Genomic DNA, 72,089 nt, shown 5'->3' with positions numbered 1-72,089 from the left:
TAGTGATTATGCCATACTAATAAAGATGAGATGTGTCACAATAGCAGAAGGGATGCTAATTGCCATCAGCCAAATCCTTGGGTTTTCCATAATCTTTTCTTTTTCCTCCGTTCAATGTTTTGATGTCATTCATTTATAGATTAGATGCACCTGGGCAAACTCTTGTCACTGACACATCACACAGGATAAGATGTAGAGTACAAGCCACAAGAGTAGAGTAGAAACCAAAATGGCTCATTTTTATCATCAACAATCAAAAAGGGTTGAAATTATCTTTTGTTAGTCAGAAAATTTGGCATGCAGGTGAAGTGGTCTGCAGATCTAGTTATAACCTCAACTTTAAATGAAGGTTGTTTTTAAAAAATGTCCATTATCTGCATCAGCTGAAATCAAGCTGTCTCGCTGTTATTTAGCAATCAAATTAAGGTCACAACATGTTCTTTCAAACATATATTCATAGGGAAAAAATCACACCGCAAATAAGTTATCAACCTCTGGTTGTGATAATTTACTCCCTGAGTTTGCAACAAAAGTCATTCTGGGCCAATAGGTATACTAACAACTTTTGCTTAATGGGTGAACTGTATGTCTTCCTGCTGTAAGCACAGTGGACTCCAGAATTTAATATCAAGATAGCATCAAGCATTTAACCCAGTAGGCAAAATTGGGAAAATGAACTATTAGCATGAAGCGTGTAACTGCTAACAATGTTAATAGGTTAGGCTTTAAATATTAGGCTCTTTTTGAACATTTAAGCCAAGCTCAACTCCTGATACATGTATCCAGATCTCCCACATAATCACAACATCAACTATTAAGTGGCTCCTGAAGCTGGTACCTTTATCTTTCAATTTCATTCTGTAATATTCCAAGTGGTAATTGCAAATAAGGGATGATTATCTTTTAGGACCCCTGGTGGTGCAGTGGTTGAAGTGCAGCATTGCAGGCAAACTCTGTCCACAGCCTGGAGTTTGATCCTGGCAGGGCTCAAGGTTGACTCAGTCTTCCATCCTTCCAAGCATGGAAACAAGGCAAACCATGCTTCTACATTGTAAACTACCCAGAGAGTGTTCTAAAGCACTAAACGCATTCCTATTGTTATACTAATGTTGTTTCCATTGTCTCTTCACTAGCTTTTACATTGACTTCTTTTTAAAATAATCTTATATAGGATTTGGACAACTGTTCTTTTTACTGTACACAGGAATCCCAGAAATTCATAGAAAATGCCGAAAAACCCAGGAGCAAAAAGCCATTAAGTTGCAATTCCTAGTGGTCTGAATCCCTGCTTATTTTTTCATTTGATTTCTTAAGCCATCACCTGTGTGTGTTACTTTGTGCCACACAAAACTCATACTGTACAAGGGGAATGCAAGATATTTTTCCTTCTTCCCATTTTCTAGTCACAACAATGTCTGTGTGTGTGTGAGAGAGAGAGACACACACAGAGAGACAGAGAGAGACAGAGAATGCAAATGGATACACTTACTCACCAGGTCTCATAAAATATAAATCTGATCCTTCCAGATATTATAATGATCTCAATAATCAGCATAAGCAAAAACTAACAAATCTTGCTCAGGCTGACTCAATCCAATTTCATAAATGTGACTACAGTTTCACTTTGTGCCCTGGAATCTGACAGATAATGATTATTTCCAGGCTAGTATGCTTCTCCAACTTATGCAGTGCAGACGGCGTAAATGGTTTTGAAGCTTGCTAAAAATTACATATTCACAAGAGTTATTTCACTTCAGCCTGCGATCATATGAGATGCAAGAGAATTTGCTACATCTGTAAAAATCAAGGTGGTCATGCTGACTATCAATTCACAGGACTTTTGTAGGAAAATCAAGAGTCATTACTGGAAAATTCCCATCTCAATATTTAAGTCCACATGACAGAAAATCCACATGTAAGAAAACTGAAAAGATGCAATGTGATATGGAATCCTTCTGAGCCTTTAAACAGAAATTATAGGGATAATTTTTGGGGGGAGGGGGATTATGTAATACCTCAAATTCTGCTTGTGTTATTTTCTAATGACAATTTAAAAAAAGATGACTTGATGTTCTAATGCTGACATTTCCAGTTTCTGGAAATTTGCCTATGATGGAAAGATAGGAAACCACGCTTGACACCTTAAAATTACATTTCCTCATATAATACTACCAAATATTATCAGTGGAGTGGAAAGTAGGGGAAATGTATCATGTAGCCTGCCTGAAGGTTGAACAAGTTGAACAATTCCACAAATAAGCTGTTTTGCCTGGGAAAATGACAAAGATGAAACCGCTTTCTACTTGCCCTCCAAAAGTACCACTGAACAGGATTACAGTCTAGTTAGATTTGGAGAGGAAGCAGACGGCTTCTGGTTCAATTACTCTCTTTTGGCAACTGCATAATATCTACTTTGATTGGGACCCAAATAGAAGTTATTAGATTCAAGGTGGTCAGAGGAAGCAACCTTTAAATAAAAAAGGAAACAATTAAATCCAGGCTATGAAGACCCCTGGCACCGGTTCAGACTGGTTCGCCCTAACTGGTAGCGGAAATCGCAGGTGCCCACCCACCCATTTAGGCCCTTTTTTCACCAAAAGTGCTTGGACGGAAGGCTTTCGAGCCCATGTGCAGAGGTGGTGCATGCGAGCAAAGTGTGCACATGTGCGCTCACATTTGTGAACCAGTAGGGAAGGTAAGTGAATGCCACCCCTGGCGGTGCAGTTGTTAAAGTGCAGCATTGCAGGCTGACCAGCTCAAGGTTGACTCAGTCTTCCATCCTTCCAAGATTAATGAAATGAGGACCTAGATTGTTGGTGGCAATATGCAAATAATACTTCTACATTGTAAACTGAGTGCTATAAAATGCTAAGGGTGATATAATGCTATTACTGTTGTTATTGCTATTGCTACTGCTACTGCTATGCTAAAAGAAGGAACTAAACATTATTTCTCCAGGAGGAGGAGGAAGAAGAGGAGGAGGAGGAGGAAGAAGAGGAGGAGGAGGAGGAGGAGGAAGAAGAAAGAAAATGGTTGGAGGAGAAAAAAATATCACCTCCAGGACTGACACTATTCTTGTACATTAACAGTACATATTGAGGAAATGGTTCCTGACTTGCTCTTTTTTGTTGATATTCTGATGAAAACATTGAATGTGATTTGGCAAAAGTTCTGCATTGATCTGTTGCAAATAACCATGTAAAGAAACAATTCCTTCGCTACCCACCTGATCATAAATATCTTTCCCCCCCTCTTCAGTTGTGTCTGATTCTCAGAGACTGTCTGGACAAGTTTTCTTGGCAAGGTTTTTTTTTTAGAAGTGTTTGTCCTTGCTTCCTTCATAAGCCCAAGCTCCCCCCCCCCCCCCAAAAAAAGAGAAGATTAGAACTCAGGGCCTCCAATTCTGTAGTCCAACACATTGACAACTACACTAAATTGCTCCATTGCTTATTCTTGCAAATAACATGTGAAGTCCAATTTAAATTGAATGCAATTTTAACTAAACATCCAACTGAACTTGGTCTGAAAGACTTTATTGTAATGTTTTCAAATGGAGCTGAACTGTTGTTGATCTTTCAGCCATGAAGTACAATGACCTGTCATGAAATATCACTCTTGCCTATTTGGGGATTATTGTGATTCCCCCCTCCAGAACTATTCTCATGCCCTTTTAAAGAACAGGTCTTTAATGAATACCAGTAATAATTATTATAGGTATAAAACCGAATTTGTTAACATTAGTCCATTTTTCATTCTGATTCTCTCTTTGTTAACTTCAGGAGATCACACCTATTAAAAGCATGCTGAATTTCAGGCAGCTCTTATTTCTTATGACAGTAGAACATTGCTCACCTCCTCTTAGAACAGCAGGTAAAAGCTAGGCATGAAAAACAGACAGATGTTTTTGATATATTACCATACGTGAGTTACAGAATTTCAGGTCAAAATATATATAGAAGTCAAAGCATACAGGGATACACTTTCCTACAAAATCCATTCTTTCCGTGAAAGATGTTGTAATCATTATAGGACAATATTTGTAGCCCAGGGTTGAAATGAGTGGGAGGCATCAGAATTTCAGTGAAGAGGGGGTGATCACTGATGATGTTACCTCGTTTGGGTACTGAAATGTCTGCAAGAGAAGAACTGAGCTCAGAGGGCACCAAGGACCTCCCATGTTGCAATCATTCTGAAAATAGTAGTAATTGAAGCAATGCAGAAGTTGCTCGACCGCTCCTTGAAGCTTCTTCTAAGGCTCCGGAAGTTCTCTAACTCACCTTGAGTCACTCTCAAGAAATCTATCCCAACTGGTGCCCAGGTAACAGGAATGAACCAGAAAACCAAATAGATTGTTGTATGGTAAGAAATGGTGATAAGTTCTTTAATTTTTTTTTTTTTTAGTCATTTTATTAAGATTTATAGGCCGCCCTTTTCCCTGAGGGGACTCAGGGCGGCTTACAATCACAGGGAAGGGGGTGCAATATCAGAAACAAACAATATGTGAACAAAAGAAAGAAAATAATAAAACACAACTTGCATTCAACAGTCAAGACTCGGGCGGGTAAATTGGGAACCTATCCCCAGGCCTGATGGGAGAGCCAGGTCTTGAGGGCTGTGCGGAAGGTCTGGATGGTGGTGAGGGTACGGATCTCGACGGGGAGGTCGTTCCACAGGGTCGGAGCTGCTACAGAAAAGGCTCTCCTCCGTGTAGTCGCCAGTCGACATTGACTGGCGGATGGGATTCGGAGGAGGCCCAGTCTGTGCGATCTAATCGGTCGGAGGGAGGTGATCGGCAGAAGGCGGTCTCTCAAGTACCCAGATCCACTACCATGGAGTGCTTTAAAGGTGGTCATCAATACCCTGAAGCGCACCCGGAGATCGACAGGTAGCCAGTGCAGCTCGCGGAGGATGGGTGTAACGTGGGCGAACCGCGGTGCGCCCACTATCACTCGCGTGGCTGCATTCTAGACTAACTGCAGCCGCCGGATGCACTTTAAGGGCAGCCCCATGTAGAGCCCATTGCAGTATTCCAGCCTAGAGATCACAAGGGCTCGAGTGACTGTTGCGAGAGCCTCCCGGTTCAGGTAGGGCCGTTAAGTTGCATTTACCTGCTGGGACGAAGGGCGAAGTTACTTTTTTTTCTTTTTGCATTTTATTTTTACTTTTGTTGTTGTTTAGACATCGTGTAATCTTTAATACAATGGTTATGAATTATGCCAACTGTCATTCTTGTTCAGTGGCACACAGGTCCAATTCATTAATGTTTGGGGGGGGGGCAAAGGCAAATGTGATGCTGTGGTGATGCTGTGGTGGGTTTTTAAACACACTTCCGCCTTCAGCTTACCAATTGCAAGGTGAACTGAACAAGTAGATGATGTGGTTTTTCATACTTTTGCATATCTCTGTATGGGCCCAACTTCAAAATAGCTTTGAACTGGATTTTCTTCTACCATGTTCCAAATGTCTCGCTTATAATTCAAGACCTGGATTTGTGCAGCCTGAGGAGAAGGAGATGTCCCTTGTCTCTTTATGTGATCTTTAGACACACTCATGTCACTCCGTGGATCTACAAAGCCAGTCAACTGGCAAATGCCTCTGGAGCATCCTAAAAAGAATTTGCTCTATTTGTTGGGAAGGACAGTGTAGTAGGAGATGGCCAAGCTGAGCGTGAGGGAGGGATCAAATGCGTCATCAGTCATGAGTCCCTTCGCACCCGCAAGAGATCTAAGTCCAGCCCACTGTGAGTTCCTCATTTACTGCCTAATTGCTTTAACTGTTAGTAGTTCAGATTCTTGTAGAGAGCTTAAGCTTCTAATAAATCTTTATACCCATTTGAACTGCCTGGATCTCCTGAGTTCCCTGGTGCTTGACTCTCCCCTGCCATTGCAAAGTCTCATAGAATAAGGAGAAAGAGGCAGGAGGACAATGGAACAAAAACTTGATTTCCCTGAATTTGTTTATATTTATTTATGTATGCAATGTAAGTACCACCCATCTCACTGTCCAAAGGTAATTTCTTTATCACCTTAATGTTTTGTAAGATACATGCCACAGTTCTTTGGCTTCTTTTCCTTTCAAAGTCAACAACATATGTACATTAAGGTTTGAGTAGTCGGGCAAGATTCTGGAATTAAAATGGATGAGCTTGTAACAATTGTAGTAATTTACTGCTTACAGCTGATTGCAGAACTCGTAATGATTTTACATTCAAGGTATTATTCACCAGGGAGATAATGGGGTAAATGCTTTCCCCGTTCAATGAGAACATGATGAAGGAAAATTGGCCGTAATATTGCAAGACTTAGTATACTATTCTAATTAAAAGGAGCAAATCCATAATCAATGGATCCCCATTAGGAATACCAGAAAGTATATTCGAGTCTCCCATGTAATTTCTCTCTGTTCTACCCATTTTAGCTCTTTTAGGATTACATGTACATAAAGTTGCATTAAAGGATGAGTTTGTTCTATAAGCCAGTTTAGTGTAGTGGTTAAGGCACAGATTAGAAACCAGGAGACTGTGAGCTCTAGTCCTGTCTTAGACACAAGGCAGCTGGGTGACCTTGGGCCAGTCACTCTCTTTCAACCCTAGGATGGAGGCAATGGCACTTCCGGAAAACCTCCCCCCCCCCACAAAAAAAAAAAAGACTAGTCCACTCCAGAGTCTTCAGGAGTCAAGGATGACTTAATGCACATAATATTATTGTATGAGAGAAAAAATATGACCTGTGCTCATGCAAAGAACAGCATCAGAAGCTGTTTTGGATTGCCAGCCTTCTCTACAGTACCCTACATAACACAGACTTTGTTCCTAAATTTTGGGCCACTGAGAATCATTCTGATAGCACAAGACACCAACATGAAAAACAAGCATGATATGGTCCAGAAGATTACAGTTGGTAACTGAAGATAAGTGGAAACTGAATCCTCTCTGAACCTCTGTACACAGCAGTGGTTTTTGTTATCAAGGGCCATGTCAAGCACTGGGGAAATCAAGAGATTCAGGCAGTTCAAAGGAGTATAAAGATTTATTGCAAGCTTAAGCTGCCTATAAGAATCTGACCAACTAACAGTCAAGGGAAATGAGCAGGAAATGAGTGGGAAATAAGAAAGACATAGATCTCTTGTGGGCACGCAGGGACTCATGACCCCTCCCTCAGGCTCAGTCTGGCCATCTCCTACAGGCCACTCTTGAAGAATTCTCAGAAGCTTCAACTGCACCAGAATGTAGGAGCACAGGCTTCATGAGCATCCCTTAGTATCTACTGTATTTTTCGGACTATAAGACGCACCAAGATTTTGAACAGGTAACTTTTTTAAAAACGTTTTTGCACTCCAAACCCTCTGCAGGCCTCGTTTTTGTGAAAAACAGGGCATGCAGAGAGTTTGAGATGCCTGCAAAGTGCTCTGGGGAGGGGGGGGGGCAAAAATGAGGAAAAAGTGGCTCATTTTTCACAAACACAGGCCCATTTTTTTGCAAAAAACAGGGCATGCGTAGGCTTCGGGAGGCTTGTAGAGTACTCCTGGGTGTTGGAGGGCAAAAACGAGCACAAAACAACCCATTTTTCACTCATGTTTGCCCTCCCCAGTCCCCAGTAGCATCTTGCAGGCCTCCCAAACCCTCTGCATGTCCATTTTTGGGAAGGGGCAGGGATTTGGGTGGCCAAAAATCAGGGACATACAGTCAGGGGAGGCAGGGGAGGCAGAGCCTCACCACTGTCATCATGAAAGAAAAAAAATGTAAAAGGAAAAAGGCAAGAGCTGAGGTCAGGCTGAGCTAGTTGCTCCCAGAGTCACCGTGGATGACTCTGCTTAGTGCTTAACTGTTTAAAAAAGCCTCTTAAAAAGCGCCCTCTACAGGAGGAGGCAGGAGAACAATGTGCCTCATCTAGTCTGACTTTAGGCATTTTATGATCACTCCAGCAGAGTTAAGCAAGGGTTAACAGCCTAAAAATTCCTGACATAGATGAGGCATGTCATTCTCCTGCCTCCTCCTGTAGAGGGCGCTTTTTTAGAGGCATTTTTAAACAGTTAAGCAGAGTCATCCATGGTGACTCTGGCAGCAACTAGCTCCACACAGCTGGATAAAACTATGTAAGCCCAGCTTCACTGATTACAAGTTTGAAAAGGCAACGTGGCTCCACCTGCAATCAGAGGCTGGGATCGGCTCCCCTCCGGCTTCTCTGCCTCTTCTCTCACCCCAGCCTGCAAGCAGGAGGTGAGTGAGTGGGTGGGCTTTATTGCGTTTCAGGCATTTCCCACCCAGACAGCAGGCTGCATTTGCAATGGTGGCGACTTCTCTGTGTCCGTGTGTCTGTTTGAGAGAAGGGGGAGGGAGGGAGGAAGGGAGGGAGGGAGGGAGGAAGGAGGGGGAGGGAGAAGAAAAAGAATGAAGGAAACTTTTTTGCAAAAGAAAAAACAAATGCTGTCACTTTAAATCAGAACTGAGCATGCCTGGCTGTGGAATTCTGGGAGTTGAAGTCCACCAGTCTAAAAACATTTGAAACCCACCACTGTGTCAGTGCCTTACCAGCCATAAACCTCACCGCACGTCACTGCCAAAAATACTATATTCAGTGTAGAAGACGCACCCAGATGTTACACCACTGCTTCAGGAGCTGTCCTGTTTGCCAGTTTGCTTCCAATTCGGGGGACTGGTTGTTACCTATCCACTCCTACATAGCATAGGGCCTGGTTACTTGAGGGTCTGCCAATTTACTATAGTATTCAGCCAGCCGGTTTGATCTGTGCAAACTCCCTGTAAAAATTTTTTGCTAATCAAGACATCCAAGATACCTGTTCTTTGCAAACGCAGGAGAATTAATTTAACAAATTCATTCTGCTGATATTCTTTAGAGTCTACTGAGGCTTCAAATACTTTTTTAAAAATCTGCCTGAAATGTCAATAAGATCTGCATGTCATACTTTCTTGAAACAATCCAAGTTGAGTATTTTCCACCATTCTATCTCTAGCTGCCTATTATCATAACCACTATGCTCTGACACGCGAGTCAATCATAGCACATGGGAGCAATAGATTAAGATTTTACATTCACTGGTAAGTTGATGTCCCTGGAGAACTGCTACTTTTTGTTAAAGCCACCAAACTTCAAGAGTATCTTTAGCAGAATATTCTGGATAATGCAAAAAGTATAATAGGATTCTCATCATACATACAGTAGCAGCAAATAATGTTATCTGGAATATGCCAAAAACATCATGTGCATATTCATTTTCAAACAATTTATGAGCCTAATATACTTATAAAGATTTCTCAAGAATATTTCTTTTGAAAGATGAGCAAATATACTTATTAATGTATTTGTTAAATTAATATCAATTATGTATGCACCTTGGCTTAATGGTATATCTTTGCTAATTTAAGGAACTTGCTAAAAGCAAAATAGAAAATAGAATTAAATATTTATAGCAACAAAATAATAAAATTGAAAACAATTCTTCATGCCCCACAGGGAGAAAAAAGAAAAAAAATCTCAGTTTAAGTCAACCAATTAAGAGGTAATGATGTAGAAGATCACATTTTAATGCTGATGAAGAAACTAAAAGAGAAAATGTTGCTTCTGTCAAACGGATTGGCTGAGATTTCTGAATTAACAACCACTTACAACATGCAGTTATGCAATACAGAAATCGTACGATGTGGAAAGAAAAGCATAGGATGGTATATCTAAAGAGCATGTAGAAATTTCTAGATAGAAAACAAAATGTAGTGGAAGATGTAATGGACCATATGGTGAGGAAAATAACTAAGAAATCTATGCTCTCAGTTCTATAAATTATGACCAGATCTCATAATTCCCTAGAAAAACTACTGTAGCTGGACTCAGTCAAGTCACACTAGTCTACAATGGTGCATTTCTAGCAGTGGTGGGTTTCGAAATTTTTTAGAACCTCTTCTGTAGGTGTAGCCTGCTTTGTGGGAGTGGCTTGCCAGCCATGTGACCGGGTGGGCATGGTCAACTTGTAAAATATGGTGAAACTCACTTAGCAACGCTCTTGCTTAGCAACCAAAATGTTGGCTCAGAAACTCTGGCATTGAAGTGTGCAAGTCTTAAAGCTGTCAAGTTACAAGACCCTCGCACCCCTAACCCTTTAGAGATAAAAACCTCAGGGATGTTCAAACTTGAGAGCTTTAAGAATTGTGGACTTCAACTCCCAGAATTCCTCCTCTCGCTCTTCATCTTGATGATGTGTGAACAGGTGGGGGAGGGGGGGAGCTGGAACCGGTTCTAAACGGCACTGGAGATTTGTGGAACCTCTTCTATAGAAGAGGTTAGAACTGGCAGGAACCCACCTCTGATTTCTAGTGTCCTGAATGCTAAAGCAATGACTGAAGGGTTTGGAGTCCCCCGCATGCTCTCCGCTTGCCAAATAAAAGTAAAAGAAAATGTACCAATAAAGGAAAATATTCGTAGCTTAAGGTTGAACTGAGGGGTTGAACTTGGTGTTCTCTGAGCGTGGCTGTTTTTTGCAGACATTTCTTTGCCCGAGCTAAGTAAACACTGATGATGACGTCACTTGGGTTGGGCAATGAAACATCCACAAGAAAGAAACCAAACTCAAAGGGCACCAAGGACCCATTGAAAGGAAACAGACCCTTTTTGACTCAACTAACGGTTTGCTGCTCGGAACCTAAATAAATCTGATTGTAAATCACTGACATTGGTGAGAAGATGAGAGCATATTCCACCGAAGCATCTTCTGGTGTAGAGAAAGTAAAATTATTCTGCAGTCTTACTAAAGTGTTGTGACTCAGCAGATGTCTGCTGTGAGCTTTTTCAGGATACAAAATTCAGGGTTGTGATTCAGCAGTTCTGCTGAGAGTTTTTTCGGGATACAAAATTCAGGATGCGGCTGGGGCCTGTGGGAGGAGGTTTGGGGATAAAAGGACAGATGCTGCCGCGCCCCAGTCGCTGGAGTCAACGTTCCTTCGTGTGTTCCGTGTTTGGTAAAAGATTGTTTGATTACTAATCGTGATTTATGCCTGTTACACTTGGACAAGTGCTTTGGTGTTTCATGTAAACCTGATCTGTGAAGACTGCGGAAGACTGCAGCGTTTGTAAGAGCTTTTGTTTGAATTCTAATCGGAGTTTTGTGTTTATGTTATTTTCTGGGCTCGAAGCCAGTTTGAACTGAAAACTGATAAAGACAGAAGTCCTTTTAAGTTTGTCTGCCTGCGTTTGTTAACAAGCCAACAAAGGGGGGGGGGGGGGTTGTCAGAACACTAAAGTATACCTAGTTTTTAAAAAATGAGGAAAAGTATACATTCTTCTTCTTCTTCTTCTTCTTCTTCTTCTTCCTTCTTCTTCTTCTCCTTCTCCTTCTTCTTCTCCTCCTCCTCCTCCTCCTCCTCCTTCTTCTTCTTCTTCTTCTTCCTTCTTCTTCTTCTCCTCCTCCTCCTCCTCCTCCTCCTCCTCCTCCTCCTCCTTCTTCTTCTTCTTCTTCTTCTTCTTCTTCTTCTTCTTCTGCCATATCCATCATCAGACGTTGGCAATCATGTCGGCAAACCTATTTTTGTCAACAGCCGCATGAAAAAGTCCTGCCGAGCTTTGCCCAAACCGGTCCCTTAGATTTTCCCTGGATCTGGTTTGCCTTCAATTTTTCCCTGGAGGATTAAGTGAAGGATGCCATATTTTTCAGGGTGTCGCATCACATGTGCAAAATACTCTAACTTTTGCATTTTAATGGCTTTGAAGAAGTATACCTAGAAATACTTAGGAAAATCAAATGAATCTGGGATAAGAAAAACTTTTTATGAATGCTTAATGAACCGTGCGAAATTTGCTACTGCTCTTCTTAACAACTCAAAAGTGTAGGAAATGCACTTTCATGGAATTGTGTTCTGCATTTTGCACGTTGAGAACAAATCACAGACTTTTCCCTCCCTCTACCAGGACTTGATATCAAGGCCTGGGGTGTTCAGTGACTATTGCATTCTCTTCAGACCAGTTTAACAAAAAACAAGATTTAAGAAACTTAAGACTTTGCTAGCACTGGAAATCCAACAACACATGCAATATCATTAATTTTCCTCAGAATGGGATGAACTTTGAAACCACAGTCAATCTTTATAGAAGGATGAAACCTTCAAAGACCTTATTATTCCCAACGTTATGTAGGATGACTACAATCTATGCATTATCTATAATAATAGATCATGAACACTTCACATTTTGCTGAGGTTTCGTGACTGGGAAGCTGCCGTACTTCGGAACAGAGGTAGGTGCAAATAGGTACAGAGATTTTGAAACTCCCCGGTTTAAATTCTGACACTTTCAAGAAAGGAAGGTTCTTTTCAAAAAACTATACTTACATTTGCAGGGAGAGACTAAGATATTCGACCAGACTCTCGTAAAGCAGTGCCATTGGTGGCCTCCCCTGCTGAAACCCTCCTTAACTTAACTATTCCCGTTTCCCTTTCTTTTTCCTTTTGCATTTTATGAGAAAATGAAAACTGAAAGTAGTAAGGGGTTTATAGTTACCAGTTTGCTTCTCTGTGGGGTTCCAAAACAGCGCATCACATCAGGGGCTTCATGATCTCCTGGTTCAATTCTGAGCATTTTTGTGAAATTTCCTCTTTCCACAAAGCTCTAGAATCTCTTCCAAGTGAACCAGCTATTCCTGGCATTCCTGATCTGGTCAAGTCCAAAGCAATTATAAATGAGTTGTGTGTACATTCTGAACTGACAGGCTCTAATAGCTCAGGAAATTACCTATTGATTTTAAAGATATGATCCATGGTAAAACAGAATACATCTTATAAAGATCAGGCGAGGTGTCAAGGCTTGGGGAACGTTTCATTGTATGACATATATCACACCATTTTTATATCCAGCAGATGCTCCCAAACTTTTCTTCATCATCATCATCCTCCTCCTCCTCCTTTGGCTGTTCTCACAGGACAAGCATCTTTTCTACATAAGAAAACTGGCTCTGATTTTTACATTTGAAATGGTAGTCTGGGGGCGTAAAAATGACAATAATAGTTCATTTCTTTGTCTTTGGCCCAGGTTCTCTCTTCTAAGTTGTAGCTAACTTCAATTTCTATCATGGAACCTTTTTTCCCAGTGTGCTTGTCCTTGTCTTACCAGATCCATTTGATAATCCTTTCATTTATTCTTGTGCTGAAACCTGGTTTCTCATTTTCCTGACTTATTATTTTTTAATTCTGAAGGAATTGAAAAAGTGCATTTGGATCTAATTGGATGTCTAATTAAGACATGGTCCATGGTTTTTACTCTTCCTCTGCCATTCAGTTATTCTGAATTTCTAAGTAGTAGATATCGGAATCAGAAAATCTGTAAATGAGTTCTGACACTAACAGATAGCTGCACATTAATGAGGAATAATTGCCTGCATTATAGGCTTAATGTTAATACAGATTACAGAAATACATTTTACACGCAGAAGGTACAGAAAGCAAAATAAAAAGGCCATGAAGTTATATTCATAGTTTTAGGACATTGTTTATGGCCTGACAGATGGTTATCAAAAGAGAAATCATAAACTGCTACAGAAGATTTCACTTGAAAACAGCCTTCAAAGAAGAGTCTACAACTGAACAAGAGAAGAAAACTTGTTAATTTTTAAAATGTTTTTTTTTTTTTAAATCCAGACATTCTCTTCAAATACAAAACAATCCATAAATAATGTATGGTCTGGGCTGTGCAGAGGTATGGCAATAGCTCCATGGATCTTTTAGAAGGAAATTCCAATTTATCAGCCATGTCAAGCTATGGAATGTCTTTAGGAAAATGTGAATCTCAGAATATCCCATTGTCTTCACTGAAAACCTATATACTGTACACTATAGGAAACTATGGGCTGGACAGAACATGGTGAGTTAGACTGGCTTCTGTTTGGCAGAGAAGATTTTATAATCTGCCCTTATTTATTCAATCTGTATGAGAACTATTTACTAAAAGAGCTTGGATTGGGATGATTTTAAAACTTGAAGAAGAAACATCATTAATATGCTAATAATTCAGCTCTGATAACTGAAAATGCGAAAGATCTCAAAGTGTCTGAAAATCAAGGAGACCAGTGGGAAAAAATGGGCGCAAAATTAAACAAAAGAAGACCAAGTTAAGTACAACAGGTAGAGCAACCGGTCTTAGAATTCTCATTGGAGATATTAAAGTGATGTAGAGCTTCAGTCCCAAAGGTGCTTTTTCAGGAGGCAACTGGATTTTCTTGTTTTTTTTCTTTTGAAGATGCTTCTGGTTTTAAAGATCAATTATCAACAGCAAAGAGTTGGAACAGCAAGTTAAGAAATAGGCTGCACATTAGCACTTGGTAGGGCAGACAGAAAAGACTTCAGTAATATCCTTACAAAAATCAGAACAATTGAGTTCTTTACTGAGCAAAAGAAGGACTTTGATGAAGCAAGATAGAAACAATATTTAGGCTTTTGAATTTTGGTGGTGGAAAAAATTATTCAGAATACCATGCATAATCCAGAAAACAAAGAAGTGGATTATAGAATATAGTTTATGTTTGTGGCACAAATGACAGGCTCATAATTTGGACACATTACTTGAGAATTTGGACAACAGCTTCCTTGAGAAGTCAGAAATGCTGGAAAGGGAGGAAGGAAAGAGAAGAGAAAGACAACCGGAAGCGAAATGAATGGACACAATTACAGCATCTACTGGAAGTCCAGAAGTGCCAAGTTGGAGACAGATCCTTCTGGAGCAATTCTATGTGACTGCTAAGATTCATAACAACATGATGACACACAATCAAATTATCAATGAATCTGCCAGCATGAATTTACATATTACATATGTTACTATCTGACGGCCACTTATTGTTGACCTGGCATTAACAACAGCAACAAAATATTCAGTATTAAAAAGTATTTTCCTTCTCAATACAATTGTATTCCATGACAGCCAGAAAGAGCAAAAGTGGAAGCTTAGAATGAATGTAACACAACACATTTTCTCTTCAGTTCGTATCTGCTTTGCCACCATTCCCCAACTGCCACGATCAATCTATCTCAAAGTCAATTTACTTCTCCTTCTGCAGCTTTATAAAGACAAGACTTACTAACTTTTCTGTTTTATCAGCAAAAGCTCCAGTCCACCTTCTGGTCATCTCTCACCCTGATTCCTGCAATCTAGTCCTCGTTGATCTAGTTGTCTTGTTTCCTTTGATTTATGGCCATCTAGTACTCTAATATTCAGGTGCCTGAATTATGCACCTTGTCATTGTTTTGCATATGACCTCTTCATAGCTCCTTAATTGGAAGGCAGGTAAAGATCTTCCAAGTAAGAGAGCAATCCCTGGTCTGCGTTCCAGTGGTGGGTTGCTCTTACTGTCAGTACCGGAATGCTGATTATGCGCTCGCGCATTCTGTTCATGCACGTGCCTGACTTGCGCTGTGCGCACCTGAGCAATCCACCACCCCGCAACAACCAGCTGATTATTGGGGCTCGCGCAGGCACTGCACACGGTGCGCACGTGCGTACTTTGCCGTTTGGCATAGAAACAGGTATAAAGCACGAGCGGGTGGATGGGCCAGAAGAGCCACTGTACCAGTATGCTCTCAGCTGCTCCGGGCCACTACCGGTACAGCTGAACCGGGCCACACCCGCAGCAACCCCCCTCTGCTGCAGTCCTAATTTTTCAAAGAGCTGGAGAAACCCCCTTAGTTGTTCCTTCAGAATCCTATGAACCACATTTCTCTTTCCCAGTTCTTCATATTAATCCTTCCCTTAGTTCAGTGATGGCAAACCTTTTCGGCACCAAGTGCCCAAACCAGAATGCACGTGTCTGTGCACATGTGTGCACGCCAGAGCACTGGAAGACCAGCTGGCCGGCGTGCATGCGTGTGCCAGCCAGCTGGTATTTGGGTTTCCAGAATGCGCGCTGGCCAGTTGATCTTTGCATACACTGAGCACCAGAAACCCGAAGAGCAACTGGCAGATGTGTGCATGTCTGTTTTGGGCCATTTTGCCCATTTTTCAGGCCGTTTTCGGCCATTTTTAGGGCCATTTTCAGGGCTGAAAAATGGCCCCAAAATTGTATGGTTTTTCTTGCCATTTTGAGGGCCATTTAACACCCATTTTACAGCACTCTGGTGCCCACAAAGACCAATTGTCCAGCACACATGCATGCTCCGGAAACCAGAAGAGCAGCTGGCGATGGCACACATGCCCACAGAGAGGGTTCTGCATGCCACTTCTGGTACAGGTGCCACAGGTTCACCATCATGGCCTTAGCTCAACCAGTTCTACTACCTTTGATCTTCTCTGTCTTTAACAGTTTTCTCTTCAGAAGCACTACAATGTTTTTTCAAGAAACATTTAGCCAAAATGCATGTAAAATCGTAGTTTGTTTATTTTACTCTTCCTTCCCACACCGCACCTCCAATTTGGTTTTCAGGTAATGCTTGACAGGCGTGGGGCATTTCAAGCTTGTTCTTTACAAACTGTCACACTCATGGGTGTTGCCCTAATTTTTTTCCTACCTTAAAAATGAACTTTTCAATAGAGAATCCAAATTTAGATGCAAAATACTTTTCCGCAATTTTCATCTCAGCTCCTGAGATTTATCTGTGTGGCAGTAAATACAAGTTCATTCATCAAATGTCAAGGGAGATGATGACAATGACATGCAAACCCATATTCCCAGAAAAAAAATATGTTTATCTAACTTAAAGCTATTTCCCACTCACCAGCTATATTTCAGCTTAGCATTGATAGGACATGAAAAGTGATATTTGCTCCTTCCCACAGAGAATTTAACATGAATTTCAGCATCAAATTAATGCTTTTCTCTTTGTTTATATTGCACTTAAAAATAAATAGTTCTACTTTTTAAAAAAAGCCTTTAAAACAGCAAAAACTTGCAAAAGTTGTTGCTGAATTATGAGTTATGAATTGTTCCATTTAATTATACATATTTAATAGAGGAATGATGATTTAAATGTTATTTATTTATTAATAATTATGAACAAGGAGAACACATTAAATACAGGAGGAATAATCATGTTGACTGTGTTAATCTAATTGAATTTAACTGAATGTAAGCCAAATCAAAATTATTTTTGTTGTCTTCATGTCACTCATATCTTTTTCCTGGACCAAGTACACTATCAAAAAACTTATCACTTATCACAGCCCTTGATTTATATGCAGGAAACACACAAATCAGCCAAGGCTGAATTTTACCTTATTAATCCATCCTTCCTTTTATCTATTTTTCTCTCTCTCTCTCACCCCGTCTGTCTGTCTGTCTGTCTGTCTGTCTAGATGTCTAGATGTCTATCTATCACCTACCTATCTGTTCTGACCCCCCTCTGTCCGGTGATTAACGCCGACACAGGCTTAGTAGTTTGCCACTCTTTATTTACAGCAATTACAATCTGTGTTGGCTGAAAGCCCAACATGACTCACTGGCAAGACGATGGCAGCAGCCCAGACTCCCACAGACAAGAGATACAATACAAACAAGAGTTTCTCCAGCTTGGTATGAATGGTTGTGTCCTGCAAAAGGGCTCCTCCCAAAGTCTCTTCTCATATACTCTCTTGGGAGGAGCCAAGCCACAACCACCTGGGCCTGATTATCTCTTATGAATCTGTCTCCGTAACTGCTGCCTCCGTTTCTCCACCCTTCGTTGCCGGGCGTCCCTTTGATCTTCACCACTGCTCCAGTGCCTGATGTCAGGGACAAACTCCCTTTGATCTTCCCCACTGCTCAGGTGCCTCCTGGTGGCCAACCAGCCTCCCTGGTCCCTGCTCGGAGTCTGAACCCTGCCCAGGGTCCTCCACATCCTCCGTAGCTGACTCATAGGGTTCCTTACTATCAGAGTCCATCGGCAGCTCCAACAGCTCCTGCTGGGCCACAACACCCATCTAGCTGATTTCTTTAGAACTTGTAAAAAAATAAAAAAATATGGCCTAAAGACTGACTGAATGCTTTGCCAGATTTATTTATTTGAAATAATTCTATACCATGCCTTATTTTTTAAAAAACAATAGTTTTAAATAAACTAGTCAAAAGAGTTTAAACTAATTTAAACTAATCAAAATATACATTTAACAATTTATCAACTGACTACTACTATTATAAAATATTCAGAATAAATTAAGGAATACTGTAAAAAAGTACCAATAGCAGTAATACTTTGAAAATCACAGCAGCAATATTATTTAAAGACATGGAAATATAAAATTATCTCTTTATGGTCACAAAATACGATGTCTTGCCTACCTTACATGGGGCAGCCCTGAAAAGACCAGCTTCTGAGTAACAATCCACCAAGCCTCAGTATGAGAAGGTATCTGAAGTTGGTCCTCTCAAGACGATCTAAGGTTCAGATAGGAATACAGAGAAGAAACACTTGGAACTGAGCGAAGAAACAAATTAATTAATTAATTAATTAATTCCAATTAATTGGGAATTAATGAAGAGCTACTGTGACACGTGGATAATGCTCAGTAGGAGGAGGGGGGAAGAAGGAAAAATGGCAAAGATGTCTCACAAATCTCCTTATCTGCTATGCTTCTTCCCCAAGATCAGAGGTGGGATTCAGCAGGTTCTGACCAGTTCTGGAGAACTGGTAGCAGAAATTTTGAGTAGTTCTGCAAACCGGTAAACACCACCCCTGACTGGCCCTGCCCCATCTATTCTCTGCCTCCCGAGTCCCAGCTGATCAGGAGGAAATGGGGATTTTGCAGTAACCTTCCCCTGGAGTGGGGAGGGAATGGAGATTTTACAGTATCCTTCCCCTGCCACGCGCACCAAGCCACGCCCACCAAGCCACGCCCCCAGAACCGGTAGTAAAAAAATATGTGAATCACTGCCCCCAAGATTACTCTAGCTCAGGGGTCTCTAACTCAGCACATGCTGGCTGAGGAACTTTGGGAGTTGAAGTCCAAAGGCTGCCAAGGTTGGAGACCCCTGCGCTAACTGGAGTGCCATCATCTCCCTCCTTGGTATTCTTACATGATTCTCCTAAGTACAGACAAGAGAAAGCGGTACAAAAAACTACAAGAACTTCCAAGGTGGCACCTGTATGGAGAGCTCCACTTTTATGATTATATTGTTGTAAATTTTGTGTTTTTTAACTATTACGTGGGGACTGTTTGGGGGAGTGTATGAGTATGTGTGATTCGGAGGACCTGCCGGGGGTTGCGGGGGCTATAGGGGTGGTTGAGGGGACCAGAGACACGGGAGAGGGTCGGGGTATTGCGGTCATAACAGGGAGGGGCAGATACGGCGGGGACTTCAGGGCAGGCCATTACCGGGGAAGGAGGGTTCGCTACATCACAGAGATCCCTCCTTCCGGCCCTGGGAGTCCCACTCCGAGACCAGATGGCGTAAGTAGTCAGGACCCTGGTCTCAGGCTGTTGTCGCTAAATGCCAGGTCTGTCGTCCATAAAGCTCCTCTCGTCCGGGACTTAATTTTAGACGAGAGGGCAGACCTGGCATGTATTACTGAAACCTGGCTGGGCCCAGAGGGAGGAGTCCCCCTTGTAGAGCTGTGCCCAGAAGGATTTCAGGTGCTGCATCAGCCGAGAGCCCAGGGAAGGGGTGGGGGTGTGGCCGCCGTCATCCGGGAGTCGTTAGTTCCTCGTAGGGTCCCTGCTCCGGAGATTGTCGGGTGTGAGTCTTTGCTGTTAAAGTTGGACCTCAAGGGTCAAGTGGGGTTGCTGCTAACGTACCTGCCTCCCAACAGCGTTGCAGCAGCCCTCCCCTCGCTCCTCGAGTCGGTAGCCGAGCTGGCAGTTGAGTTCCCTAGGCTGATGGTCCTGGGGGACTTTAACTTGCCATCGCTCGGTGAAAACTCTGATGGGGCGCAGGAGTTCATGGCTTCCATGACAGCCATGGGCTTGACCCAAGTAATTCGAGGCCCAACCCATTCAGCGGGACACATGCTTGACCTTGTATTTCTCTCGGAGCAGTGGATTTACGATCTTGGTCTGAGGGGGAGCGACATCATACCCCTGTCGTGGTCAGACCACTGCCTACTGAGGCTCGACTTCCGGAGGCCAAACCCTCACTGTAGGGAGGAGGAACCGACCAGGTGGTTCCGCCCCAGGCGCCTTATGGAGCCATCAAGGTTCCAGACAGAGCTTGGGGTTATTCCTGACACTTTCGCCCACAGTCCGGTGGAGACTCTGGCTGCTGCGTGGCACTTGGCAGCGTCAGAGGCCCTCGACCGGATTGCGCCACTGTGGCTCCTCCGAGGCGGCGGATCCCGGAGACCCCCTTGGTTTACTGAGGAGCTCCGGGAGATGAAGCGCCGGAGGAGATGCCTAGAGCACCGTTGGAGGTCCGATAAGTCCGAATCGAACCGAGCAATGGTAACCACCTGCACCAGGGAATATACTAGGGCACTTAGGTCAGCAAAAAGATCACACATAGCCACCCTGGTTGCATCCGCTGAGTCCCGCCCAGCCGCCCTGTTCAGGATAACCCGCTCCCTGTTGAACAAAAGGGAGACGGGGGAACCCCTGCAGGGCAGAGCTGAAGAATATGCCCAATTCTTAGCGGACAAAATTGCTCGGTTTCGGTCGGACTTGGACTCCACACCTGCAGTTCCAGCCGAGGCACAGGGGGATCAAGTAGAACAGCTCTGGGTTGAGTTTCAGGACGTTACCCCCGGGGATGTGGACAAGGCCATGAGAGCTGTAAGTTCCTCCACCTGTGCTCTGGATCCGTGTCCCTCATGGCTGGTTGTTAACTGCAGTGAGGTGACACGAGGCTGGATCCAGGCGGTTGTAACCGCCTCCCTTCGGGAGGGGAACTTCCCCGCCGCACTGAAAGCGGCGGTGGTGAGACCCCTCCTGAAGAAACCATCCTTGGATCCAGCTGTCCTCAATAGTTATCGCCCGGTCTCCAACCTTCCCTTCTTGGGGAAGGTTGTTGAGAAGGTGGTGGCCTTCCAGCTCCAACGGTCCTTGGAGGAAGCAAACTATCTAGACCCCTTCCAGTCAGGCTTCAGACCCGGTTACAGCACAGAAACCGCGTTGGTCGCATTGATGGATGATCTTTGGAGAGCCAGAGATGAAGGACATCCCTCCATCCTGGTCCTCCTTGACCTCTCAGCGGCTTTCGATACCATCGACCATGGTATCCTTCTGCGACGACTGCGGGAGGTGGGAGTGGGAGGCACCGTGCTACGGTGGTTCTCCTCCTACCTCTCGGACAGGTCGCAGTCGGTGTTAGTGGGAGGGGAGAGATCGTCCCCAAGGCCCCTAAATTATGGGGTGCCGCAGGGTTCGGTCTTATCCCCCCTACTATTCAACATCTACATGAAACCGCTGGGAGAGATCATCCGCAGGCACGGGATTAGATACCATCAATATGCGGACGATACTCAACTGTATCTGTCCGCCCCGTGCCAAATCAATGAAGCGGTTGACGTGATGGGCCGGGGTCTTGAGGCCGTTATGGACTGGATGAGGGTTAACAAGCTTGTGCTCAACCCAGAAAAGACCGAGTGGCTGTTGTGTTTCCCTCCCAAAGATTTGGCAAACATTCCAACACTCAGGCTGGGGGGTCAAATTCTACACCCCTCAGAGAGGGTTCGCAACTTGGGAGTCCTCCTGGATCCACAGCTGTCATTCGACCACCATTTAACGGCTGTGACCAGGGGGGCATTCGCCCAGGTATGCCTGGTGCGCCAGTTGCGACCCTACCTGGACCGGGAGGCCCTCACAACAGTCACTCGGGCCCTTGTGATCTCTAGGCTGGAATACTGCAATGTGCTCTACATGGGGCTGCCCTTGAGGAGCATCCGGCGACTTCAGCTAGTGCAGAACGCAGCCGCGTGAGTGATTGCGGGTGCCCCCCGATTCACCCGCATAACACCTATCCTCCGCGAGCTGCGCTGGCTACCTGTCGATCTCCGGATGCGCTTCAAGGTGCTATTAATCACCCATAAAGCCCTACATGGCAGTGGATCTGGATACTTGAGAGACCGCCTTCTGCCAATTACCTCCCTACGACCTATAAGATCCCATAGATTAGGCCTCCTCCGCATTCCATCGGCCAGCCAGTGTCGGCTGGCAACTACAAGGAGGAGGGCCTTCTCAGCAGTAGCCCCGACCCTTTGGAACGAGCTCCCCGTGGAGATTCGTACCCTCTCCACCGTCCAGGCCTTCCGCATAGCCTTGAAGAACTGGCTCGCCCGTCAGGCCTGGGGATAAGAATTGCTACCCCGCCCGAATGATGAATGAATGTTGCTTACTATTTTTATTATATGTTGTTGTCTTAATATTGTATTCCCCTCTCCCTGGTTTTCTGTGAGCCGCCCTGAGTCCCCTCAGGGAAAAGGGCGGCCTACAAATGCTAATAAACCACAAACCACAAACCACAAACCACAAAGTCCCTCTTGGGTTTTGTCCATTACTTGTCCCAGGCCTGGCTAAATATGCAATCTATTCCTTCCGAGGTTGGATTAAACATGGAAGATGGAACCAACTAACCAAAGCCAACAAACTGACAATTTTGTATCATTTTTTTTATTTTCCTTGGCTCACTTATTTTCTCCGTTCTATATTTTCTATATGTTTTATCTCCAATTTTCCACGTCCTGCATTTATACTCACATATTTTTCTAATGAAAACCCTCCACATTCAGCTACATCCGTGTCTTTTGCCCATTTTCCCCAAGCTTCTCAAATGTAGCCATCGTTGTCTTTTCTTTCATGGAATATGCCTATGTCGTTGAGCAAACATGTACTGTGCGTCTGAGGTGAAAGCAAGTTTTGGAATAATGGCTGTTGTTCATCCCCAAAATGCTCAAAGAAAGAACAAGGGTTGTTATTTCCAAAGTCAGCAGCCGGCCTTTGAAGCCTAAATCCCCGTGTCCGGCCCAATATTTGCAGTAGCCAGTTTGGTGAAGTGCTTAAGGAACCAACCTAGAAACTGGGAGAGCACAAATTCTAGTTCCACCTTAGGCACATAACCAGCTGGATGAGATTGGGCCACTCGTTGCTTTCAGTCTGAGGAAAGAGGCAATAAGAAACTGTCAGAGAATGGAGCAGTCAGTGCCGAAATTAAGTCAGCGACGCTGAAATGAACTTGTGGTTTTATATAAATAAATATATTTTGCATCTATATATTCACCAAAGAAGACAGTCAGGAGCATCTTGAAGTAAATCACAGAGAAGACACAGCAGACACGAGAAAAAGGCCGAGGGCAAAGGGAAACTCCCCTTCCATACCCATAGCAACCAATAGCAGTATAGCAGTAGACTTATATACCGCTTCATAGGCCTTTCAGGCCTCTCTAAGCGGTTTACAGAGAGTCAGCATATTGCCCCCAACAATCTGGGTCCTCATTTTACCCACCTCGGAAGGATGGAAGGCTGAGTCAACCCTGAGCCGGTGAGATTTGAACCGCTGACCTGCTGATCTAGCAGTAGCCTGCAGTGCTGCATTTAACCACTGCGCCACCTTGGCTCTTAGTGCAGATTGCCAATCGCAGTGCAGATTGCCTCACGCAGGAGTCAGCACTCTGGTGCCAATCAACCACAACTGTAGGTTCCGGCTCAGTGCACAACCCCACCGCTCCAGCTACTAAATTTAAATATCTTAAGACAGGGGTGGCCCATGGGCTGGATGCCTCATATACAGGCCACGCCCACCCCGGCTCCCCGAAGGGGGAAAATGTCATGAAACATCATGTGACAGCAACACGACACGGGGAGTTTGATGCCCGTGTCTTAACACAAACTTTGAAAAGCTTTGCCAAGAAAACCAAACATGGAATAAATAATTCTAGAATATTTATAAGTCAATATTACCTGAAACACGAAAGGCATAACACAGCACCATCGCATCAGTTTTGGTGGGAAAGGCTTGGACCTGTGAAATTATTAGCTGGGTTACGTAATGAGTTCTGGGTATCTCCTCACCCCCACCTTCCTTTGCTTCCCATTATTCCCTTGGCTTCTAAAACATGCTATTTGGTTTCCCTTTTATATTTGATTAAGTCATCAAAAGCATCCGAGGGGACATATCAAATTAAATAAGGATGGTTAAATAGAAACAGAATTGTCCTTGTGACTGGCTGGTAGGGATGATTCTGCAGGGACAAAAGTGCTTGTCACATCTAAAGTGTTTTGCATGCTGTTTTCTAGCATTTCCCTGCTGTTCCCCAAGCATCAGGCAAGTGTGGCGTGCAGAATGGGAAGGTGTCTCCTTTGGATAAACCTAAATAGCCAATTCATTAGCAAATTTCTGTTGCTGTCAGTTCTCTGCACAATTTGATACAATTGTGTTCTGCAGCTATAAAATACTTGGTGTCTCTTGCAACAATGCAGGAAAACCGAAGCTGTTTTGTTGTTGTAGTTTTAGTGGTGAAAATGGTTTATTTGGTTTATTTTATTAATGAAAGCTATTATATTAATAACTACTGAACTATTTAGAAGTTATGTAAAAAAAAAGATTGAGCTGAATACTTAAAGAGATGAAATCTCAAGATTGAGTTTACCCAGGGAAATGTAGCAACACAGGATATTTAAACATGCAAGAAATACTGAATAGCCTATGTTTCAGAAAAGATAAGCATGGTAGATATTGATTATCAGCAAAATATTTTTTTTAAAAAGAAAGAATTGCTTGGGGACTTCTGATGAAGGTGCAGAGAGCTAAACACCTTGAGACTGAAAATGATGATCACAGCGAAGATTGAAGAACTGGTAAATAATCTCTCCAGATAAAGAAAGGAAAGAGATTGCCCACATGGGCTCTGGATGTCTGCTTCTCATGAGGAGGCTACAAGACATTGATTTCCCACAGGTTTAAGTGCCACAACCATCGTGGAGCCTTTCAAAGGACACCAGATTTGCCAACCTCACTTCTAATCACTAACTTTAAGAATCTTATCTTTCTCTTTATTTCACCCTTTTCTTTTTTTATTTCCTTTCTTCTCTTTTTTCTTTTCTTCTCTTTGCACTTTTTAACTATTTATTTTCCTTTTCTCTTAGTATACTTTGTGTTAGTTTCTATTACTGTAATTAAAATCTTCTCTAAGATACATACGTAAAAGAATAAATCTTGTTTGCTGATTCACCTTTCACGCTACACCACCGAGTCTGAAAATACAATGAAGAGTTAAAAGTAAAAGTATAATGTAGAAACCAAGCAAATTTCTATTTGGAGTCAAATTATTGATACATTCAGCCCTGTGTTGTCTTCAAACTTCCTGGAAGCATTCCAGGCCACTGAAATTGTATTGCGCTTCCCACAACTCTTTGTTTCATCCTCCAGGTTTCTACAAAAATCTTAATTTGGGCAAACTCATAAAGAAGTTAACAGACTTTTAGATCCCTTTGGAGAATCTGAAATCTTCTGGGGGATGAAATCAAAATTAGGAATTATTTTTTTTGTATTATGGTTTTTTGTTGAATGTTGGCCCACCTCAACCCCGAGTGAGAATCAGTAGAGAATGCCACTTAGTCAGGTAATTGGCTGGTTAGTCTTTCTTGTCCAACTTGATTGTCCAAAATCACACCACCCTGACTAGAAAGTTCTTTCTTTTAAAAATATTTTTGTTTGTTTGTTTCTACTTGGTGGCGTACATTCCTAACAGGGAGATTGTATGAACTTCAGGAAAGGAAAGGTTGTGAACCAGTTCCTCCAAAGGCCACCCAGAATGCTTTGCTGTGTACGTAGTTAGATGAGCCTGGCTACTCAGCAGATGTGATAACATCTAAAATTCTCTAAAAGCAAAAGATTTGACAATCTGTACCTTATCACACATCTTTTAATCACTTCCCAATTAAATTGCTTACATTTTTAACACTTTGTGACATCTGGATCTATTTGTAGCACTCCATTAATCACATCAAGATCTATTTCAGGTTAATTTAAAAAATATGACTACATTTTCATTGTCTACATTTTATAGAATAAAGAGATGGGAGTCAGGACATTGTTTTTTAATGAGCAGCACATTTATTGATCATTGAAAAAAATGAGTAACGAGTATCAAAAATTAATGTTCATTCTTTTCAGAATTTAGAGTAGAATATTATTTTTATTAGATATTTTTATTCTGCCTTTATTAATTTATAAAAAAACAACTTAATAACATACATAATACTTCTTGCTCTCCCCACAACAATCCTGTGAGGTGAGTTGGGCCGAGGGAGAGTGACTGGCCCAGATTCACCAAAATGGCCGTTATTGCCAATGGCAGGACTAGAACTCACGGACTCCTGGTTTCCAGGCCAGCAGCTTAATCACTACACCAAACTGACTTTCTGGAATAAAACATGGAATAGAATTTTCTATTTTCTGTCTTCTGTCTAATCAAATTTGCTTGGCCTTATGGTGCCTCTGTCCTCTACTCGTACAGCTTTCAAATGGATATATTTTAGAAGCTTTATCAGCGTCGTTCTCCAGGAAACGTTGTGGTTTTTCTGAGGGCTTTAGCCAGGCTTCAAGTGCAGATCTTGCCCAGTTCTTTTGAGCTCTGCAGTTTTGACAAAACCAAGGATCCTTAGAACTGGGATGAAGTACCATGGTTTCCTCCTCCTCCTCCCAGGAAATGGGCTATATTAACTCCTCAATTTAACCTTCCATTGGGAAGATGTCTTAAATATAAACATGGAAAGGACCACCTTCTTAATTCTTTCACTCATTCCTAGACACCCATATATCAACATTATCTCCCACGTAGCCTCTTTCTTTGCTCACCTGTCTCTTGAGCAACAGAGGTTTAAATCTCCCCTAATTGCAATATCTTCTGCTCACCCAGGCTATGAGTCAGGCAGCAAGCAACACTGAGTGATTACATGTAATGTCACAGATGTCAACAAATAAATAAATAAATAGCATTTCTTTTAAAAATATTAAAAAACCCTCATGTTATTGAGGACCTTGTGGCATAAACAGATGTCATGTTTTCAACCCCACTTCAAAGAGCATCTGCATCTGCAAAGGGATCCCATTAAATATAAAGGTTTCCTTAGCAACCAGAGGGGAGGACTTTATAATGCCTTGGTATCACAAAAGTGTTCAGTTAATTGTAGAATAACAATTGTAGAATAATATCCATATGTATGTATGTATGCATGCTACATATGTATGTATATACTGGTATATGCACAAACACACACACACACACACACACACACACAGTATGTTTGCATCTGGAAAATTGTGTACAGTTTTGGATGCCAAACAGCAATGCTAGGAAACGTACAGAAGCAGGCAGCTGAAATGATTGGGGCTATATATCTTTTTTACGAGAAAAAGGCTAGAACATGACTAAGGTGTATAAAATCATGCATAGCATGCAGCCACCAGACAGAAGGATTTTTCTACCTCTCTCAGAATTTTAGGACTCGACTGGTTCAAATTAAATTCAGAACAGAAAGAAAATCTCTCCTCTCCTCTCTTTTCCTTCTTTCCTCTCCCCTCCCTTCCCCGTCCCACTTCCCTCCCCCTCTCCTTTCCCTCCCCTTCTCTTCCTTTGCCTTTCCTATCATACCTGAAGTCCTAGTTCCTACATCCTGCAGTTTAGCTATTTAGCTCAGCAGTTCACACCAATTTCACTCTAACTACTGGGTCGCACAAGTGACAAATAGAAGCCCAGAGCTTTTTGTACAAGTAGATGAAAAGTTCATGTTTTCAAAATGATCTTTGAAATTCTTTTTTTTAAATTAAAAGGTTTTTTTATTTTAAATTTTCAACACAAACGCAACACAAAGCATGAAAGTCTTTGAAATCCTCAATTTACCTAAGTGAGCCTAATGAGGTCTGTTTGTGTGAAGCTTATATTTCTCAAGACTATCCCGGATTATCGCCATAAGTAAAACGCATGAACTTTTGACTGGATTTGTACTTTATACACCACTTGATCAGTTCCTATTGTCACAGTTTATTTTGCATCGATTTGGCTTTCTGATTTATTCCACTTTCAAAGAATGGCAGTTTTCTCTTCACTCCACGAGAACAACCTAAGAATTTGCATCCTGTCAATGCAAAAAACACAGTTTCCTCGTTTAATCTAGTCTGTGTCTTCCTTTTTTATATATTTTCCACATATTTTCTTCTTTTTAAACAGCTAGCAGATTTACATTTTGAAAGGACTTTTTCTTTGATTTTTTCCCCTTGTGCTTTATTTTACAAACATCCCCAAAACATTGTGAAGGGCTGAAAGATGAGGCAAAAGCAGCTTTGATGTACTTTGTGGTATTTATATCTGAAGTCAATATTTTGATTCCAACCCCTCCTCCTTTTAAAGCAGGAAGGAGCTGTTTCCAACAAGCATTTTACATTTTACAAGGAGTAAACGTTCATATATTTACTGTGCCTTGTTGGGAATGTATGGAGAAACAGTTATAAATTTTAAGATATTCAAGTAGTTTGGGGAAATCTTAAATTGCTTTTCTTTTATTTGTGTGTATCAATCTATATTTATTAAAATTATTTAGAACTAAATTTGGGCTAGATTCAATCCTAATCTTAATTCTGGTATTGTGAATTTGACTTGTAATGGATAACCATTAATGCTGCAGAAAAAGAAAACAAACTGAAACACACACACACACACACACACACACACACACACACACACACACTGAATACCCATGCTCCACTACAAAACTATGTGACTGGGCTTGATAAATTGACACTTAAAATAAATGAGTAGTTATGATCGGCCTCTCCTCTCCCCTTCTCTCCCTCAGGCTTGCCCCACAGAAGCCTCTCAGAGAAGCTACAATGGTGGCCCCATTGATCCTCTCCAAACTCCCAGCCCAGGTGCTGGATGAGTCACGTGCTGGCCACGCCTAAGTGGCAGTTTGAACAGAGATATTTTCAGGTGGGAAGGGGAAGTAGAACACCTTAGCATCAGAGCATGTTAATAATAATGTAAGAAATACTAATTAACTGATGGTCGTTTTGAAACATTCTTTCTAAGCGAAAGCCTAGAAGCTAAGAGGAACATACGTGCCACATTTCAAGTTTGTAGGCTTTACGGTTCTGGCATATACATATACATATATGCATACGCATACACGTACAAGCACAAGCACACATATACATATACATTCATTAGCCCACGGGTAAGATTTCAAGTCAGACTAAGAGAGCAAAGGAAATTAGAAATCTGTATTGCAAAGAAAGATGCATATTCAAGTAAATGCAATTTAAATAGTAGTGGAGAAAATGATTGGGCTTTCTTTGGCATCTGCTTAAAATTGAAAGCAATGGACGATTCCTCTTCCAAGCAGAAGTTTGAGACTTTCTTTAGCAAGATTTATTAATATCCAGTTTCGTATAGTAATTTACAATCAACTAAATAAGATTCTTACTGATTGGGATTAAGCAAGTTTATGGCAATGAGAAATGCATTTAGGCTATTGAAAATGGAGACATGTGTGTTGGCTCTTATCAGTGAATATACATTAAAGTGTAGCTTCTTCTTTCATACTAAATCTTGGACTATTGAGAAGGTGCTAATTATTTATTTGATACCACAAAAACGTCCATCTGTTCTTGTTCTACAGTACTTGGGGAACATCCATTTTCATTCTCAGGATCAAAGAGTTTCATCATAATTAGGAAGGAGACATCTGGCAAATGAATTAGATCTGCTCTACAGCCAGGCTCTTTCGCAGTAGGCTAGGGCAAACTCCTCAGAGGATAAAATAGTTGGAAGGTGTTACACGGGCCATCCGGTCCAAATTCCTACTGACCGCTGCTCCTTATTTTCCCTTTTACTGCCATTCTGTAAACTACCAAACTTGTAGGTTTCTTCGCACATAAAGGATGGAAGCTGATGCAAATGTCCACAGAAATTGAGTCTACTCTGATTCTTCTGTAATTCTGTTAGTCACTGGTTCAGGGCCAAGTGAATTGTTTATAAGTTGAGTGACTTCTCAATTTGATTTAGGGAGGGAGGAAGGGAGGGAGGAAGGAAGGAAGGAAGGAAGGAAAGTTTTGTGAAGTTCTTTACTGTCAATTTCATGATGTCACAGATTAGTGGTCCCCAACCTTTCCATCTCTGTGGACCGGTGGCAGCAGCAGCAGCAGCAGGGAAGGGGTGGTGGTGGTAGCAATAGCACATAGACTTGTATAGCGCTTCACAGTGCTTTTACAGGCCGCTCTGAGCAGTTTACAGAGTCAGCATCTTGCCTATAACAATCTGGACCCACATTTTACCCGCCTTGGAAGGATAGAAGGCTGAGTCAACCTTGAGCCTGGTGAGATTCAATCTGCCAATTTGCAGGCAGCCGGCAGTCAGCAGAAGTAGCTGAAGTACTGCACTCTAAGCACGGCCCCACCACAGCTCATGATTTAATGAATGTGTGCGCCACATGCACAAATACCACTTCATGCTCTCACATGCTTGCCCACTGCTTGCGTAGACCGATTCCCAACAGGCTGTGGCTGAGCCACAGACCAGGCATTAGGGACCTCTGACTTTTCCTTAAATAGTTTTAATTTGATTCATGCATGAAAAAATCCATTTTCAGCCTGTATTTGGTAGCTGTACGGTGATGGGAAACAGGTACCCATCATCCAGTTCACTCAATATATTTTCAGTTCATCCAGTACCTAAAGCAACATTGTGGCATTTTTACTTTCCTCTGGTTTTCTACTTGTCAGACTCGTGTTCATAAAGGGAAGAGAAAAGCTTCAACCCCACAAGAACCGGATTTAAAAAAATAATATGATATCGCTTTATGTTCAAGACACACTTAAAAACTTGCAGGGGAAATACAAGGTCTGTCTGGTTTAGAATGCCACGTGAATTTATGAATCTTGTTGATTAAGAAGCAATAAATTTAATAAAAATGTGGATTTAACAACTAATGCTGACATACCCAGCAAGTATCTGACAATTATCTCAATTCAAGAATTTTGCTCCCCCGCCCCCACCCCCCTTTTTTGGCAATTCAGTGAAATGTGAACATCTAGATGAATGGGATACAAACATGTGCAGTATAGCCAGTGAATAATGGTAAAGGAAATTGTATAACTTTATGTGCTTTTACAGACACCAGTAATTGTGACCTGCAACTCTTTTTTAGAAACTGTTCTTATACCCATCTAGTATTCTTCCCATTATATTAGCCCCACTGTATGTTTGTGTCATGCCTTCATATCTATTCCACAGCAGAAGAAAGTGTTACCTGTGTGCAACCATTCATTTATTCAACCCATGCGTGGAGCATCACGTTCTGTCTAAACTCTGGGGGGGGCTTGCAAAGTACGGATGCCTGAGGCTGATCCTTGATGGCTTGAAGTGAAATAGACGGAGAGGGCAGGAAACTTACCCAAAAGATTTGCATGTATTTACATGCATTTACAGTCAGCAATTTGTTTTAGGTTTTTTTAACATACGTACACATTTCTCCACAGCGCCACACATCCGTGACAGCTGGATTCTTCCTTTTGTACAAGAAGAGCAACCAAGATGATTAGGGGACTGGAGGCTAAAACACATGAGGAACAGATGCAGGAACTGGGAATGTCTGGTTGAATGAAAAGTACGACTAGGGATGACACGATAGCAATGCTCCAACGTCTCAGGGGCTGCCCCAAAGAAGAGGGAGTCAAGCTATTCTCCAATAGCACTTGAAGGCAGGACAACAAGCAATGGGTGTAAACTAATCAAGGAGAGAAGCAACTTAGAACTAAGGAGAATCTTCCTGACAGTGAGAACAATTAACCAGTGGAACAGAAGTTGCCTCCAGAAGTTGTGAATGCTCCCAACATGGGAAGTTTCTAAGAAGAGATTGGACAACCATTTGTCTGAACTCTTATAGGGCCTCCTGCTTGAGCAGGATGTTGGAGTAGAAGTCCTCCAAGGTCCCTTTCTATATTATTCTGTTAATTATATGATTAAATTATATTATATAATTTGATTTAATTATCAATCAATAAGTACAGCACATTTGATGTGCCCGATATTTCCTTTAGGTGTCATCTCATTCACAGAATTTACAATTTCTTGTCATATAACAAGAAATTTCTCAATTAACATCACACACAAAACATCACAGCGCTGTCTTCACCTCCAGAGGAAGCCTCTCCCCATGTTTTTACTGGAGCACCAGTGTTACAATTTAACACTTAATTTTAACTCTCCTTACATAAAACTATGCATAAACTGTAACTGATGTGAGCATCTGGAGAAAAGTTTGAATAATGTAATTAGGAATTAGAATTATTTAATTTAATGTCAGTACAAGCATGAACAGGTCCCTTTGGGTTTTAGGGGAAAAAACCTCCCACACTCTAAACAGCTTGTTTACTATTTTACATAATTACAGATGTTCCTCGACTAACAACCATTTGTTTAATGGCTGTTCAAAATTTACGAAAGCACTGAAAACAATGTTTTGCAATTGGTCCTTGCAATTATGACTGCTACAGTGTCCCCACGATCATTGTCAGCCTCAGCCATTCGGTCGTACCTGACCCTCGGTCACTCTGGGGATCAACCCTCTCCGTGCCCCTCTGCCTCCGTGCCCCTCTGCCTCCTCCAGAGCTTCCATGGCCATCTCAGCTGTCATCTTTTATAGTGTCCGGCCAGGGAGCACTAAGGCCTCCTCCTTCTCCTTCCACTGCTGATCCCTCCCAACAGGATTAGACTTTCTGAGTGAATCGGTTCTCATGGCGTGGCCAAAGTACGAGAGCCTCTGCTTGGTGCTTTGAGCTTCAAGTGATATTTTTTGCTGAGTTTCAGTCTAGGACTTCTTTGTTATTTTTGCAGACCATGGAATGCATAATAGTTGCCTCCAGCACAGAGGTGGTGTTCAGCTGGTTCAGGCCAGTTCAGGCAAACTGGTAGCACTGGTGATCAGTTGGCCCTTCCCCCGTGCCCCCGCCCTATCCTGTCCTTTACTTCCTGCTTTCTAGCTCATCTCAATCGCGTGACACAGCTGATCCCCCCCCCCCCCCGCTCGCTGTTTTACTTACCATTGCTGACTTGGAAGGTAAGCAGTTGAACTTTCAAATGCCAAATCAGTTGTTGAACTGGCGGCATCCCACCACTGCTCCAGCACCGTATTCAAAGGCATCCATCCCTCTCCAATCTGCCTTTTTCAGAGTCCACATTTTGCAGCCATAAGTAGCAATTGATTTATTATCATGGTGACCTGCAATGTTTTATCAATGCAAAGGCTTTTGTTTGTGTTTAATCTTTGGGATGTTTTCTTTCCTTAAACATCAACCATATGTGAGGTTTACCAGGTAGACCAGTCAGATATGCTAATTCTAGTTCATCATAAATCTACATTAACAAAATCTTCCAACTCTGAAGACACAATTCTCCTGCCATCTCCTTTACAGCTCATGAAGTTAGAGCCTCTTGCCTTGCCCATGATCCAGTTCTGGGCTCGGCTGTCTCTTAATTGATGTTCCTTTGGCACCTCTTCATCTTCCAAGGTCTTGAACAGAGGTGGGATTCAGCAAGTTCTGACCAGTTCTGGAGAACCGGTAGCGAAAACTTTGAGTAGTTCGGAGAACCGGTAAATACTACCTCTGATTGGCCCCGCCCCCACCTATTCTCTGCCTTCCGAGTCCCAGCTGATTGGAAGGGAATGGAGATTTTACAGTATCCTTCCCCTGCCATGCCCACCAAGCCACGCCCACCAAGCCACGCCCACAGAACCGGTAGTAAAAAAATGAATCCCATCACTGGTCTTGAAGTCTTCCTGCGGTTGTTTTGAGGAAAGCTTCCCCACTTCATCTAAGGCTAAGGCACCACTTTTGTGTTGCGATGTCTTGAAGGGCAAGCACAAGGGTGCTTCCATTACTTCATGAAGCCCCTTCAAGCAAGGATCCTTCTTCATGCACATGATTCTCCATCTGAAATAAATGGATCAAAAATACGTATTTAGTGTAGAATAGAGGCAAAAGGAAGGGGTGGATCCCACTGCGACAACGTGTTTTCCTCAGCCAGATTTGAAATTGGCCAGTTGCTTTTAACATCATTACAAAATTCTATAATGTCTCTTGAACAAAATGCATGAAGCAAATCAGAGTTCTAGTCACTAGTTACCTTCATTATCTCTGCATTTTTCTCTCAACTCTCAACTCTCAGCCCTTAGCATTCATGGACACGCAGTGTACTCAGTCCTTAAGAGCTGAATTGGACAAGGGAGAAGCTCATAATTTGTGTACCCTCACAAACTTCAAGCTGTTCCAGAACAGCCGGTGCTTCATTCTCATGTATATATTATACATGTTGGCGTTTTGGCTGCATAAATATATGTGTTCATACTTGAAGATCAGAAATATAAGTAATGCTACTAAATATATTTTATTACACATCCCAAACACGGAACTGATTTCTGGTGTTGCTCTGACAACACACTTTGCAATTCAGTGAAACTTGAAAAGTACATACGAGAGACAGAGTTTTGTGGAGAATTTAAATCACTGTTAGGTTAGTGTTAGATTTACTGCCAAACTGGGATGTGGTGAAGCTGTTTGCGGCATGTGATTCACACCAGGTCAAGTTCTTTAGCCAAAGTACTATTCATTCAGAAGAGAGAACAGAAGAGAGTCAGTTTAGTCTGTCAAACTCCCAGCCCACAGATGTGTCACACTCTGATCATGCGCAAGCCTGGTGTAGCAAAGGGGGAAACAATCCCAATACATCACATGGTGCCGCTATGACAACTTGTGTTTGACACCCCTGGTCTAGGGGTTAAGACCCCCGATTAGAAACCAGGAGACTGTGGGTTCAAGTCCCACCTTAGGCATGTCTCACCTGACAGTTGTTGTTGTTGTTGGGAAAATTAAGAGAAGGAAGAAGTTTTAGGTATGTTGACTGCCTTACGTCATTTATAAAAATAATAAAGATTAAAAATATTTTTTTAAAGGAACAGCAGCCATGTGGAGAGAATTGGGAATGTAGCTACTAGCCTGTCAGTTGAAGGGCCAGGATTGCTGGTGTGCTAACCAAATGGAGCCACTCCATGGAGAGTCCAACGTTCTTCTGTCAGGAGGATATAAAAGAAACCTGTCCTGAGTGGCAAGGTTGCTATTGATGAGGTTCACTCCAAACGAAATTTGCCATTTAAGAATTCCCTGGAGTAAGTCACCTTCTGTGTCTTTATAAATGAGAACTGGGAGAGAGTTACTATAGTTCAGGGGTCAGCAATCTGCAGCTCTGGAGTTGCATGTGGCTCTTTCATCCCTCTGCTGTGGCTCCCTGTGGCCGGTTGGCTCCACAATTAATAGACCCTTCAGTTAGGACAGGTAGAGGAAAAAGGACGCCATGCTAGGAGGAGACTCTATGGTGGGGGAACTGGACTTCCGATTGGCTTCAGAATTGAATGGGGGGCTTCCGGTTAGGAACTCTGTGGCTCTTTGAGTGTTTAAGGTTGCCGAAGACTGCTCTAGTTTGTTGGGTCTTATGTGAGCTAATATCATGGTTAAGGAATCAGGCTGGAAACTGGGTTTTCTAGTCCAGCTTTAGGCATGAAGTCACCCAGGTGACCATGGGCTGGTCACTCTCTCTCAACCCGAACTTGCTTTTTTCTTCAAAACTTGCCCAAACAATTTCAGGGATTAATCCAGTCAGATGCCAGGAGTGAAACCTGAATTGAAAGCACAAGCATCAATTATAATATATATCATACATCATATTATATCATATTACACCATCATATCATATAATAAATTCAACCCAGAGATCTATCAAAGCCATAAGTGTGCCTGTTTGTTTAGAAATTTCACACTGTAATCAGTTTGGCAAGTAGACCGTGTTTATTGAAATATTCACAAAAATGACCTCTTTCTTTAATGCCATGCAATTCTGTTTGCTGTTCCTGTTGGCAAAAGCAAACAAAATAAATGTGTTAATGGTTTATTTGCAGTTATCTTTTAATAGTTATCAGTTCATTCTAACGGATTGCTTTTTTAAATAAAAGATTTTTAAATAAAAATAAAAAAACTAAAGATAGAGAACTAAAAGTCAAGAGAGAAAAGTCATGACATAGAGAGAAATAAAAGGGGTTCAATAAAATAAAATATATAGATAGATAGAAAGAAAAATACAGAAATCAAATAAATAAACAATGAGCACAACAAAAGACCAATCCGAAACCTCTTGGAGGCATTGATGAGCAGAAGAGTTTGGGGATCCCTGATTTAGCAGAAGTGCTCCCTGTTCCTCTTATGACTGATAGGTTCTTCTCTAGCACCTCTTTACTTTTATCTTTTTGGGGGGGGGGGTGCCAGATGGACACACTTCCAAACAAAGTGCTAGAATGCAGCCCTGCCACCCCTCGTTTTTAGGTGCGCTGTGTCTCTGCCTGGGGCACAGCAATAGTCTTGCCAATATGGATGACGCCAGAGGAGGTTCTTTTTCTTTAAATTAAAGTTATCGATGAGAACTTCAACTAAGGCCGGAGCTCTGAGGGAATTAACAGCTCAGACTGTGTGACATCATGCTACCCATCACCGCTGTTGTCAGCCTCATTAAAACCTACTGGCCCATTCTAATCCCCTCCCCAACTGGCCCTTCAGCTCCCTGAAGCAACGTGGCTGGAAATACTCTGGTTTCGGAAAACAGCAACAAGGTATTTATATAATGCAATCTTCTAGGCCTCAAGGTCCCCGAGGGCCAGCTTAGGAAGCTCAGCTGTTCATTTTAAGAAGCTTTACTCGTGTCAGTAAAGGTTGTCACTTCAATTTATTGGACAAAGGGTATAAGCCCTGGTCTCACATGCCAACGTTTTTCCTCATTTCCCTAATATCTTATTAGGCATGGATGGCCTTTCCCCCCCTATCATCCTAAGCCCGAAATGAACATTGACTAATTAAACAGTGCTTATATCCAAGCAAAGGAGGAATCATGACAGATAGCAGTGACCGAGGGCTGGAGTAATGAAGGGCACACAAACAGAGTAAAGCTCACGATAAGAAGACATGAAAAAAAAGTGTGAGAGAGAAAATGTAATGTCAAAATGAAAGACTGCTTGGCATCAGAATAAATCCCATGGAAAAGGATAGTTCACCCCTGTCAATCTCCTTAAAATTAGAGCGAGAGGAGAGCGAGAGAGAGGGGGGGGAGAAGATAGAACAGAGATAAGCAGCAAATTCTCTGCTTTAAAAAAATCAGCAACAGTAATTAGGCTTGATTAGAAAGAGGAATATTTGACGGTGACATTTTGGAGTATTAAAAAATAATGAGAAAGCTGATGGGTGAGATAGAACGTTATTCCTTCCAGCATGCCTGTGCCTTCCACTCTCTGCCATAGATAGAATTGTTAGAGGCATCGAGAGCCTCTGATGTATTTCCCACATTTCCTTGAGAAATATTTCTCTGTGAATTATTTACAAATACATCCCTCCTCCTCAGGACTTATCTAGCAAAATCCAGCGGGCCATTTCCTTAATAAGACCACAATATGATTTTAGAAGGCTTGAGCAGGGAATGGGTTTGCAAAGACAAAATTTCCATACACAGAAGTCTGTAACTATATGCCCATTCTTTCTTTGCAGGCTATTTCCTTGCTGGTCAGAAAAGATTTACTGCAATTCAGTTACTCTTTTTTTTCCTTAAAGAAAGAGATCCAGTGGGCCGTTCTTGTGATAAGTCCACTATACCATTTTAAAGGGCATTAGACCTTTTACAAACATGTGAAGGACCTGAGGCACTGGATGGACCTAATGATGCTTCCTGGGTCAGTAACCCTCTTGAGCTGACCTATCACATGGAGTGCTGGTACCACTTTATAAAGCCTCAGTAAGACCATACTTCAAGACTGGATTACTGTAACGCGCTCTACATACGGCGGCCTCTGAAGAGTGTTCGAAGACTACAGCTGGTCCAGAACGCAGCCGCGCGAGCGATATGGGTGTATCTAGATACACCCATATTACACCTATCCTCCGCGAGCTGCACTGGCTTCCTATTGGTCCCCTATTGGTCTCCGGACACGCTTCAAGGTGCTAGTCGTTACTTTTAAAGCCCTACATGGTTTAGGACCTGGCTACTGAGAGACCGCCTCCTGCCACTTACCTCCCAATGACTAACAAGTTCGCACAGGTTGGACCCCCGGGGGAGGGCCTTCTCTGTTGCTGCGCCGGCCCTGTGGAACGATCTATCCGCAGAGATCCGGACCCTTACCACTCTCCCAGCCTTCCGTAAAGTCGTCAAGACCTGGCTGTTCCCGCAGGCCTGGGGTTGTTGATTGATATCCAGCCCCGCTTAGATGAAATGTGTGATGTAAATTTTAATACTGTATTTTTTATTTCTATTTTTTTAAATTTTAAATGTTTCTTGTCTGTTGTGAGCTGCCCAGAGTCCCTATGGGAGTGGGTGGCATACAAATTCTATTAAACCTGGAAACTTGGAATACTGCCTCCAGTTTTGGTCACCAAAAAGAGACTCTGTTGATACTCTAGAAAGAGTGCAGAGAAGATTAGGGGCCTGGAGGCTAAAACACATGGAGGATGGTTGCAGGAACTGGGTATGTCTTGCCTAGTGAAAAGAAGGACTGGGCGTGACATAGTAGTAGTGTCCCAATATTTGAGGGGCTGCCACAAAGAGGAGAGGGGTCAACCTGTTTTCCAAAGCACCTGAAGGCAAGGAAAGAAACAATGGATAGAAACTAATCAAGGAGAAAAGCAACCTAGAACTCAGGAGAAACTTCCTAACAGTGAGAACAATTAATCAGTGAAACCGAAGTTGCCTTCGGAAGTTGTGAGTGCTCCATCACTGAAGGATTTTAAGAAGTGACTGGACAGCCATTTGTCTGAAATACTATAGGGTCTCTGCTTGAGCAGAGGGTTGGACTAGAAGACCTCCAAGGTCCCTTCCTACTCTGTTATTCTGCTCTGTTATTCTGCTATGCCTCAAGAGATCCAACTATGTTGCTTGTGGTTTCCCAACAGAGGCTGAAATCCTTGTCGAGAACTGTGTCCATTGAGTCGATCCATATTGGACTCAAGCCAGGGTAACATAGTAAAACCATGAAACTTCTTTGTAGGAATTGAGGTAGGTAGCAGCCCCCTTATTCATGCATTAATACTAGTCTGAACATGTTGCTTATCTTCCATTTTAGAGAGCACCAATGCAGGCTTTTTGAAAACAAGTCCATTTAGGCCTGTCATTTTCATTCTCTGTGGTTCTATCCAGAAGATGAATGTTTGTTATCAGATGAACGTTCAGTTTTGAGATCCTTCTCTGTGTCATCAATCAGGGGCCGCGTCTCTGACAACAAACCATCCATTGTGCCGCCTGCCTGGAGCTGTAAAACCAAATGAGTGTCAAGCATCTGTGATGTCACAATACCTGCTGGGTCTTCTGCATTTGCTCTTCTGGTGGGGCAGAAATTGCCCAGGCTGAGATGACAAATCAAGTTGCTGTCTGGGTGGTTATTTGCCAGGAAAGAAAACGTGTGTAGCCTAGAGGCCAAGATGTCCCTTGAGTAGCTAGGCTTTGATTGTTGCTATTTGGACAATTGCTTGACCCAAATCTATAGGAAGCGAGGCTCATGGTGTCCTAGTTGATCTCATTTGTTCTTACAAGAAATGTGGATACTAAACCCTAAGTACATAGCTTTTAGTTATAATAAATGTGTCTCTATATGTGTTCACTTATCAAAAGATCATTGTGGGTCAATTATTTAGTCATGGCAAGTAGTTGTTCTCTCTCTATTTCTCTCTCTCTCACATAAACACAGAAACATCTGTCTGTCTGTCTGTCTATCTGTCTATCTATCTATCTATCTATCTATCATCTATCATCTATATCGTCTATCATCCATCCATCCATCTATCTATCTATCTATCTATCTATCTATCTATCTATCTATCTATCTATCTATCATCATCTATTAATTGTCTTCTATCTATATATCTATCATCTATCTGTATCTATCATCTATTTTTGATTCTTAGTGGAGAACTCCGTGCGTTTTTCTTGGCAAAGTTTTTCAGAAGTGATTTGTAATTGCCTTCTTCCTAAGGGGCCGTTGAAACTAGAGCTCATGTTCTGCTATCCTGCATCTTCTATAAGGACTCATGCACTCAATTTATAACACCTTACCTAATAAAATATCTAAGAAATTCTTTCATATGCAACTACTGTTATCAAATCAGTATAAAGCAGTTTCTCTGAATGTGGCCAAATTCTTTCATGCTGTGTGTAACATTAGGGAGACTCTAAGTGCTTTTAATGCTTTTATTTGTAATGCTGGCCTGGTTCCTAGGTTTGAGAAATAGTGACTGGTCCAAAGTCACCTACCTGGTGTGATGTCTAAGGTGCAACTAGAATCCGCAGTCTCCTCATTTCTATCCTTAATCAATATACCAAACTTGTTCTCCATGGTAAGTGAGGCTGCATCCAAATATAATTCTCTTTAGAAGAAGACATGAATGTGAAGCAGCTCAGGGGTTACTATATAGCTGTTGGCTACAGATTTATCCTGGAGGTTTCTTGTAAACTGCCCACAGTGACTTTATAGGCAGCCGTATAAATTTTATAAGGAAATAATGTTCAATTTGTTATCAAATGACCATGAGATGGGAGGGGGGAACACAAATCAAAATAACCAGAATTTCCATAATATACTACAATACTTTTATTGTAGGCAGAACTTAAAATATGACTGTTCCGTCAAACTGTACTTGTGAGTGCAATGAGCTGAAGATGGATGAGAAGCAAAACATCTTCAAAGAAATACCAGATAGTCCAGTTGTCTCTTGAAAAAGCACCTTTGGGACAACTATGACCCGGATGACTGAGAATCTCCATTGACAATGAGGTTTCTATGTAGGAGCTTTCTGACATAATTTCTTACTAACTGCGATCCTTCTTGACCTTTTCTTTGGAGAGGGACAGCTACCAGGTTGACTAGATGCTGCCACTAGTTGTGACCACACAATGGAACATTTTAAAACAAATATTACTTCACCAGATTGAATAAATAGAAATGCTATTATGCAGTCAGACTATAACTCAGACTCAGCACCTATTTATGATTACTTTCTTCGGTTCTATGATAACATTTTCTGCTGTTTTTCATTTTAGGAAAAAAAACATGAAAGAACAATTGTGTCATACAGTATTATTTAGCTACGGTAGCGAAGATGACAATAACTTTGTATGTTATTGTCATCCTCATTACTGTAGCTAAATAATAGGTATGTGGCATAAGCTCCCTTCTCTTCCCAGGGCCTGATTTGCTGAAATGCTTTATCTGACTGAAAGAAAACATATATTCTTAGATCATTCAAGCTAGCAAGAATCTACTTTGGCATTGTATTTCTACAGAAACTGATTCTAGTTGGCTATTGACTTTTTTTTTGCATAATATGTAAAGGTGTCTGAAACAGCAGCTCTTTTGATATATGGAGTAGGGGGTTAAATCAATCTGTCCTTCACAGTGAGATTTCTGGGCCTGGTAAAGCACCCCCTGGAAAAGATATTTTGTTGGTGTTGTTGAAAGCGTTTGAATTCCTCCTAGAGAATTTCAATTCGGGAAAGACCTTGACATTCATTTTGAATATCCTTTCAAGTGAAATTGAAGATTACTACCTAAAGTTTCGTGGTGTTTTTAATTTCCCTGATATGCCTCTCACATTAGATTTAGCTGAGCATTTCCCAGGTCATCATCGTCTCTTCGTACAGTGGCTCTAATTGAATTCCAGTGGATGGTCTTGTCTTGGAGCGATCATGCTCAAATAAATAATGTGATTGGGAAATGGATTCAGTTCTATAGTTTGGGTCAAAGTCTAATATAAAACTGTACGTTGGAAATAATGAATGTGCTTTAGATTAAACTACGCATGCCTTATCTTACAATTATAGTTTCGTTCAACTAGGTTGATAGCAGAAACCAGCTCTGCCTACTAAGAGGCAATGTACAACAATGTAAAAAAATAATGTGGTTATAAATGAAATACTTATTAATTGTCATAATAATCAATTCTTCAGCTCAAAAACTGTCAGAATTACTTATATCTGGCCATGTTTAGAGGCCTGACATCATACTTAGAAAAACCAACAGGGCACTAAAAAAAGAATGGAGAAGGAGAAAATATTAATACTGCAGAGTGTTGTTTTTAACTGACTATGAGAGGAAGGGTGCCCATTATTACCGAACGGCTGTTAAATTAGAGACTATTCCCCTGTGGCAATTTGTATCATTTACATAACACAAGCAATGTCATTTGCAACAGATGCTGCATAGCTGCTCTTTAATTCTGTTGCAAATGATGTACAATCCCTAATTTATGGATGTGGCCCACAAACACACATTTAAAAAAAAAAACCTGGATGCCTGCCTGAACAACTGAGAAAGAATTAGAGCAGTATAATAAATAGTAATGGTGGTAACTAAGATTGGTGCAGGTAAATCAATACAGTAGAATAGAATGTGCAAATAGAATTGGTGACCAATGTCACCAATAAAACAGTTACAGATCAGTACCATATATCATTAATTGGTTAATAATTAAATTTATTACTATTGATTACTACTGTTCTTCCAGGACATGCATGAGTTATAGTTATTCATATAGCTGGGTATTCTGGAACACGTGGCTTATAAAGTCAATACTCAGCAAACTGAAACATATTAATCTTCACAAAGACCTGATCAGTACAGAGATTAGTGGGGAAAAGGACATGGGTTGAACTGGGAGAGATCTAGAATGACAGAAACTGACAGCCATAAAAAGTCAGGTCCACACATGAAGGTCCAATTAAATTGATTTATTGCTTCTCGTACCTATGCACAGGAATATTCTCAACTAATGGCTAAGATCTTCTTGGAGTTGGATAAGGCTCAATGGAATTCAAGGGAGGTTGGATTTCGTTTGCTTGTGACTAATAGGGATTCCAGGCTTACCTCCCTTTTAACTCCGCCCCAGGTTCTGCCACTCTTTCTGCTACAGAAACTGTGCTCTTCTGATCCTAATTGTAGAAAGCAATGCAAACAGTTGTAGCAAGTCCGGCTGTCAGGCCTGCATTTACATTCCTCTTAGAATTTTGGCCTGCCACACTTTCTCTTATTTCATTATGCTGTTTCTTTAAGTATAGTCGATGGGAGGGGGGATTAGAAGGAGTAGAACTGTGGAATGTATTGTTTTCATTCTTTGCTAGAAGTCAAGGTCATCCTTTGTCTCCGCACTTTCACTCCTGACCGGAAGAAGCTGGGCATGGATGCCAGCGTGGAAGGAGGAGATTGGACCATGTGATGGACTGAGGGTGTAGGGACAAGATCATGAACTTTTAACTGGGTGGGATTCTGATGTAACTTCCAGAGTTGGGACCCCACAGCTATGTGCCAACATGCCTGCTTTATTAAATTGGAACTTTAAGCATAGTTTTGCCTTCCATTCTGATTTGATTCTACATGGTATTTGGAACGCTGACACAGACAAGATACCACCAAATGCTTAGGCATTTTCAAATTAAGTTATGACTAAATTCTCTGCAGGTTCAGTACATAAAAATTATAAGTTTTATAGTTTCCTCTATGAATGATTTTTTTGCTTCTCATCAGTAAGAATTCCCAACTCATGTTGTCAGCAAAGCTCCTGCAACTGACTATTCTGGGGGGAAAAAGGAAAGGACCAAGAAAAGGTGAGGAAGAAGAACAATCAAGATAAAAACACCAAGCTTGGTCTTTTGCGAATGTAACTGGTAGTGGGAACTCAATGGAATGGGGGTGTCATTGGGACCATTTGAGAAGGAAGATCACACTATTAGTCAATAAATAGAGAAACAGATCTGAACATCATCAGGATAGACATGAGAGTAATAGACAGAAGAAACCAGATACTCTAATGACAAAGCATGCAATCTGGAACTGAGCCTTGAGAAACAGCCCTAGATAGATGGAAGAGCCTATAATTGAAAATGTAAGATGGGAAATCGTAGATTGAAACCAACCAGAAGTTGTTCCAACATTTTAAGAAACCAGACATTGTGATTGAACAAGTGGGACATATATATATAAGTAGCCATCCAGTTGCACTGTATTCAAGAGTACATCCCAGTAGGTTATGGAAGAAGTGGAAAATGTGTTTTTCATTCTGGTCAAAAGAATAAAGGAGGTATTTCTTACAACACTGAGTCAAAAAAATCATTACACTTCATACACAGAGAAATAAACTTTTGTGAACTGCAGCTCACCATCAGATGCACAGAGTGTCTACCGTACGAAGGAAGGGGCCTGTTCATCCGCTGAACTACAGCTCACAAAATAAATGATGTCTTTTCATAAACTTTGTTAATCAAAGAAAGGGCTCACTGACTCCAGATTTCTGACTAGCATAGACTAACATAGCTTTTTCCCCATAGTATCAATTTACAAAGTTGATTGATGTATTTCTTCATATGGAAGCCATTCTCTTTCTCACACATAAGACCCACTCTCCCCCAAATCATACCAATGAACTGCATATGCTCTTTCCCTCCAGCTTTAAGGACGTTCCTCCTTCCCTTCCATACATCTTCCTTCCTTCCACACAAATACACACCCTCCTTCTTTCCAGCTGTAAGAGTAAAGAAAAGTGGGCGGGGGGGAATAGATGGAGCTAAAGCATCATGATGGGATAGAAAAGTAAGGAAAGGAAGTGGATAGAGATGAGATACAGAGATAAATGAGGAGGCAAGGAAGGAAATAGGAAAGAGATATTAAGTTCTGTCATTATTTCTTTTCCTTCTATTCAGTTGTGTTTTCAGAGGTGGTTTCTTGGCAAGGTTTTTCTAAAGTAGTTTCTCATTGCTTCCTTCCTAGGGCTGAGAGTAGGTCACTCAGATGACCTTGTGCCTAAGGTGGGACTAGAACTCAAAGACTCCCAGTTTCTAGCCTGATGCCTTAACCGCTACACCAAACTAGCTCTCAAGGTCCATTTATGGACTTGGTAAAGAAGTTAAATTCACCAGGTCCTCAGCCTCTCCATCTCCCCGTAGCAGCAAATGATCAGGCGAATTTTGAGTAGCCTCAAAATCAGAATCAGCAGTCACTGCCTCTACAATCATTTGCCCCTACAGAAATGCTATTTCCCTTGTTTCTCAAAAGCTTCCTCTCTTTTCAGGAATTTTAGATCTCCGGTCCCACCTTGCTGGATTATTCTTTGACGTTGGGGAGGAAAAAATCTGTCTTCCCATCAAGTCCTCCTTTCAAGTGAATAAAACACTATTTCAGAAAGAGAAACTCAGTCCCTGTAGGAAAGGAAAGGCTAATTATGCTAATCATAAGAAAAGAAGGATCTTATCAGGAGTTCAGAGCTTCAGATTTTGAAATGGGCAATAAAAATACCAAAATGAAGGAAATTGACTTGAACTGGGACTCTGAAGTGAAGACAATTAATTAAGGAGAATATTATTTTCCTCCAGCAATATATTAGTTCTGATATGAAATAGAAATTATGTTGATTACTGTTTTAGGGAAACAATCAAAAGGCCATCCAAGCATTATATGCAAGGAAATGCAAATGTAAAAATTATCCCAGACACTAGGAAGAAGAGGCGTCAAACCCAAATGTATTGGTAATTTGGTACAGTTCTGCGTTTGATTTCCTGCAATTCGGGAGGAAGCTTCAAAGAGATATAATGCATCTCTCTGATAATGAGATGTGTTCGCTTTACCCAAGTTCTTCGCTGACACATTTGCTGTGGGCAAATTTAGAAAGCTGTAGCATTAATTACTTGCACATCCTTTTCTGTGTAACAATCCTTATTATAGCCATCATTATCAGTCAGATCAGAACTGATACCTAGACTGACAATGACAGGGGATAGGAAAGTTATTTTTGCTGCACGCTTAGCATGACTCATTATGAATGCCTGTTAATTTACTTTTTGCTTAAGGTGTTACTGTGAGTCTGAATTCCAAGTAAATGTCATAATCCAGAAAATATGGAATAATTGAACAGAAGCGCACTACTCGTGTCTGATTTCTTAATTAAAGCAGCTCCTTTAAAAGGTCCCTGTTGTCTTTTCAATGATTTTTATACAGAGGGAATGTTTTAGTCTGAATTACATTATTAAATACATTATGGATTACAGAGATGATATTAAAAAAAACCAGAAACTGAAAAAAAAAAAGCCAAAAAGAATTTCTCTGGGAAAATGCAGAATAATTTTAGTACTGCTAATTATATATATATAATTATTAGCAGAACTACATATTAGCAATACACACACACACACAGACACACACACAGAGAGAGACTATATTGCCAAAAGTATTCACTCACCCATCCGCATAATCAGAAGCAGTTGTGAGCGAATACTTTTGGCAATATTGTGTGTATGTCACACACACACACACACACACACACACACACATATGAAATGAATGATGCTTGTCACCATTTAAACAAGTTAAAGGTACAGGTATACCTGTGGTTAGTCTTTGCTATGGAAGCCATTGAGCCAGTGTTGTCTGAAGATTTTTCTGCAGTTTTTTAACCAGCACGACGTCATGGGACGCTGTTATCATCTACTCACATCTGAATGCTTTCAAACTGCTAGGTTGCCTGGAGCCAGGGTGAGGACAGGAACTCATTCCGTCACACGGTGCTCGGGTCTCCAACCTGGGCTGCCAGCTTTCCAGCAGACAAGTCCAGCGTCTTAACTGATGAGGCACTGGGCCACCCTGCACATCCCCCTAGCCAATGTATTAAAGCTATAAGCCAAATAGCTTTACAAACAAACATATAAGCGAAATTTGCTAAGTTCGTTCAATATGAATATCTCCAGCCTGTATCATAAATAATTACATCTGTTGACTATCTTGGGATAATTATCACATAGCAGTGAGGATGTTTGGAAATTAGCCTGAACGGAGAACATTACGAGAACTTGTAAAATAAAATCTTACATTTAATTCCGTGTGTGTGTGTGTGTGTGTGTGTGTGTCCATGACTCTTTTCCAAACATATAACTTTTCTTACATAAATGCAAGGCTCTGCAATCCACGGGAAGATTGAAAAGGAAATGTTCAGAGTATTAGATATTTTGTTTTTGTTCCTTTTGCTGTTTTCCTGATGTAAATATTAGCTTTCCACCTCTTGCTTAGTGCAGAGCTTGGGAAAACAAGTACAGGTAGTCCTCAACTTACAACAATCCATTTAGTGACCATTCAAAGTTACAACGGTACTGAAAAATGTGATTTATGACTGTTTTTCACAGTTGCAACCTTTCCCGCCTCCGCATGATCATGTGATCAAAATCCAGCTGTTTAGCAACTGGTTCATATATATATGACCCTTGCTGTGTCCCAGGGTCACGTGATCACCTTTTGTGACCTTCTGACAGGCAAAGTGAACGGGGAAGCCAGATTCACTTCACATGACTAACTTATCAACTAGAGTGATTCACTTATCAGCTGGGGCAAGAAAGGTCATAAAATGGGGCAAAATTCACTCCATAAATGTCTCACTTAATAATAGAAATTTGGGGCTCAACTGTGTTCGTACATTGAGGATTGCCTGTATATAGTAGATACCTACATCATACCTCTATTATCTTTATTTATTAAAACATACAGCAGTTGAAGAGAGAGAAAATATTCAGAGCAGGAAGAATATTTACCTTCCTTATGACAATAAGTGGATCAACAAAGTATATTTTGCTCATGATTTATTCTTACTCCAAAGAGAGGGTTGGAATGGAATTTTCTAGGTAAAGAAGCAACAAATTATATTTCTTTGTTAATGCTGAACATCAAGAGTCACTGATTAAAATAAATGCCATCAAAGGACTCCTTGAGTTGGATTATGACAGCATTTATAGTACATTTATACGGTACATTTTTTGGGGGGGGGGGGGACACACAGATCCCAGCCCTTTTATGAAACATTATTGCAAAGAGGTAGCTGAACAAGGAAAATATTCAATCTGAATTTTATTTCCAATAAAACAAAAACTGGAACTATGATTCCACTAATATGTTGGATGCAGGAGTCTAATAAAAATGTGAAGGGACATATTGCCAAACCTTGTTAACAACATACACTAAATCACATTAAGCTCTACGGCAGTTGTAGATGACAAAGTGGTCCATGTTTAAAATTTTACTTAGCAGCTCAGAGAGAGAGCTGTGGAAGCAAATCATAAATCCTTAGGGGAAAAAAACAATGTTAAACAAAACATGACAGGCAGTTTGGTGTAGTGCAGTGTGCTGGCTGGGGAATTCTGGGAGTTGAAGTCCGGACATCTTCAAGTTGCCAAGGTTGAGAAACACTGGTGTAGTGCTTAAGGCAAGAAGTAGGATATGGCAAATCACTTGTGAAATCTTGCCAAGAAATCTGCAGGGACTTGTCCAGGCAATGACCAGGAATCCAGAACTATTTGAAGGCACACACAAACAAACAAACACCACCACCTTCAACAACAATAGTAACAACCACCCAACCTGCCAAAACTGATGAGGGAGGAAAAAAGCATCCATACTTTCTTTCCATCGATTGTCATGACTGAAACTATTTCTAGAATCAATGCATGAAGATCAACCAGAATATGCACTGATATGAAATGAATATAAACCAGGAATATTATCATGGGTTGGAGACAATTTGATAGCAGAAGAGACCTATCCTCGGGACAAAGTCTGGTTCTTCCACCCTCCCGCTGAAAAATTTGCTCTATTTTGCAGTTACCTAAACTTTCTTGATAGCTGCCTCTTCTCTGCATCAGGCAATTTTAAAAACGTGCACTGCATTTATGCGTTTTCCATTTACACCACAATACACACATCTATTTGGATATTGGGAAAGCGGGACGGAAGCCAAAAGGCTTCACCTCCGCCTCCGTGTCAGGATCACTATTTCCTGTTGTTAATAACACAGAGACATCTCCCCTCCCCCATTGCCCTGTAACCACCTTGTTAAAACGAGGCTGCTAGAGGATCTCCAGGCATAAAGCATGTTGGTCGTTGCTCTGGAAGTCCCTGTGACCAGAAGATCCAGAAACCATGACAGAGCCTTTTCACAGCTCCTGTCTCCATGTTTTGTCCCCTAAGAATGCCCATCATCATTTGCTTAAACACTTGAGTGGCAGTTGTGTTGCCCAAGTGTATGAAGATAAAGGCAACAGCACAGTTGCTGAGAGACTTTTGACCATCTCTGAGATGTCTCAGACTAAAATAACCTTTCGAGGGCCGTGATGGCTTTCAGATTGATCGCTTTTTTGTTTTTTAAAAAGAAAACAGGCTTGAAAAGCCTAATGACTTCAAGACTAGCACCTTGAGAGTGACATTTATACAAAGGGCCTCTGTGCACGAACTAAACGGTATATGGAATTGCTTTACTGACTGCCATCCCTGCTACAATATTGCTCCTGTAGGAACAACCAGAGTTCTCAGTTGTCTGGCCGCATGCCGAGCTGACAAAAAACATTTACTCACTTGCTTTTCTTTAATCTTCTTTTGCTTTTAATTATTTTTTTTAATCCTTCTGCATCTCTGACAATTTTTTTTAAAAAACTGGTTTTATAGTGAAAGTTATGAAAGCCCACGATGATAACAAAGGAGGCACTTGATTTAATGAATGCTATTAATTTGAACATGTATGTGTCATGTCATCCAAAATGGGTAAGGTAAAGGTAATGGCTCCCCTTGCACATACGTGGCAGTCGTTCCTGACTCTAGGGGGCGGTGCTCATCTCCATTTCTAAGCTGAAGAGCCAGTGCTGTCCGAAGACGTCTCCGTAGTCCTGCGGCTGCATGACTTAACGCTGAAGGCGCATGGAATGCTGTTGCCTTCCCACCAAAGGTGGTTCCATTTTTTAGGTGCTTTCAAATTGCTAGGTTGGCAGAAGAACAGGACAAGTAACAGGAGCTCACCCCATTACACAGCACTAGGGATTTGAACCGCCGAACTGCCGACCTTTCTGATTGACAAGCTCAGCGTCTTAGCCACTGAGCCACCATGTCCCTCCCAAAATGGGTAGGTATTACCAATTAAAATAGGATAAACCCATTTGGTTGGAGAGGGAGAGAGAGAGAGAGAGAGAGAGACAGAGACCCCACTCTATTATTTTTAGTTCAGTTTTCTTCTGTTATGTTTTGTATAGAATCATTACATATTATCACATCACTGCTTTGTCATCCATCAATATGTTCACTGGAGATCAGGGTCCTTTGCCATGTCATTTTATGGAAGGGTTAAATATATGAGTCGTTTCTATTTCTTTCACTGAAGATGTTAGGAGAATAACTTTTCGTGTTCTTGTTCTTATTCTTCATCATCTAGGTACCCCACAGAACAAGGTTCCATTCTTCGTTTCTTTCCCCCCGAAAGGCCCGTCTTGCTGTATGTTGGTTGCTGATTTTACTCCCCTTGATAAGCTCAACAGGATGAAAGTTTTGAGATGAGACCTCCTTCAGATTTGTCAATAAAGGATTCCAAAGATTTATTCTTCTGTCCTTAGATTGGTCTAGAACTTGCACATTTTGGAACAAACCTGGATTTCATCTAGCAGTTCCCGAGTTTAAAAGATGTGTCTGAGTATTCTAGAAGCATTTGACACCGTGACGCTTCTTTGCATGGATGTGCATGTCCCGGAATGATCTTCAGTTTAGATATAGGAAGCATTTCATGCTTCAGAGAAACTGTGGATTTTGAAGTTAATTGTGTTGACAGTTGATAAACTCTAGAAAAAGAAGATTTTTAAAAAAACCCTTTTAATTTTAGAAAGTCAGAACATATATAGTATGTAAATATAACAATGCTATCTTCAAAGAAAAGTTTCAATTTATTTTATCAAAAACTGAGTATGGAAAAAGCATAATTATCCCTTTTATAGAAGACAATCCTTGTTAAATACAGAGAGAAAATATTTTCTTGTAGCGCAGCTATCTCTGATTAAAATAATGCCTTAGCAGAATAAAGCTCAGCTTATTACATTTTTATCTAAACCAGCAATCAGCAGGAACCTTTTCTTTCTCCGTGTAGGATTGTCCAAACAAAACTGATACAGTTTCTTGAGTGGAAAACCAGTCATTAATGTCACTATTATTGTTAATGTTTCACCAGAGTACTGGTATAAACAGAATTAATTCATGAGGAAATCTCCCATCTCCCGTGTCTGATTCTGACTATGTCCTTGCAAGCAACGAATGAAACATATTGGCTTTTGGAGCAGGACGGCTGAGCCCACGAGGCGCAAGGCACAGAGAGCCGAGGTGGCGCAGTGGTTAAATGCAGCACTGCAGGCTACTCCAGCTGACTGCAGTTCTGCAGTTCGGCTGTTCAAATCTCACCAGCTCAGGGTTGACTCAGCCTTCCATCCTTCCGAGGTGGGTAAAATGAGGACCCGGATTGTTGTTGGGGGAAATATGCTGACTCTGTAAACCGCTTAGAGAGGGCTGAAAGCCCTATGAAGCGGTATATAAGTCTAACTGCTATTGCTATTGCTAAGGCAGAAGGTTTCAAGACCCCTCAATCATTCATTTAGAGGCATTCTAAACTAAAGAGGTCCAAACTGCATAAAAACACATAATTTACTAGGTATTTGCAGAGAATATACAGTAACTATCAAAAGCAATAAATGCACACTGCATTAAAATAAAAAGAGATCTTATAGATTTCTAATTCAATCAATTATCTGTTTCTTGGGAAGAACTGATGCACGTCAATCAACTTTCCTTGCTTAATCAGAGGCCTTTCACCCCTGCTTTTTGCCTTTGATCAGAGGCTGAGGTTCCACCCCTCTTCCCAACCTTATCGTCCTGCTTCTTGTACCATCTTCTCCTGGGGTTGCCATTCCACTTCTCCAAAGAAACGAAGGTCTTCCGTTTAGAAAGTGTCACCCTGAAATATTTCTCCATCCAGAAAGTGCTGATTCATTAACACGATCTGGCAAATTACCCTTTGGTTTGAGGAGATGGCAGGCAGGTTGCAAGAATGAGGTTTTGCCTATTCATTACAATTCCATTTATACTGAAATAAATGTACTGTGAGTAGAAATTGGACCGGGGGGCACAATCATCTTTCCATTCTGTGCACTGATTCCAGATCCACCTGTGAGAAGGAGAAAAAAGGAGGGGAACTCTCCTCTTTTCACAGATGCTGAATGACAAGATGGCCAGAGTTGGAAGGGAAACGACACGAGGGAATAATGCTGAGTTGCTCATCTACTTGTGTGTGAATGTGGGGCTTCTGTGGAGATGTGGGGCAGAGGTGGGTCCCTACTGGTTCAGCCTGGTTCGTCTGAGCCGGTTGTGGAACCGGCAGCAACCCAGGCCTGCCACACCCCCGAACCAGTTCCCCCGGCCAGCGCCGTTGGCGTCACCATCTTGTTTTCCAGTTCTGCACATGCGCAGAACAATTTTAACTGAACTGCACATATGCGTGCAGAGCGTATCCAGCACATGTGCGCAAAGCACGTGCATGAGCGAACCGGCAGTAAAGCCGGCCTGAACCCAGCCCTGGTGTGGAGCGGGTTGACATTTCTGAGCTTCAAGTGCCAAAATATATTTGGTTCTACTTGTTATAGGTTTATTTATTGGCCTATTCAGCTTTCATCCTACAGCTTTTTGGATGCTTCTCTCAAAAGGGGATAAAGATGTCAGGGCAGCTGAAAGAATAAAAAATGTAGCATCTATGTGATTAGAAAGGCATTAATATAGAATATTGTTTGAACCATTAATCCTAAGAAACCCCGCGGAGTGTATTGTTCCTTTCTTTTAAAAGGAGACGGAATCGACTCATTTGGTAGAAAGCTGAAACCTCTGGCTGCTCAACAGGCTAACAGAACTAAATGAGGAAATGGAAGTAATTTAGGAGAAAAAAATGCAGATGATATACTGCTTTTAGAGAGAAGTTGTTTTCCTTTTTCCTTTCTTTTCCTTTAATATTTACTGCATTTTTTCTTGTACATTTCTTGTCTCTTTAATAAGAGACAATATGGTAATGCTAATAGTTTTATTATTTTTGCCTTTTGCCTTTTGTAATTATTTCTCAAAAGACAAGGTTTTTATAATATAAAACGATTAGAAAACAGGTCTCAGAATAAGCAATATGAAGCTTACCAGGTAATTTGGGATCTCTTAGCCCAATCTATCTCACAGGATACAGAGCTTGGAAGATAAAAATAAGGATCGGCTGTTACATACATGCTGCCTTCATTTCTTCGCAGGAAGCATAGGACATGTATGTACGATATGCTTAGATAGATACATAGGTCCCATTGGAAATTTACCTCTGCCCTTGTTTAAATCTTGTTTAAATTCCCAGGTCTTCAAATGGGGGGGGGGAGAATGGATTTTTTGAGGATCTTTAGGTTGTTTAATTGATGGTTGATTTTCTCCAGACTTTCCTTGGCGTGATCTGTTTTGTAGTCTTCGTCTGTTAAATCGTTGCATTTGATAAGCCTCTCGGAACTGTGCCAATTGGGTGGTCTAAGAATCAAATAAATACATAAAAGAGATGACACGTCTATCCGAAACAGGTTGATAATAAAAGCAAAGATGGTGGGAAAAATTGCTTTCAGAAGAAACTGTTTCATCCATTTATGAAATGTCCCCAACTAGAAAATGTTGTGTTTTTCTTAAAATGCTGTCACGGCTTTAATCACTTTGTTATATAAATAACACCGCTACACAATTATTATGCCAGTAAAAAAAGAGTTGTGGCCTGGTTCCAAAGCAACTGGTTAAAAAAAAAAAAACTCTTTCTTTTCTGAAGAGATTTACTTGGGGAACCCCAGACAGTTAATCTAATGCAACCTTGAAATGGAGTTATGATTTGCATCTGAAAGGTATGGAGCCAAAGGTTGGGCTGGATACATCAATGTGCCTTTCCATCTCCCATTCATTCCACACCTCCCCTTTCTTCCCTTTTCCAGTGTTTCTCCTTGCTGTGTTTATGATGTCTTTGTGTACTACTAACCATTTACTCCTTGTGGGGAATATTGGATTAACACCAGGCTGTTTGTCAAGCTTGACAGCTTTAAGATAAATGGATTTCGACTCCTAGAATTCCCCAACTAGCGTGCTGGCTGGGGAATTCTGGGAGTTGAAGTCCACATATCTTAAAGCTGTCATGGTTGAGAAAAATGACACAGCAGAGGCAAGTTTCACCTTTCTTTTCTCAAAGTAAAAAGCCCCATTCATCATTTTTAGGCTATGTTTTCCTTTCAGCCCATTTTCACAGTATTTTACAAGCAGCCAGAAACTTACATGCATTTTCATTTCCACGTCTCTGAACTTTCTTTTTCTTAACAGGCTCATCTTTACCATCTCTTTTCCATCGTTTTTCTTTCTCTCTTTTCTTTCTTCTTTCTCCCGATAGGTGTATTCATTTTACCTGGACGTATGCATCTATGAGTACGTTTCTTTCAATTGTGAATTGGATCAGACCTTCCTGGAAAGGGCAGTTTCTGGCATGCAAGTATATGTTGAGTCTGCATCAAAGTTCAGGTATTCCCTCCATTTTCAAATCCAAGGCCTCTTTCCTCCTAGAGCCCAGCCTCAATTGCCTCTATGCTCCCAGGAAGATTTCGGATTACTTTCCTCTGGTCTAACCGAAGTCACAGACTTCTTTTGACATCACAATGGGAATGAAAAAGAACATATCAATGAAGGAGAATATTTGTAGCTCAGGGTTGAAACGAGGGGTCGTTGGTGCACTCGGAGCTTGGCTGTTTTCGTGCAGACGTTTCATTGTCCAACTAGGTATTGCCATCAGTGCTAGGAATGTGTTAGTCAGCATTACCTAGTTTTAGTAATGAAGCGTCTGCAAGAAAATAATCAAGCTCAGTGTGCACCAGCAACCACTCTTTTCAACCCTGAGCTACAAATATTCTCCTTTATTGGTATAATCTTTTTTAGGGCAGCAAGGAGCCCTCAAAAGCATGCCTATCTAAAGGAAAAAATGAAAGCCCTTTGTATCAAACCTATTTCTTCCTCTGTTCTTTAATCCCTGCACTGTAGATACCAGCTAGGATGCTGTAGTGATTTGCAATAGCAGTTTTGACCTGAACATGCATATCTGAACTAACAATGAATTAGCCTCAGCTCACCACACTGCTAATCCAAAACAAAATACTTTTATATATTCAGAAGGGGGAAAATCACTTGCCAGAGAGTGAAGCTATTGGTTATTTCCAGATTATTATTTTATACCACACTTGGATACTAGCCCAAGGCCTAGCAGCAGTTCTGGCCTTTTTTTCCGTAATGAAAAGCAGCAATGCCTAAAGATACTCTAGGATTGTACTCTAATAGCTTTACACGTTGAATCTAAAACTTCCATTATCACACGTTCAGCATGCCAGAGTTAAAATTTACTTAACTTCAGTTTATACTGGAAAAAATGTAAATTGATAGACTGAAATAAGGTGTGTGTGTGTGTGTCTGTGTGTAACATATATCCAAAGCCATATATCCTTTTTTTCAAAAAAAAAATGCTACACATTTGCAACTTTAAAGCACTCTGACTCTGCAGGGTATGTTGTTGATTGTGACGGCCATGTACATTCAGGAAACATGGACATGTAAGATGCCTTTTGGTAGAGTACAAGATAAGGCAGCTCACAATCCCAGAGCTCTCCGTGGTCCTTCAGCCCTTTTCCCTTTGGGGGTTATTTTTTCTTTTTGTTTTTTGCATGCTCCTAGGCTGAATCCCCAAAGTTAGTGACGCAGCATTCTTCTATTTTCATAAACATTCTAAATAGGTTTAAGGTCATTTCTGAAATATAATCCTTACCTAAAACAACGGAACTTCCCCATGAAATAGCCACTTTATCCCTACATGTGATACACACTTTGCATGTTCCCCTTCTTCCTTCTACCATCTGCCTAACCTCAACCCAGTGGTGGGATTCAGCCAGTTCACACGACTTCAGGAGAACCGGTTGCTGACTTTCTGAGCAGTTTGGTGGAAGAGATCGTTAGGGCAGAGAACCGGTTGTTGAATTATTTGAATCCCTCCACTGCCTCAACCCCTCAAAACGTCTCAGAGCGGCTCCTAATTCCCAAGATATTGTGACTCTGCCTCTCTAGCCCATAGTTTGGGCCACAGTCAGCTCCCCTGTAGAGCACGTGGGAGGATGAATTGTCAACAGTGATCAGGAGATAAGGGGGATAAGAATGGAAGAGCAGGCAGGATTCAAAGACAAATGATTACATACAAAACAAAAGTAAAGCAAAATCTCTCTCATGGGGGATTTGGCTCCTGCTGACTCATGAACATTTAGCTTTCTTGGAAGAAAATAAAAATGGCTTGCCGTGGCTTTCTTGCAGGCACATTTTCTAATTTACATGTCTTGCCTAGAGCTGTGGAGTTTCCTGATAAGTTCAAATCCAAGTATAAATGGGGGTCTAACTCTACTTATTTTTTTGAAATCAGTTAGCAGGTATTGTAAGGTAAACATGAAATGCGCTTGGGTTCAGGGCATTTCGGCATTCCTCCCAGAATACTGTGGTTGAATGGTGGAATTCAGTGCCATCGGAGGTGAGGATGGTCCACTGACTTAGGCTAACTCAGAAGGAAGCTGGAGAGGCTGAAGGAGAAGGAACTGGTTTTAATTTCTGGCTAACAGGGGTGTCTGTGGAGGAGGTAGAAAATAAAGTCAAGATGGCAGTCGCAACAGTGCGATCAAAGCTCATCCCTTTGTACGTCTACGTATTGTCAACATGCACACAAAAGGGACGGGGCTCCAGTTGCGTTGCCACAGCTGCCTTTTGATTTTTCTTTCTGACCCCCTGCTCTTCCCCTCCATCCTGTCAGAGCTGAAGAAGCTCCTTGGATGAGAAGCGAAACGTCTTCAAAAGAAAAAAACAGGAAAGTCCAGTTGCCTCCTGAAAAAGCCCCTTTGGGACAACTGTGACCCGGAGGACTGATAACCTCTACAGACTGTTGATCCATCGGTTGCAACGAGAATTGAACAAAAAGGGTTTTGCCTGAGGTTGATTTCATGAGGTCAAAGAGGGGAAATGATCCAGAGTCACCCAGTTAAGTTTTATGCCTAAGGCAGGATTAGAACTCATCGTCTTCTGGTTTCTCACTAGTGTCTTAACCACTAGGCCAAATAGGTTGTCGTTCATATGTTTTTACATGTGCTGCAGAATATAAAAAGCAATATTTAGTATGCAAACTGCTCTCCTTTTTCTTCCAGACGCAAAAAGACTTATTATACATAAACTCCAAACCAGGATCCACCTCAGATCTTTCGCTGCCTGAGGCAAAGCTGCAAAGCCTCTCTTTCCTTCCCACATCTAGCCAAGCCAAGGTCTTAGCAGCAAAAGCCAAGTTAGCCTTGGCACACCATGCAGAAAACCCCACAAGCATCCCTTTTCTTGGCAAGAATAATACAATTATAACAAATTAAATAACCACACATTAATGTCCTCTAAAATCTGCCTGGGGCAATGGCCTCACACTGCTTAATGGCGGGACTGGCCCCCTTCCAAACAGCATTGAGCCCCAAGAGTCAAGACAGATCAGCTCTTTCCATTTCCTGAGGAGGAAAGATTTGCGAGGAGCACTCACTGTAAATCATGCAGATTGTTACAGGGTTTAAAAGAACCTCTTCTTGTCTGCACCTTGACATTATTTGAACTCCCTGTACCTGAAAACACAGAAACACAGAAGCATTTTAATAAAATATGTCATGTTTTTCAATGCGCAATTCTGCAAAATCAGTGGTCGGACCTACCTAATGTAATAGAAAAATGTTTCCAGAAGTCAGACTCCAGGTGCTCGAGAAGTGAATATTCACATGTCTGTCCACTTCTTCTTCCTGGTCCTCCCAACAAATTACCATAGATATTCCCCTTAATATTTGCAGGAGGGGCAGATTGTACCTGAAGGGGCTTTATAAGAAATCCCTTCAGATAACTCTCCTCTGAAATTATTCCACGCTTTACCATCATCGGAAAAATCTGATCTTTCATTTCCATATACATATATTCTTAAAGTTAAATAGTTTGGTAGTTAAAGCTGCTCTTCACATTCCTCTGAAATACACGAGCATCTTTGTGTTTGAAGATGTGTGGAAATGTAATGGAAACCAAATGGTTCAGTCACCAGGAAAATGATGCTGGAAAGGACATCACTGATCTCTTTGCTAAAACTGACGCGCTTCATGGGGTTTCCACACCTCAGTAGAAGCAATGGTTCCTCTGCAGTGCCTGTGCTGGCATTGGTCCAGATTCTGTAGGCAATACGTGAGACCTCAGTCCTCAAGTTCTGGAGACGAGTCCTCAGATTCTAGAAACATATAATAAGGCAGGAAGGTGAATGTTTTGAAGTAATCAATGGAAGGAAAAGTCAAATAACTTTTGCCTCCCTTAAGTTGTGTTAGGGGATTGGAGACTAAAACACGAAGAACTGGGAACTGGATATGTCTAGTTTAATGAAAGGAAGGCCATGGGGACGATATCATAGCAGTGTTCCAAGATCTAAGGTGCTGAAACAAAGTAGCTGACGGCAGGATAAGATCCATTGGATTGAAACTAATCAAGGAAAGAACCAACCTAGATCTAAGGAGAAATTTCCTGAAAATTAGAACAATTAATCAGTGGAACGGCTTGCCTCCAGAGGTTGCGGGGGGGGGGTGTCTGTGTGCTCCAACACTGGAAGTTTTAAAGAAGAGATTGGGCAACCATTTGTCTGAAATGAGGTAGGGTTTCCTGCTTGAGCAGGGGGTTGGACTAGAAGACCTCCAAGGTCCCTTCCAACTCTATTATTCTGTGTAGTTTATGGCAAACATTTGAAATGACTATTATTATGAAAAAGCTGGAGAATATCTGCCATACCTTGATGCATTTTGTACAAATTACTGAATATTTCAGAAGCATTAATCCTCTTTTATTTTCTATAGGGTCATATTCATTTCCTAAACATTTTCTAATAGCACAGGACAATGTAGCAATGCCTCATAGTATATATTTTATATTTCATTACTTCATCTGAACTAGGAAGTATAAATTTAAGATAATTTGAGCATACTTGAAAGTATTTTGTGACATTTTTCCAGGTTTTATGAAAAATTTAAATTTATCTTGAAATTGTATATATGATGACATCTAGATGATGTGTATAATTTTCTTGTCCTTCAACATCATCCAGCTCTGAGTTGGCATCTGAAATTTCTAAAAGAGCATAGAATTATACCTGTGGGTGTCAGGTATTTCTCCATGATAGCCAATTTCCAAAGAAGATTATTGTGGCAGGGTAGTGTATGCTGGGCAGGCCAGCTCAGCACATCTACCCTACAGAAATGACACTGTGACTGTAGTAATAGCATAGATCTCTGGTTTTTATTTCAGCAAATTCAAACTCAGCCTGGGAAAACCTGACAGATTTCCTCCCATTTATATGATTGCAGAAATTTCACACTAAAATTGGCATGCTAATTATTTATTTATATTTCATATTTCTAAAGTGCACATGGGGCTCTGGCTGTTGTACAATGCAATATAAAAGGTAATATAATGTATAAAATTAACATTAAGATTGAAAATTAAATCAGGGTTAAAAATTTTAAATTATAGAATAATGACAAGTACACATACTTTAAGATTGTCTTTTAACATTGGATTATTAAAGATGGGAGAGATTCTCAAGGGACTAGTCAACCCAACAATTGTAAGGTCCTCTGTGCCCTCCATGCAAGGCCACAGAGCCAAGTTTCGTCCCCTATGCGGAAGGCCAAGGGATTGGGGGCTTTTTTCCACCTCTGGGGACAGTCTGGATCCACAAAACAGTGGCAGTCCCAGAGAAAGCTCTCTTCCTGGATCCCACCAGCCAAAATCCTTTGACAGGATCTGAAGCTTTCCTTGCCTGGTTGAGTGAGAAGGGAGGATGAGACCGGGCGACACCAGTTCTGTAGGTAACCTGGCCCATGCCATGAATGGCTTTATAAGGTAATGATCAACACCTTGAATTGGACCCAGAAGAAAACTGACACCTAATGTAGTTTGTGGATCAAGGATGTTGTATGTGTTCTTCTTTGGGTACCCAGTAAGGTGCATACAGCTGCACTCTGCTCCAGGTGAAGCTTCCAGACACTTTTCAGGATACCCCTCCCCCCCATATAGAGCCCATTGCAATAATTCAATCAGGGGATGACTGGGCCATGAGTGTCCGGACATAGAGACTCTCTGTCCAGGAAAGGGCATAGCGATAATGGTTTCCCCCTTTTTATTCCTTAGATCATCATCTCCATATGTAATTTTCCTGGTTGACATCATTGGTTTTAGAAATGCAGAAATATTTGAGAACTCAGTCAGGAGTAACACATTCTTGGATGAAATATAACCCATGAAATTGCAGAGAAGAATCCCAGGTTGACATCGTTTCAAGTAATAAAGAAATCAATGAGCAGTAATGCCACAATAGGTCCATTGTATCTGGTGAAATCTGAACAATGGTGTCATTAACTTATGTTGAGTCATTCTCAATTTTACTAGATCTACAAGCTGCAATTTGCATAAATTAATGGTTTCTCTACGTCTCCCTCTTGAACAGCTATTGGTCAGTGATAGCAATTACACAGTAGGCTCCATCATTCCTCAATGATCACATATTATAACCTTCCTGGTATTGTATTCAACAGCAGTATTTCCAAATACATCACAAGCCAATAATCATAATCCTAATAATATTTTAAGGCTACTGATAGCTTCACTAGAGTCTGGGGAACAAATCCAGCTGAGAAAAGATTTTGTTCCGCAAATAGCATGCAAACGAAGGGGCACCCACATTCTGCTTTATCTCTTCTACCACCATGACTTTTTAAAGTATTATTTTAAGGTTTCCCAATGAAATTTAGGGAAACTTTTAAAAATACTTTTGAGCTGTATTTCATCACAAAGGTATTCTTTCATTTCAGAATTGCCTACAGATTCTCCATTAATCTTTCTTTGGTCTTTTCCATTGTGAAGTGAGCCTTAGGAAAATTTTCATAGGCTTGCCAGCTTCTGGTGATTGGTCAGATAAAAAAATCATATGATAACCTGAATTATAGTATTGATGATAATAACTATAGCTTAGTATTCATAGCTGTAAAATTCACAGCTTTCTTCTTTGTTTATTATAAGCTGCAGATGAAACAAAATCAAACTCTGGTCATAAGTCTCAGCAAAATTTACTTTTGCCCTGTAGATATAAAATAATAATGCCCAATCTGTGAATTTCCACAAGTATAAATATATTCCTCTCTCTCCCTCTCTCTTTCTTTTCTTTTCTTTCATTATGTTCAACTAAGCAATGATCTAGATCTGAAGGGGAAAAGTTGACATGGGGTGTGCATGTGTGCACACCTGACATCTGTCAATATAACTCTATAAACCACAGGGAAAATATATGTTTGATCTGAGGAGGTGCCAGTGGGTGCAACTTGCATACCTATGCATGCTCTAAATCAAGTCTTCTCCTTTGGAATCCAGATCTCTGCACAGCCCTGATAAATATGTATGGATATGAAGAGATCACACGGAGAGATTGCGTTTCTCCAGAAGCAACAACATTGTTATGCAAAGGGTTTTACAATTTTTATCGCACACACCCATCTTCAAGTTCATCCTGCGCTGTTCATCATTCTCATTCTCATTTTTACAACGCAAAAGCAAATAGATTTTGGAGTTATCTCAACATGCCAGGGAAAAAACAGCAGGGTGGAATTCAATTTACACTCAAGCCAATGCTTCTGTGCAGGGTTCTCATTTCATTAGCTCGGCAAATCTGCAGACGTGTGATTCTAAAATGATTTCAGGTCAGAATCCTGCATAGACTATAACCAGACTAGATTTAAAGGACAAAGAGGTCTGAACAGAAGCACCAGATAAAAACCATCACTAAAAGCAACTGTTCTTTTTGATGTATTCATTTACAGTGAAATGTTCCTTTTCTCAATATTTGTCTGAGTCAGTTTGTGATTAAGACACCAGGAGAGTGTGAGTTCTAGTTGCAGTTCATTCATGGAAACCGGCTGGATGTTCTTGGGCCAGTCACAAACCCTGAGCCCAGGGTTGCTGTTATGGGGAACAAGTAGTAGGAGAAGAAGAAGAAACATTAGATATGTTAACCGCTTTGAATTATTGTAAAAACAATAAAAGTGGGATAACCTGTAACAACATATTAGACATGGATAGGAGTTTTTATGCCTTTATTTATCTAACTCCATATGCCAAACCTGAACCTTCCCCCTGTTAGGGGGAGTAATGATTTATTCCTTACAATATATTAAGTTTCTCTTTGTTGCAATCAAAGTTGAATTCAAACTGAACGAGTTTTCCATTTGTGTCATGTTCTCCCCAAATAAAGTCATTGAAGAGTGTGGGAATGCAGAGCCTTGATAAGAGGCTCATCACTCCATCCCAGACCAATAATAATGCAAAATCCTGACTTCCACAATTCCCTCACTAACCTGCCTCCCAGCTCTCCTGTTCTCCTGTGTGCAGGGAAACAAAAGAAAACCATGTGAGTACCAGAAGTTCAGCCAGACATTCCAACTTCACGAGATTCCCCTGTCAGCCCCCGTGGCCCTTTACGACTGGTGGTCATCAACTCCCAGAATTCCTGAACCAGTTTTGACTTGGCGCCTCTTTGACCCCCCCCCTCTTTCAAAGAAGGGGTCTTCTCTGTCCAAAATGTGGACTTTGCTTTCTTCAAAACAGTGGCCCTGTGTCTCTCAAATGGAGAAGGAACGCTGAATCTTGTCCTGGTGAGTTAGTTCTCCCGTGTTGTGTCATTCATTTATGAAGTGGCTATTTTGTCTCTCCAATGTACAGATCCGCGTAGGGTTGCTTCATTGTACTGCATATACTTTTGAGCAGTCATGCGTAGGATTACAGAATGGGAGATTTCTATATTGGGTCCATGTGTGATGGTATCCGTACAACAATCATGTAATAGAAACTATCCACTGAAATACTTTTGATGGTGCAGTAGATTTTGCCATAAGATACAGACTTCATTCCTATTTGAAAACTGAAACAGCTTCCACTGTATACTTTGAAGACAGATGTCTATACCTGCTATCCCAGCTACTATATTTCTCCATTTCACACAAAAAAAAATCAAGTTCTGCAATTGTCTTTGAAATAATTATCCATAGAAAAATTATTATTCTTTCTCTGAAAATCCCTAAAGAATTCCCCGTATCACTGATTTTTCCCATATATTCCTTTTTTTTCCCTGTCATGCAGAGGAATTCTGTTGACAGACGTAATGAGAATTTATGTAAAGTATAATTAAATACATTTAGGCAGAATTTTATTTGTGAAATGTAGTTTTCTCATTAAGGAATGTGCTTGTTTTCCAGACTGTTTTGTTAAGAGTATGTAAATACAGGAAATGCTGAAATCTCCAGTGACTAAAAGAAATGACCTTATACCTGTGCAATCTAAACTAATGTCTTATTTTTAGTTTTGACAACTTCTTTTTAAATAACAGATTTACTGAACCTGCAATAACCATTCTTCCCCCCCCCCCCGATAATGTGTTTCTCTGCTTCGTGATTTTTTTCCTTTTGTGCATTTAAACAATCATCCTCTGAAAATAGATGCCGAACTGATCCCAGGGTCACCTAACCTTATCCTTCTTCTCACCTCCTTTCAGGCAGAAATAATGAGTTAAGAAATGCAGATGCTTTAGAGTTGTACTTAAACGCTGCAAAGCAAGATGACTTGACTTAAGTGGGCATAAGGAGTCATTGCCCACACAACCCTCTTAGACCAGTTCCATCTGGTTGGCTTGGCTCCACTCAAAGTATTGGTGATGAGTTACAAAACCCCTTAGGTCAACAAAGATCTCTCCCTTTCAGTGTCAGCAGCACATTTCAGGTGGAACTATTGTTATTAAGAATTACCAGTTACATGGCTCATCAATGCAACAAGTCAGACTAGAAGGATGTGGACATCTTAGTATTGTCTGTCTGTCTGTCTGTCTATTGTCTATCTGTCTGTTATCTACCAATCCATCCATCCAGTGGTGGGATTCATTTGTTTTTTTTACTACCGGTTCTGTGGGGGTGACTTTGTGGGCATGATGTGGCTTTGTGGGCGTGGCAGGGGAAGGATACTGCAAAATCCCCATTCCCTCCCCACCCCACTAACCGGCTTTCCAGCTCCGTTCTCCTGTTCAGGGCAGCAAAAGAAGATCAGCTGGGAGGCTGGGAGGTAGCGGGGGTGGGGGCAGCCTATTTACTGGTTCTCTGAATTCCCTGAACCAGTTCCACTACCCACTACCGGTTCTCCAGAACCTGTCAGAACTGGCTGAATGCCACCTCTGCATCCACCGATCCATCCATCTAGCTGTCATCTATCTCTCCATCATCCATCCATCTGTCCATCATCTATCAATCTCTTATCTCTCATCTATCCATCATCTATCAATCTCTCTTCTCATCATTCCATCATCTATCAATCTATCATCTATCCATCATCTATCAATCTATCTATCAGCTAATCTTACCCTGGCGGTGGGAGTTGATGTCTCAAAGAGTTATGGAAGAAAGGGCTCATCTCATGCAGTGGTGGGTTCCAGATCCCATTCCAACCGGTATGGTTGGAACGGGCCCGGCGGCGTCCACATAGATGCTCGCAGCATGCACACGTGTCTTAGTACCTCCGTGAGCCTCCGCGACACTCCAGCTGCTCAGCAGAGCATCATGCAGGCGCTGTACATGCCGTGCGCATGTGTGGAAGCACCGAAGACTTAAAAGACCGGTAAGGAGCTCGGGCAGGCGGGTGGGCCCTCCAGAGCACCGGAACGGAACAGTATCCGGTAGTCCGGGCAGGCTCCGGTATGTCCGTACTGGGGCTTACCGTCTGCAACCCACCATTGATCTCATGTGTCCTGAAAGACGAAGCTCCTTAGCAGAAGGGGACCCACCACCAGGCCCTCCTGCCAGAACTGATGGGATGAGTAGATGTAATTGGGGAGGAGTGTCCCGCAAACAGCCTGGCGCCATGCCATGTAAGGCTCTTTGGAGCAGAGATGAGAGAATAGGGCCTTTCCTGGGCATTTCTGACTCTTGGCCATCAACTGATCTTCACTTACTATTGCCTAAGATGGGAGTCGGACTCCACCAACTTCTAGAGAGCCAAGGCTTCCACACGTTTAACCTAAGTAGACTTGCCACAACCAGCCTAAAATTGACTGGTATCTGAAACCTTTTGATTCTACTATTTAATAGCTATCGATAAGAAAGACTAGGATAATTTCTTTTTTTAATAAATAAGAAGTATATTGTTAATATATTGTGGGAAAACATATAAATATGTGCACATCACTAAATAAAAGAGATTGGATTGGATTTTGGTACATCAGCATTACTAATTTGCAAAAAAAGAGAAAAAGGAAGGCTTGCTCTCTCTTCGTTTCTTCACAGAACCCTAAATTGAAAGACTGTAAAGGTTAATCAGTAGCATTTTCCCATTAATATAAAACGAAATGAGACTCAGACAAAGAAATGACAACCTTTTCACTTCTATAGAGAGAATAAATTAATGTATACACTTTGAACATAATAAGTCTATTTTTGGAAACCTTCCTGAGAAGGTTAGAGACCGGTGCATAGTTTTAGGCAAAATTTGTATGAAACTTCTATGTTCTCTGAATTCACAGACAGACAGTCCTCAACCTAGGACCACAACTGAGCCCAAAACTTTCGTTGCTGAGTGAAACATTTGTTAAGTTAATTTTTGTCTTATTTTCCATAATCGTTAAGTGAATCACTGCAGTTCTTAAGTTAGTAACATGGTTGTTAAGTGAATCTGGCTTCCCGTTGACTTTGCTTGTCAGAAGGTCACAAAAGGGGATCACAAGACTCCGGGACGCTACAACCGTCACAAGTACCAGCCAGTTGCCAAGAGTCTGGATTTTGATCACGTGACCGCTGCAGTGGCTGCAAGTATGAGAAACAGTCATAGCTCACTCTTTTTCAGTGCCGTTGTGATTTTGAACAGTCACTAAATGAGCTTTTGTAAGTCGAGGACCACCTGTAAAAGAAAGGGGAGTGGTTTTGTGCAGTTTCCTCATCCAAAAGAAATCTTGACATTAGTCCAAAGTACATATTTTTAAAAAGACACATAAAGCCTCCTAAGGTTTTTGCACACAGGCCCGAGGGGGAGGGGAGCGGTGCAGCCGGGACGTTGTTACGGGGCCCCCGGAGCTCAAAGGGGGGGGGCATAAAGGGGATTTTTTTAAAAAAATATGAAACGAAATTTTTAAAAAGAAAAACAATATTGGATCATTTAAAGCCTATGTTAAAACTTCATAGGCAGCAGGGAGGGAATCCATCCCAAATAGACACTAAATAAGGAAGAACAAGAAAGGAAAATTCAGCCTATTAGCTGCCTGTAATTAAGGTGTGAGGGAAGAGCTAAAGGCCGTGTGGGATAGGGAGATCTTTAGGAAGGATGCCAAAAGATGGAGAGAGAAAAAGTCTGCTGTTGATGTTGAGGGCAGGGCTTCCCTTCACTGACAAAACAGGATATATATATATATATATATATATATATATATATATATATATATATATATATATATATATATATATATATATATATATATATATATATATATATATATATATATATATATATATATATATATATATATATATAATATATTTGCAAGAATGTTTGAATGTAGTTAATAAATGTACAATTCAGGGGTGGGTTGTTGCCGGCATTACTGCCAGTTCAGTCATGCAAAACGTTTGCTCACGTGCGCTCGGTTCACTCCAGACACGCTCTCCTCATGCATGCACATTGGCACATAAATAGGTCTGCGCATGCGCAGAATGTTTAAAAAGGGAAAAAATAATTTCTGCAATGAAAATTGTTCTATACAGGCGCAGAACTGAAAATCAAGATGGTGCCGCTGTAGGAGAACAGTTTGGGGGCGTGGCAGGCCTGAGCCGCCGCCTGTTCCTACCACCCAGGCCGCCAAACCCCTACCAGTCCGGCTGAACTGATGCAAACCGGTAGGAACTCACCTCTGGTACAATTATGGCGTTATTGATTTATGTGTCCGTGCGAAGGGGTGAAGGGGCCTGTATTAGTTTTGTTCCAGCACTTAATAATCCTCTGGGTCGCTCTGTGTGCACGTGACCTAACCCCCAAAGGCACACACATCCTGACAGGATCCTTTTTTTCTACTGAGTTCCCATAATGTTTCTTCTTCTTGCCCCCCATCCACGGGCAAAAGGCTTAAGTCATCTGCGCCTCCATCAGTGCTAAAGTGGTGTTTCCCTCCTTAAGCTGACAGCATCTAATGACAGCCATCAGATGTACAAAGTGTGTTGTGCTTCACCACCCATCACATTAGAGGCTACGTCGGGTGTCCAGTCAGAGTGGCATTTATCAGCCATTTCGGGTTGATGTGAACATGCGTCCTTCCTCTGGTCACTGCACATCCTCATCGGTTGCCACTTTGCTGCTGTCTCCCTAAATTGCTCCACCGGTGGCCTATGGGTTTTCTGCATTAGGGCTGTGCCCTCAGCTGGCAGGTCGTTAAGTACTTTAACGGTGTGGGTCTTATCAATTTAGCACTAGACTGAAATAACAGAGCACAGGAATGGCATGACAGGCTGAAATAGTATAACATGGAACTAACAACACCAATTTGGCTCCGTCCATTAGTTCCCAAGCAGAAGAAATGCAAAGAAGCTGAAGAGTTGACACTTGTTGCTTAGAGCCTTGGTCCCCAACCCCCGGTCCGCGGACCGGTGCCGGGCCGCGGAGTACCTGGCACCGGGCCGCGCAGCGGCCGGGGGCCATGATCACTGCAGCTGGGCGCCGTGGCTCTCCTGCTGCGCCAGCCGCTCCTCTTCCAGCCGCTCGCCCAGCGCGCAAAGCTCCCGGCAGCGGCGCCACAGCTCCTCGAGGCGCCGGTGGCTCTCCTGCTGCGCCAGCCGCTCCTCTTCCAGCCGCTCGCCCAGCGCGCAAAGCTCCCGGCAGCGGCACCACAGCTCCTCGAGGCTCCGGCGGCTCTCCTGGTTCTGCGCGCGCAGCTTGCGCAGGTCCTGTTGGCCCAGGCAGCCCCCTTCCAGCTCCTGCAGCGCCCACAACTCGGCCTCGTATCGCTCCAGGCTCTGCGCGCAGCTCCAGCTCAGCACCAGCGCGTAGTCGGAGGCCAGCTGCCGCTTCTCGGAGCGCCCGGCTTGTGCGCTTCCTGCAGCCCTTCGTGCTCGGCCAGGAGCTGCTCCAGCAGCGCCTCCAGAGCGGCGCAGTCGGCCCACAGCCCCTCCAGCTGCTGCTGCCGCCGGGCCAGCTCGGGCTCCAGGCGGCGGAGACGCAGCTCTCCAAGTTGCGCGCTCAGCCTCTCCAAGCTCTCCAACTCGTGGCGCAGCGCGTCCCGCTCCAGCTCGCCTTGAGGTGATCTCAAAAAATAAGCTAGGTTGGATATGACTGGGATAAGATTTCCAGATGTTGACTTGGCTCAAGTCCTTTTTCTTGCTGAATGAAAACTCCTGCATCATGGTTGTATGTAGGATGTATTTAGAAAAATTCTAAATAGTAGTAGGCTGGCTTGAATGCACTTACTAAGAAAGGATTCACAGTGAATTCAATAAATAACATTTTTGGGTGATCATCAATCTGATGGGAGCTATATATCTATTGCAGCATTTACCTGCAAATTTAAAGGAAGTCCAGAAAGCAATTGCAATCTATTTGGCATATATTTACAAATACATATTGAAAATAATGCAACATCTAACATTTTCTGATCATGGTGCTGTCATTGGTGTACTATCCTGGTAATTAAAAATGGTGTTAAAATTAAAAACATTTTTTGGGGGGGGAGGGCAAGCTGATGTTTTGCAACAATCAATGTGTCGTCGCGAACAACGCCCCCCCACCCCTGCGCACGCTCAGCGGGCCACGGTAAAATTATCACAGGCTGACTGGTCCGCGGCGATAAAAAGGTTGGGGACCACTGGCTTAGAGGACAGAAGGAAAACAAGGAGAATAAATCCTAAACAAAAGCGCAATGTATTCAGTTCTATTCATGACTCTGATGGGGGGGGGGGGGGTGTTTTTGTTTAAAAACATTTATATTGCAGCAGAATGGAATATATATAAGAGGAAGGATGGACAAATTAGCCCAGAGGTTATGGAGAGAATCCTGCAGGAAGGTCCTCCTCCTTCCTTCTGTACTCCTATACTGTACTATACTGTGTGTTGGACGGGCGAGAAGCGGCAGGCGAGAGGCGCGAGTGAGTTTCAGCACTTTTCATTGCAAGAGTAAGTGACTGCGCTCTGCCGGCTGGGCTGCTGGAGGTCGCCTTTTAAGGAGCTCCGGCAGAGCAGCCGGCCAATGACAGGAGTTTAAACTTCCCAGGGTTTGGGCAACCAATCCCCGGTGAGCCTGTGAAGACATGTAAATTTAACAATGTATGTCCGTATGTAACATACTGTACTGCTCTAAAGGGCAGAGCACCACAACCAATCACTTTGCCCATCATGTACTGCACATACCATGTTGCTGCATTATGGAATAAATGCAGAATCTGTAGGTTGGGGATCAGAAAGGGGTGGGGGAAGCATGAGTAAAATCTCTTGTATACTTGCTTGCATACTTTTCTACCCACTCAAGGATAGGCTGATAGCACTTAGCAAGGGGGAAAGTCCTTTGGATGTCAACAGATGCAAAGTTTAATATATTTGTTGTGCTTCCAAGGGACTTAAAGAAATTTCACTGTATTCAATCAAGTTTACCTCCATTGACTAATAGTACCACTAATTGAATAATTTATTCTCAAATATCTATCCCAAGTCCCACAAACTACAAGAGATTGAAATCAGATTTAAGGGACAATTATTGAATTCAATGAGACTTACATCAGGCATGAATGCAAGTATGTATGTATGAATACGCCAGGACTTGTTTCAAGGCATATGACACTCAGCTTACAACTTGAAAAAACTAGTTTCAGCAATATTACAAAGGAAAGTATTCTAGTTTGGGGACCTTGAGCAGGTCATTGTAGGAGGAGAGGAAGGCTCACATGCTGATGCAGGTGCCTTTCTCTGAGCCAGTAACCCACGTCTTGTGGCCAGGTACAGAACCGTTCGATGCCTTGGTCTCCAGCTGCTATTGCAAAATATAAGTTCTAGGTGCAACGAATCCATATCAGACAAGGTAACAGGCAAGTGGATGCAGACTGATTAGGCTATGACAGAAATCTGCCCATCCAGGATTCAAGGCTTACAGCAGTCCTGGGGGGGGGGAGAGGAGGAGGAGGAAGGGGGAGCAGGAGAAGTACCGTAGTCCTGTTTATGAAATTCTCATAGTGACAGAGCGCTGCCTCAGAGTGGAAGGGGAACTGGGCCATGGTGGCACCCCACAGCACATCTTCATGAGTTCCTGGAATCTGTCTCCAAGCTCGGGTTGAGATTCCCAAACGTTTTGGAAATGGGTAACTTCAATCTCCGTGTCCTAAGGCGGACTCTGGTGTGGCTCAAGAGGCCTCCGTGGAACCAGTGGACTTGCTACAAGTAATCTCGGCCCTGAGAGAAGGGTGGAAGGCCCTTTAGAACAGCCTGCCCCAGATGCCAAATGAATCCCGAGAGTTTTCAGGGAATGCTTGGGGAATTCCTTGAGAAGGGGGCAGGCAGTTTGGTGTTCTGTGAAGCAAACCTGCCTAGAAAGAGGGTGGCAGAAAACCAGAAGTGGAATGCAGCTGAGCGCTATTAAGAGCCACATCTGAGCATATACAGAAGCAATAAGAGCAGCAAAACGTAAGTGCTTATCTCTGCTTATGGTGTCTGCAGATCCCCATTTGATTCAAAGTAATCTAGAGATTTAGGTCATAGCAGAGAGCTCTGACAAAACGTGATCCACTGGAGAAGGAAATGGCAACCCACTCCAGCATCTCTGCCATGAAAACCCCATGGACACCATTGGCCACGGGGTCGTGATGGGTCGGACACGACTTTGCAACTAACAATAACACATAGATTTTAGAGAAAGATTGCTAGACTGGCTGGATATATTTGTGGTAGAACCCATCATGGTAAGCAAGGTAGCTGAGATACCTTTATAACTGTGGAACCCAAGAAACTTTATAGGGTCCTTTGTAATTAGAACTAAATCAAAGCTTTGCTCCTTTGCCTGAAGAGGGGAGGCAGAGGACTCGGAATGCAGCCAATGCTTCTCTGAGGATACGTCACGTGGTTTTATTTGAAGGACGTGGCAGTGTGCCCTCTCTTGAAGAACTCTTCCCTTTAAGGGTAGGAAGTTAGAGACCTGGAAAAGCTTATCTCCTTTTAGGGAAGATTGTAAAGAAGGCCAAGCAGAAAACCAAGTGCAGCTGAGATTATTTCTGGAGGATTCCTGGGCAGATGGAGCATTGGTTACTGCAATTAATGGCCCCGTCTTTTGAGACAGCCAGGAAGCTTCAGCTGATGCAGAAGACAGTAGTCAGATTATTGGGAGAGCATAACTCCGCTTTTAAAGCCGACGCCTTGTACCTGGTTATGGCACTGGAGTACGCCAGAATGTCCTTGCCAGAACCAAACCTGTCTATGGAGTGAAGACCACGGGTGGGCTGCTCAGGGTTCGCATGGGTTCAGGAGATCCTCTAACTAGGATTCTGCCCAGTTCAGGAAACCCCTAAATGCCACCCCTGGCCGGCCACACCCACCCTGCCTTCTCCCTCCCACCACACCCCTCCCCAGCCCCCCCCCCAGGAGTCTCCATGCAACGCGTTCATCGTGCCAGGTGAGTGCAGGGCCACACGGAGGCTTGGGGAGGGGGGAAATGGGCCTACCAGAGGGCACAAAATGCCACGCCTGGCCGTGGTGCAGGAGGCCAACTAAGCCACACAGTCTATGGCCACGACCATCCAGCAACAGGGCAGCGAACCCATTGCTGCCATTTGTGAATCCCACCCCTGGTGCAGAGATCTAGGGAGAGCTTGTTGATGGGACACAGATCTCAGGAGGAGTTTGGGGGGGGGAAGGGTGGCAGGTAGGCTAGGGAGCAGGTTTTCTCAGTAGCAGAGCCTGGACTTTAACATTCACTTCTTCCAGCGGGACGTCCGTTCTTGTATTTTGCAGAGAAAAAATATTATTCCACTGTGCTTTTGGCCCTAGACGATTCTGACTGCTTATTGAAGGCAGTTTTTATTATGTGTCATTTCTATGATTTATGTACTTGGGATTGTTATGTCTATTTACCACCCAGAGTCTGACTAG

Source organism: Thamnophis elegans, chromosome 3, assembly GCF_009769535.1.
Source record: "Thamnophis elegans isolate rThaEle1 chromosome 3, rThaEle1.pri, whole genome shotgun sequence".
Taxonomy (NCBI): Eukaryota; Metazoa; Chordata; class Lepidosauria; order Squamata; family Colubridae; genus Thamnophis; species Thamnophis elegans.
Note: the sequence above shows the minus strand (reverse complement) of the source record.